The following is a 72,089-nucleotide window of genomic DNA, read 5'->3' as shown; positions in this document are numbered from 1 at the left end:
TTCTGAATTATTTAAGCACTAAAAGTGATAGGTTTTACCCATATATTTAATTAAATATAGGCTAAAGAGTATAGGGTCTTAAATAAATTATCACTTTAGCCCATAAACTATCGATTAATTAATTCAAGTTAAGCAAATATTCAAAATTTTCAAAAATGACCTTTCGGATCATTACATTTATTTTAAAATGTCATCATAAAATCTAAAACTAAGTCATTCTAATGACACTAATAAGTACAACGAGAGTAATAAATGCGTACATAAATATTATGATTATCTCTCTGAAATAAAAATATTATTTTCAAAAAATCCTCAACTCAAAGTAATGCATTTTTGATGATTTAAAATGGGTTGGATACTATTTTTTATAAAGAATTCGAGCACATCATAACTATAATGGACAATAATAAAAATTCAAAATCTATACTTTATCATAAATTTTTGAATTTTGAACAAAAATAAATAAGGGCAAATAAGTAAATTACACCAGATTGGTGGGACATATTAGGGAATTAATGGCAATAGAAAAATTGTATTAATTTCAAACTCTGTTCCTCTCCCTGAGTTTTGTGTTTTCTTGTGCACATCACATAAGAAAACACACTGTATGATTTGCTTATCAAAGTAGAATCCAACAAATCACTTTGATTTCATTCTTGTTCTAAAGTTTTTTTTCTAACCCTCTTTAAATCCCCCACATTTGTTGCCTCTCACCATCTGACATTTTTACTCAACTTATACTAGTCCCCCCCCCCCCCCCCCCCTCAACTTTTGGTTTTTTCATTGAATCCATTGATTCAACTTCTAGCAATATTCTTGTGACAATGGCTGTAAGTATATCTAATGATTTGTGAGATTGACTGTTTTTCTTTTGTTGTTGTCTTTTTATTTTTCTGGTGCAATGTTTATGTATGGTTCTTGAATCTTGATAAACTTGTTTTTGTCAGGGTGTTAGTGAGTAAGTTTATAACATTTGAATGTTTTTGATGGTAAAGATGGGAACTTTATGTTAATCTAGATGGTTGGTTTTTTGTCATTTGTGTTCATTTTTCAAGTCAGATCCAATGATCTGTCTTGAAGATTTTTTGTTGTTACTTGGTTGAAGAAATGTGTGTTTAAGGGTGAGATAGGGGGTTTATCAGGCATTTAAGTTTATGGGTTTTGCTTGTTTTCTGAATCTATGTTGTATGTTTTTCACTTAGAAGTAGATCCTTTAGTGGTTTCTTGAAAGGGGTATTTTTTTATGTTGTAAAGATTTGATTAAAAGATTGGATTTTTGGTATGCAGACATCAGTGCAATGTAGGCCACAAGAAAGGACTTTAGGAATGGTGATGAAGGAAGTAGATGAAGATCTTGCTATGTTTCTTGAGATGCGACGTAGCGAAAAGGAAATGAATGATCAACTTGCTAAATGTGACTCTGAGGAATTGAATCAGCAATTAGGTATTGATATTTTAGATGTTTTTTTTCCAGCATTGTCAATTTGTAGCAATATTTTCCCAGAGATAGAATATAAAATAAATGTAGTCTTGCCATTTGGTAGTTCTTTCCATCCCCACTTTAACATATTGTTATTAAATGCATGGTCTTTAATTCTAAATCTAGAGTACAGCCAACTTTGGCTTTTTGTAGTCTGGCTTTGGAAGTTTTCTTTGTTTTTCAATTGTTGTTTATGTATAAAGTTGGCATTTTTGTTAATTGCAGGCTCAGAGGTTGACTTCTCTTTGTTATCAAATGGGACATTAACAAAGCCTGCTAATCAAGATTATCTTTTAAACTCTGAGAGTGACAAGAATGACTATGACTGGTATTTACTACTATAACATTTCTGTGCTGGCCTAGGGATGAACTCATTTTGTTTTTGTGTATTTTATCTTCTACTTTGACGCTTGTTATTTATTTTTTTGATTAAAAAAGAAGCAACTGAATAGCTTGTGCAGCCTCTTATAGTTTATGGACAGGTGGTATGTAAGTGACATTTTATTTGGGAGTTCAAAATGGCTAGTGTGTCGTGAGTTGGTAGCGATTTTGTTTTGAGGAAGTTGTATAGCATTTTACTTTCCCCTTGTTCTTCAAAAGGACTAGTGTGTCATGGGGTGGTAGGGATTTTGTTTTGAGGAAGGTGTATAGCATGTAACTTTCACCCTTGTTCTTCAAAATGACTGGTGTGTCGTGGGATGTTAGCTTTCACCCTTGTTCTGTTCATAGGACTCTAAGCAGGTTAGTTACGAAAAACAAAAGCTAAAAAGAGAATCTAAGAAGGTTTTATGAGGTTATTTTTGGTTCAAGCAGCATCATGTTAGTGACTTCACTTTTATATTTTTGTGGAGCATGGATAGTCAAATATTTCAAAGGATATACTAATTGGTAGTGTATATATTTTTTAAAGTAAAAGCCTGTATGGGTAATGCTTTCTTGGCCTATCGAACGAATGTTATTGTTATAGTACAGATTTAAGGTGTTGAGTGCTGTCCTCTTCTTTCTTCAACTCTGTGAAATGTATCTTTTTGTTAAAGTTTTGTATGAACTATGGAAGTTTGACTTTAATAGGGACTTTTCACCGCAAAAAGTAACTTATATAGTCATTGTTTAATCCGAACTTGGTCTAAATAGATCTTCTAGTTGTGGCTAACCAGCGATGTTGCTCTACTAGCATTCTAAGGTTTATCATTTCATACTTGGGACAATATGAATGAAAGTAGAACAAACAAGCACATACGTTAAGACTGAGCAAAATTCTGCGTATTTATTTTTTGCACTGTAGGGACCATCATCTGTTGGTACATTTAAGCTTATGCACTTCCTTAAGACAGAGAATTGATTCTGCTTCATTTTCCACATCTTCGAGAAAAAAGAAAGTTATTCACCAACATCTTACAGTCTAGTTGAATAAGTATGCTTTTAGAAATCAATAGAGCACATATGTTAAACTGTATATTCCTAGTTCCATGAAAATACTTTATCTGCTAATTTGTGGTTTTCAGGCTCCTTTCACCACCTCAGACTCCTTCAAATTCATTACCAGAGGTGGAGGAACAGAATATTCCGGTGTTCCAAATTGTGACAAATTCTAGTTCAACTGGTCAAGACTGTAAAATTAAGGTAGATTCAAGTACAGTTGCTCCTGAACCTAAAATAAGCATTGAGCAGGACATAGTTCAGGTATGATATACTCATTAAAGTTCCATTGAATACTTGTACGATAATATACTCATTTTAGTACTGCTGAATGCTGTTCAGTTGAAGAAACTCTCTATCTTCTATATTTAGCATGGTGTTTCATTTATTTTGACGTATTCTAGCATGGTGTTTCATTTATTTTGACGTATACTAAGTTTTGACACTAAATGCTAATAGTGATGTTTTCGGTTGAAGAAATTCTCTATTATCACACTGTTACAGTTATTTTGAGGTGGATAGCAAAACAATATGTTAGTCTTAACTGCTTATTGTTGCAGCCTGCAAATTCACTGGAAGGGCTCCATTCAACGGGAGAGCCAGATATGTCCAGAAGCAAAAGCTCTTCTGCTGGAAATGGAAGGCCTTCTTCGTCAGGGGGGAAAAAGGCAACTTCCACCAGGTCATCAACGCCTACTGGACGTCCTCGTAGTTCTTCATCCAAGCCCTCAAGAGCTTCTACTCCTACTTCAAGAGCGACGTTGCCTTCTGCTAAGCCTGTTGCTTCCACAGCAAGATCCTCAACTCCAACTAGAGCTGCTCCACGCTCTTCTACCCCAAACGGTAGACCCTCCAAACCAGCTGCTTCCAAGTCGGCGTCAAGGTCAGCAACACCAACTCGTCGACCGTCCGCTGCATCATCCATTCCTATTGTATCAGTTTCTGGTTCTCGATCTTCTTCATCGACAAAAACAGGTTCCGCGACATTGAATAAAACTGTACCATCTCGGGGTACCTCTCCTACTGTGAAGTCTAGGCCATTGAAACCCTTGGAGACACCAAGTCTTTCGCGTGATTCTTCTGTCATTTCTAAGACAGTGGTGCCTAAAAGGCCTGCATCTGCATCTAGGGGAAGACCAACTGCACCTGGCGCTCGACACTCTACTGCTAATGGAAAACCCAGACGGAAATCATCTTCTCCTTCCAGAGGACGAGCAACAACAGCTGCTATTTTGAGCAATGCAACCGCTCTACTTTCCAAGAGTAGGGGCTATGGTATTGAAAAAGATGACGTGAACCCTGTATTGATCGGCACACAGATGGTTGAAAGGGTAGTAAACATGAGGAAATTAGCTCCCCCAAAGCAAGATGATAATGTATCTCATGAAAATTCCTCCAAGAAATCTTTGTCCCGAGAAAATTCAGGCTTCGGAAGATCATTCTCCAAAAAATCTTTAGATATGGCTCTACGACACATGGTACATACATAACTTCTAAATTCTCATTCATTCAATTCCATAAATACTCAAATTCAAAAGTGAAGTGCAATTTACTTGCTTAGAAAGTCTCGAGCATACCTGCATTGTAACACATTTCTATTACCCAAAATATTTACGTTTATGTACTTTTTATGAACAGGATATAAGACGAAGTGTTAATGGAACCTTACGCCCAGTCCTGACACGGGTCTCTGCTTCTTCAGCAAATGGTGTCCGGTCTAGCTCAACAAAGAACAAGACAGGTAGTGTTTCTGACTCGCCCCTTGCCACGAGCAGCAATGCTAGTTCAGAACCAAGTATGAACAATAGCTCTAATAACATAAATTGGAGTGAACCTGAAGATGATAACTTTGGTTGTGAGAGAGAACTATCGTCCCCTCGCTGACATGTAGGACTTGCTATGATATTTATTCTTGCTGTGTGGTTTGATTATTTAATCTTGTTTGTTCTTGAAACTCCTACATTGAAAAATTGCATCTGGATTTATTTTTCAGGGATCCTTTGCAATAGTAGTAGCATTTCTTGTGCTTGTTGACTAAGCAAAGATTAAACATTTCTTGTAATTATAATGGAGAAAACTTAAATTCTTGAGCTATGAATGACTTACAAAATCCTTCTCTTTCTCATATTGATGTAAGATTAATGACCTAAAGTTTCATGTCCATTTCATAAAAGTAAGTTTCTCAACTGAGTCATATACATAGCTTTATCCCAAAAAAATTGCTTTCTAGTTTCTATGGTATCTATTGAATTACTTTGAAAATGCAATGAGGGTGTGTTTGGTACGAACGAAAACATTTTTCAATTTTCTTATGTTTGGTTGGGTTAAAAGTTTTGGTAAATGTTTTTCAAATCAATTCATTTTCTTCAAAATTATGGAAAATGAGACTTTCCTTCAAAAATTAAGAAAAACATTTTTCAAAACTTTCCTCCAACTTCAAATTACAATTTTATTTGTTGAAAAACTATGTTTAAAACTTATTTTTTGAAAATATTTTCAATTTCAATTTTTTATTTTTCACCCCTACCTCCAGCCCCTACCATACCCCCTCAAAAAAAAATTTGAGTAAATATTTCTCGAAAGTGTTTTTCATTCATAAATCAAACACTAAAAATTCTTTTTCAAAGAATAATTTCTACTCACCAACTTAACATGATAAAATAAGTCAAAAATTTACTTATTTTACGTGAAAATATTTTCTACGAAAAACATTTTCATTTCTTAACAAACACACCTTATGACAGGCAAGTTCGATGATAATATTCCATATATTTCTATGTATAAAAAAAACAGCTCATTTTCTTCAAAGTGGAGTCAAAAAATTTTCAAAATCTTTTACTTAAACGTGGCTTAAATTTTCAAACTTTGTCTACAAAGTCTTTATTTGACTACCAAAAAGAAGTGGAATAGGGAAGTTTTTAAACGTGAGGGAGAAAAAAAGGGAAGTTCAAAAGGGCCGCCATTAAAATAAGGGTTTTTTTAAGGAAAAATTACACAAATTAATACATTTTTAAAAATAAGTATTGATTTTAGCGATATTTTTTGTTTATTACCATTTATAGTAATATTGTGATAAATCTATAATATGTATTAAAAGTGAATTATATATGCAATATATTTAAATTATAATTGTTTTTGAAATTATTATGCTTGTTTGGTAGAAAATTATCACATTGTATTATAAGTGTATTAAAATATGTGATAAACGTATTATCCATCATTAAAACTTGTATTATATTTGAATAATAAATTTATCTTTGTAAAATGTATTAAACTTGTATTATAAATAAATTAAAAGTGGTCAAGTAAAAAAAATGATATTGCTTTAAATGGTAAATATTTTTTTATTATAGTATATTTATGTAAGTTTCTCTTTCTTTTTATCATAAATTAATTAGAAATTTTTAATTGTAATATATAATATTCTTTATTTATTTTTTATTGAATTAGATTATTGAAAAAATGTAGGATAAAGGACTAAATTTATATTAGTGTCTAAAATTTCAAGTTTTTCCTATTTGGCTAGTAGTTTCATATACAGTTAATTCATATGTTTTCTCTATTTATACTTTTGGTGAATTTTGGAGAAAGGGGACTAGAATATGAAAAAGTTTGACAGGCGTTTACCCATGAATTTTATTTAGTTTCAAAGTTATAGTTGTGCTTGATCATATTTTTTGCAAAAGTATTTTAAAGTTTGAAAGTTTTAGTTTTTTTTTATAAATATGGAATATAATTCAAACATGAAATTTAACTTAAATATGGTTATTACATAAAATTTTAAAAATTAGGATATTAGAAAAGAAAAATTTATAAAAGTAAAAATGGAATTTTGGATGTTTATAAATTTCAAATACAACTTTAAGTTATATCTATAAATTTAATAATTCAAACCGTGATTTTCAAATAAAATAATTTTTTTTAAAAAGTACAAAATTTCTCATCATCAAACAAATCCTAATGTAATTATGTGAGCAGTGGATTAGAGTTAGTTTTTTATTTTGGTTTTCTACCTGGTGTTTGGAGCATTGGAGTCTAACTAAATTAGTATCACATACTGTAAGATGCATCCAGAGTGATGCTTTCAGCATGATTCTCTCCATATTAGGCTTAAACATTAGGTCTCTGGTTAAAAGTTAAGCAGTTCCATCATTGCACCTAAGTGTGTCAAATTGAAATTGGAATGAGTTTAAATAGAAATAGGATTGGGTCTTGACCCGTCCAAGTTTACTTTGATCTTAAATGGGCTAAAAATCATATTGGGTCATGACCACCCAATTTGACTCGCTTTATCTCAATAGTTTTAACATATTGTTATTTAACTTTCATAAACACAATTTTGAATTTCAACTCACAATTTTTTTTTAAAAATTACAAATGGATAGATAAATCCTACAGAATATAAAATAAAGAGTAATTCATATCTTTTATATAGGAACATACATTATGTCACGCCCCGAGCTACCCCCAAGACGCGAACACGCAACCTAGGACCACAGGTGATCCCAAGCTAACCCTGCTGGCATATGCATGAGCATACTAAAGAATATAAACTGTTGCGGAAACTAAATCAAAATTTAGACTGAAAAAATGGGGAATACCCATATTCTATAACTGAGATAAATGAAATCAATGAATTTAATACAAAGAAGTTATTAACTCAATAATAAGGTGAAACTAATTATGTCTGAAAATAGCCTCTAAACTGGACTAGAAATACTGGGACAAGCCCCAATTAAATCTAGCAAAACTGAAACTAAATGCTGAAAAGAAACTCATGACTATTGTCCTCGGAGAATGAGGACTCACCACTGAATCTACTGAACTAAAGATCGGAAATCGATCTATGCGTGATCTGGATGTTGAGAACCTGAACCTACATCACGAGAAGATGTAGCGCACGTATGTCTCAGTACTTGAAAGGTACTGAGCATGTAAGATAGACTAAAGCTGAAATATAACATAACTCAACAATCACAAAAGCAAGTATAATAATCTGAACATGATATAGAGAATTCTGAGCTAACTGAATGCAATGACCAATTTATAACATGTTGAAACTGAATACTGAGTATACTGATGTATGGTCAATGCAAGAGAGTCTGACTGAACTGTGGGAGCTACTAATAACAGATAATAAAACCACATGAGCTAAATGTGGAGTCCGATGTATACGCCCATCGAGAGGACCCAATATACCCTGCCGAAGGTATAAAGGCATGCTGACATGATCACTAAACTGATTGCCCACAGAGGGGACTTACAACCTACTTGACTAGTAGTTCAGGGACTAATTAGGTACGCTGAATCCTAGTCCAACTCGGTATTATGCTACTCCCAATGAATTATGTAGTTAACTGATTATGTTTGAATTTTTTGTAACTACTAGATAGCTTAAAACCGTACATGCAAACTGAGAATGCAACATTTGTTTGATAATGACACATTAAAACTGAGGCATGTATAACTGAATAACTGAAATATCTGACCTAACATGTTAATTCAAGAACTAAAGAAATACATAGCAAGGGTTCTGAAATTCATGCGATAAACTGAATAATAACATGGATATCTGATTTGCAACATATAACTAATTAATTCATGAAGTTCTGTTGAAGTTATAGAAACCCTAGGTCTAAGCATGATATGAGGATCATGAATCTGACGGGGAAAACTAGGGACCCAATAGGTGAAAGGAACCCACTAGTGAAATCCTACAAACATGGTGATGAAATTCACCAAGAAACACTTAGATTTCGGGACTGGAACTGCTGAAAACTTGTTGCATTCTTGAACTAGGGTTCTTGACCTTTTTCTCCTTTCTTGCTTCTAATTTTCTAAGTTTTGATTAATGATTTGACTTAGGGTAAGTTTTAATTATATTTCGAGGCTTAAACTGACCAAAATCTGATGATTTAAGGTCAAAACGACGTATCTTAGGATTTAAACAAAATGGAAAAAGACCAAAAGACTCATGGGTAAATTATTGTCGGACCAAACGACGACCTGGACAGACGATTCGTCGTTCCATCGACGGTCCGTCGTTTGGTCCGTAAGTTGGACCTATTCGACGGACCTTTACTAAAACGGGCATAGCATTTTATTCGAAGGTCTGATTTTATCAATGTCGGTGGCTATGGAAAGCTAATTCAATTATCTTTCTTTTGGTAGGTCATGAGACACCTAATTCATTTTGTGTTGAGATTTATTATCATTTGAAGTTGACCCATCTATGTTTCCCCCTTAACTATCTATTAATTTCCACCTACGGACTATATGTTCATCTACGGATCGTGCTGGTCAATCGTAGTTCCTGTCAGAGAGTGGGTGAATGGGGTGTTGATCGACGGGCTCAGACTACGGACGTAGTCTGACCTATAGATCGTAAGTTCTTCCGTTGTTTGACAATTAGTCAAATTTTCTGGATTGAGATTCTGGGTGGTTTCTGACCCAATCGACGGATGTGCAGGACGGAGCGTGGGTCAAGCTACAGTCCGTAGCTGGCCACCGTCTGTTACACCTATACATTTTCTGAAAAACTAGTTTGTGGTCTGTTTTTAGTATGGGGTGTTACACATTACATAAATGCAAATAAATTAATGAAATTAGAGATTAAACTGAGTTCAATTGACGATTTTCTAAAAATGAAAAAAATTGAGTCGACCCGTTAAAATTATTCTGAGTCGACCCGTTAAAATTCCTAACAAGTCACTTATAGTTGAGTTCGTTTTTAATATCCCTAACTACACCACAATCTAGGTCAGAGGGTTAGAGTTTCTTTGGAGTTAAGTAATTTTCGCATGGAGTTTTGCAATCATACAAAGACAATAGTGGGACCCTAAATCCAAGGTAAGATAAGATAATTTCAACTTTACTACTTTCTCCCTTTGGTATTATTTATCATGTTGTTTTTAAAAAGTCAATTTGATTAATTTTTAAAGTTAAATTAAATCACATTAATTCGAAATTTTAAAAAGATAAGTGTCAAAAATACACCTAAGTTATACCTTTTTTTTGTAGTTTCACACCTAAACTATTGAAAGTTTGAGTTTCATACCTAAACTATTGAAAGTTTGAGTTTCATACCTAAACTATCACTTTTTAGTTTGAGAAACGCAACTCTCTTTTATAGCACTCTCATCATGGTATGTGTAATACACTTTCTCTCTTTTATTTTAAGGAATTTCTAAATATCTAACCTTGACAAAAAAATAAGTAAGTTATTAATATTAGCTAAACTTAAAAATTAAAAATTAAAAATTATTATAAAAAAAATAATATCTTCTTTATAAAATAAAATGTAAAATATTTTTCTTACCCACACCATCTTTTAAAGTTTTTTATTTTGCTTAAATTTCTTTTATAAAAGTATTTCATTTTTTACTTGATCTCCTCCCCCTCATCAAATACTAATTTAGATATTATTTTATTTTCTTAAAAATATAATTCTACCCATCTCACTTAACCCTCTACTTTCAATTTTTTTCCTAGTGTTAAGATATACATGTCGAAAATATTTTTACTTGCCGCCACAAGACTTTTTATATTTTTAGTTGTTTATGCTATATTCGATACACTAGTAGAATTTTTTTTCTAAAAATATATGCACATGCATATCTAACACAAAATAAGAAAAACATAAAAAAATAAAAATTAGGAGCGAATTTAAATAGAATGGGTAGATTTTTTAAATAAAATAATATCAATTTTTATCGGGGAGGGGGGAGCTAGAGGGAGGATGAAATATGATTTTTTTACAAATATTTTATAAATAACTTTTTTTTTTTAAAAAAAAGGATGGCGTTGTCGCGGGGGAGGGGGTACATGTAGGAGGTGGTGGAGTGAGATAAGAAAAATAATTTAATTTTTTATATGGATAATAATCTTTAATTTTTAATTAATATTAATTTTTTATTTTGTAATTTTTATCTAGATAAAATATTTTACGGATGAGGAGTGTTATGTGTCAAAGTTTTTTCATATAAAAAAGTGCACTACACACACCATTGAGGTGTGTTTTTCAAATTAAAAAGTGATAATTTATATATGAAACTCACACTTTCAATAGTTTAGGTATGATATTGAAAAAAGTGAATAGTTTAGGTGTGTTTGTGATACTTATCTCTATTTTAAATTAAAAAAATTAAATATTCTAAAACTATATGAAAAGTACTATATAAATTGCAATTTGTGGCATATTAATATGAGGAAAAAATATATCTTAAAATGTTAGTCAAAGTTTTTTTATAGTTTGACTCTAAAAATAGAAATTATGACAAACAATACCGGACAGAGAAAGCACTTGATAATATTTGGAAAAAAAATGGGAAAAAAATAGCATTTGGAGTTAAATTAAAAAGTATTACTCTCTGTGTCTCAACTTTTGTGATATTTTTTAATTTTTTAGAGTTGAATAATTTAAATTTAATAAAATTTATATATTTATAAATTATACAAAAATTACTATAAGACATAATAATTGATAATTTAAAATATCTTAAAAGATTTACGAAGAATTTGAAAATAATATTGAAACATGCATTTTAATTGCAAGTGGCCATCAAGCAAGTCTCATCATTGTGTTTCTTAAAAAAGAAAAAGAACTACCGACACCATTCAAATATGTTAAATAAAATATAAACGTTTTTTTCATGTAGTAATAATAATACGTTATATTTTTTGAAAGGATTATATTGTTGGAATTATCTATAATAATAATAATTATTATTATAATAATAATAGTAGTAATAGTAGTAGTAATGGTGATGGAATTTGTATATGGTGAAGTTGTCGTCCAGAAAATATTATGTGAGATAACTGTGCTTTGTGTTTAAAATTATTTCATATTATAATATTTTATCTAAATTAATATAATTAATTTCAATGCAACTTAAATTCAAGTATAATTTCCCTTCACCGACCAAATGATATACAATTATGTGAGATTATTGTTAAATTGGTGAATACATTCACGCTTCGTACAACAATTAAAATCTTATTAAATTTATATAATATTTCTTTTACGATAATAAAATTTTATGAACAATATTTTCAAATGAGGATGAGTTATAGAGAAAAATGATACTTACTAATGTTAATATTTATCCATTATTATAATTAAAGGAAAATCCTACACTTAATTAGAGAATTTATGCAAGTCTTTGTCGTACTCAATCTTATTTATTTACTAGTGAAACTATTCGCGCTTTGCGCGATTATATGAAATATTTATAAGATAATAATATGAAATATATAATATTTAGGTTAGTATCGAATATATAGATAATATTTATATTTCTCCTCGTCTGCGATATTATAGACTTTTTAAAAACATATAAAATATATTTATTTGTTCTGTATATGTATATATTAGAACAAAATATTCACCGTGGTGAATTAATGGAATAAGGGATAATATGTTGAAATAACAATATATTGGTATTAGGTTGAAAATATTTTAGATGTTTTAATTTTCTCTATCTTTTCTAGGAGTAGTGATGTTCTATCTAAACTCTGATTCGTCAAAATAAAATTATTTTCTTTTATTTTGTTATTACATTTGCTTATTATAATTTTTTAAACATTATTTAAATACTTGTAAGATTTTCGAAAAATGAAGCATATAAAGTCATGATTCATATTTAATATTAAACTTTACAAGTAAGATGAAGAGACATGAGTTATAAATAATTCAAATGTATAATTTTATTAGCCACTAAATGTATTACTAATTATGTATTGATTTTATTTGTAAAATAAAAAAATAAAAATAAGGTGTGAAAATACAAAAAATGAACAGAGAAAATATAATAATTGGGGACTACATAAAAATTATAAATACATTTCAAAGCAAAAAGAACGACGACAGATTGTTACATACGCAAAAAATGACATCATGAAAATAATAATATATTTTTTAATTACTTTTTATAATTTATAATAAAAGTGAAACTAATCATCATAAATTTTTGTTGTTGTTAAAATGAAATAATTATATTTATTTTTTTTCATAACAAAGAGAAAATAAAATACTAAAGGATCAAATGATTAGTATTGACAATATAATACATTTAGCTAAATTATTTACATAAATTAAAACTTTAAAAACTCTAGCAAAAGTAATTAAGTTGCTAATAAATTTTAAAGTGAAAAAATAATCTCTAATTATGCTTAAATTTTTTTCCTTGTACCATCTTCCTTTGCAAAGAGATTCATCATCATGTTTTGATCCATATGTCAAACTCTTCATATATGCAACCAACTGAATAAAAAAAACATATACGAATTAAAAATAATTATGTCAAAAAAAAGAACGAAATATAAACCATATTTAATACATTTATATATTATCTTTTCAATAGTAATAACAATAATAAATAATAATTATTTCTTGAAATCTAACAAATATTATAATCAAATTATATTATATATGGAAAACTAACTATTAAAAAAAGTAATTGCATACAGACAAAACATTGTTAAGAATTAAAGAGATTTTTTAAATCATACTTACTTGATAAATTATAATACAAACATAAAAATATATATTAAGAAAAGCATGTCTAAGTCCATAAAAATAAAAGAAAGACTTAAGAATGAAATATATCTTACCTTCATATACTTTTTTTTGTTACATGTTAGCTAATTCACAAACAAGTATTATGGAGAAGAGAAATTATAACTTTGTATGTGAATCTTCATGAAAATAAATATGAATCTATGTAGCCAAAATAAAGGGAATGAAAAAAATAAGGACCTGAGAATGATATATTGATTAACTTCATGTACTTTTTTTTGGTTACATCTTAGTTTCCTTCACAAATCAAATACGAATTTATAGACAAAAATAGAGGAAATAAAAAATAAAAAGTTCAATAAAGTATTTCTTACCTTCATGTACTTTTTTTTGGTTATAGATCAAACTTATATGATGAAAAAAGAAAGAATAATTGTGAAAGTGAATCTTCATTAAACTAATATAAATTTATAGGCAAAATAAAGGAATTTCATAAGACACATAAACTCATAAATTTAAATTGGAGGTTATGAATATAAAAATTATGAGAGCCATGAATATTATTAAAAGTAAAAATTAAAGAAGGACAAGTCATGGGTAGTAACTCCTAGTGAATAAATTCAAAAATAAAAATAAAAATACTTAAAATGTAAAAAAATAATACTATGATTTCATGATTAAAAGTGAGATAAACAAATAGAAAAAAATATAGAATTTTTTTATTATTATAAATGTTCATACATTAGTAAATTATTTATTTGTATATTTGTATAAATGAAGTAATATATTTTTACAATAAAATAATTAATTTAAATTAAAAAAAGTCAAAAATAAATAAATTATGTTTCTCTTTTAATTATAAGTGAGATAAATAAATAAAAAATATGAAGAGTTTTTGTTATAAATGACCCACCATTAATAATAAATTTAAGTAATTTTTTATGATATATAATAATTATTTTTTTAAAAAAAAAAGATGAAAAAAACTAAATGCAAATGGAGGCCATATAGAGGTGCCACATCACCTCCTCTATGGTCCTCATTTATATATATATACTAGTAAACTTAGCCGCGCTATGCGCGGTGTCTAAAAGTTTTTATTTTTATTTAATTTTTAAATTCAAATAGATTAGTTAATAAATTTTATCATTTAATTTTGTAATTTCAACTCAATATATGAATTAACTTAATCAAAAAATAAATACATGTACGGTCAAATATCTATACTTTTTTTTGGTTGAATAGTACCTATTATTTTATGTTAGTTATAATATATAATTAAGAATTTTATGACTTCATTATCCATTTGAATGAGTTCTCAAAATTAAATATGGTTAACTTTGATGTTTTGTTAAAAATTTAAAGTGAGATTTTTAGTCTTTTATTTTTTTAAAAAATATCAAAAGAATTAAAATAGTAATAAATTCAAAAACAGACTTCGTAAAATGAAAAATTATTCGTAATAGATAAGCTACCTATAATTTGAAGACTTAAAAAAAGTAATTCAATATTTATATATTAAAATATAAAGTTCTCTGTATATTGATTCTCTGAAAGAAAATGGGTGATACATGATTTTAGTTCGGCAAAATAATTTTTAGTGATATAAAATTAACATAAAAATAATATATTATTGTTAAAATGCATAATAAAATAAGTAATAAATGAACAATTATAGATGAATGATAAAAGGTTTTATGTTAAGATTAAAAAAAAAACTTATATATCTACTAAAAACTTAAAATTAGACTCTTGAATTTTTTCTGAATAAAGTAAACATAAAAAAACTGTTCACAAATAATATGAATATTTATAATTATTAACAATAAATAATATTTTCTTATAATTAAAGTGTAGGATAAAAAGTTAAGTAAATTTTTAGAATCATTATAATGGAGGATGAATGGTTAAGTAATAAGTATATTTGAAATGATTATCTGTATTATTTTTTCCTTGATAAATTTTCTTCTATAATTCTTAGTTTTTTTTTTAAATTTATTTCAACGCTATTTTTAGTCTCCCTTTTTTCTTTTATTTTTTTTATTTTTTAGTCTTTGCTTATTGAATTCTATTAAGAAAACATAAACAGTTAGCATCGTAATTAAGAGAATGAAGTTTGCTCGTCTTTAGTATTTTTACTAATTTATATATATTTTTGTAAAACAGTAACAATTAGCATCAAATCTTAACATAATCAAGTTAGCTTGTCTTAAGCTTTTTATTAATTTAAGCAAAATGTTTAAATGAATTCTCTTAATTAATTTTTATTATATTTTTCATGATTCATATTTTATTTAAAATTTAAAAATAATTTCATAATAATTTTGATTATCTCCCGCCGCTAACCGTATCTACAAATACATTTTAATGTTTTCAAGAATTGTTTTTGTCTTACTTTTAGTAATGATCTTACTCTTATAATTTCATGCAAAAAAATAAATCAATTATTCTCTTTTATATATATCTTATTTTGTATCATTCTTATTAGAAGTAAAAATAATTATACAAAGAAGTCTTTGTCGATAGATTTTGCATTACAAGATTAAAGTAAAGGACAATTAAGCTAAACATAAATATATTTGGTTAGAAATATTTTTTGATGTGATTTTAAGATGTCACAAATTTAAACATTAAGTAATTTGGGGTTATGAAGGTATAAAGTTGGAAGTTATAGGTATTACTAATAAGTATTAATTAAGTATAGAGGTTTTGAAAGATGAAGAGGTGTGAGTTTATGATAAAAATTAAATTAAAAATAAATATATAAAAATAAGAGAAAAAGGTAAAAAAAAATGTGACATATTTTTTTAATAAACAAAAATATGTTTAAGTAAAATCCTCCACCATTTTTATGATTTATTTTATTGTATGACATATTTTCTTTTTACCTCATATTAGAAATTTCAAATTATTAAAAGTCTCCAAATATGCTTCTAATAATAAACATTATTTTTAGTAATTACTATTATTTTGAACAATATATACTTTTTCACTTATTTTATATTATAGGACAAATATCTATTAAGAGAAAAATTAATTAAAAATAAATTTAAAAAGGGACACACAATTAAAAAGTTAGTCAAAAGGAATAGAATTTTTTTGAAATTATAAAAAAAAAAAGTAATCGTACGATTGTTTTAAAATAAAATTAAAAAATATTTAAATTTTTGCTGATTAAATTCTCAAAATTGTGAAATATTTGGCCTATAAATAATAATTATATATGAATAATATAAAAAATAATGCAACGTTAAAATTATGTATTTTTACCATATCATTGTTATGTGATTGTGAGATACGAAACTATAACAGGAATCGATTTATTTGATTCTTAGCTATATAATATTTGAATTTAATATTTAGTATTTTATTTACTTTATATTGAGATATGATATATTACTTTTTTTATTAATTATATTTATTATATATTTGTATAACATTTTTATAGCTAGCGAGGAGGATGATATTGTTAGACGAAATCAGAAATAAGATATATTGGCATTTTTTTCAATTAACTAATTAATCTGATAAGGAACCAATCAACTCTTGTTACATCAGTGGTTTAACCGGAGAACTATGAACAATCCATACAATAATACCAACAAACATACATAAAATTAATTAACTAATCAAGCAAAAATATTTAAAATATACAATTCTTCAAATTTACAAAGTGAATAAAGACAATCAGTGTCGGTAGAAACTACAAGATTAAGAAAAAAAAATCTCAAAAAACTACAAAGAGAAGCAAAATAAAAATAAAAATGAACAAATTATTTTTTCTATAAAAGAATCATGATTTGTATCATCAACAACTCAACCTAATAATATCAAATATATATGTAATTCCAACAGAACAAAGTGATTATGATAATTAGACATATTAAATCATTTTACCTCACAAAATCAAAATATGCAAAATATATAACATTTGTCATTATACATTCCTCTCTTGCAAAAATCAGATCAAAGAAGACAAAAAAAATAAAAATAAATCAAAGGTATAAAAAATGAAGAATAAGGAAAATAACAATAAAATGACCATCATGGAATATGTCAAAGTGAGTTTTTATAGGTGTAATATTTAGGAGTTATAATTTTTATATTAAGTATTTTGAAGGTTATGAATATGAAAGGTTAGGAGTTAGGAGGTGTAATGCTCATTAACTAATTTATTAATAACAATATATATAAATATAATAGTACTGTGTAAAAAGAAATAATCTAAAATGCCCTTTTTAAAAAAAATAAAAAAATATATTTTTCTCATCATTGAGGCATGCCACATAGGCTGATTGAAGATCCTCATTTATATATACATATTGATTGATTGTTTCAAATATGTTAATTTAATTATAGTTATCGTATGATATAATTATTTGTTCCATAAATAATAGATTGAACATGTACTTTATAGAGTATAAAGCAATACTCTATGCTTATTGGTCCATTAATAAATGATAAGAAATCTTATGTTTAACAAATTATATTGCATTCAAATAAAAGAAAATATGAAAATAATGTTGAAATTTAAAGGATGAAAAATGAGATTGCAAGTTGTGATTTTTAGTATTTATTTTTTCCCAATATCATTATATTTCTATCTCTTTGTATATTATCCTATCATTAATTGTTCTGCTAGTTGATTCTTTTATAGAGTGTAATTTTTTTATTTTATGTCAGTGAATCTATTATCGAATTATAGTAAGTGATATATAAATATTTTTTGTCATATTTTAGAATATTAGTGCTCCTATTATTTAAAAATTAGAGTATATATATATATATCCTTTATACTAACGGATATACACTCATGTTATAATCTCATTCATAATTCGATATTTATCGACGAATAAGATTGCGCTACATGTCTCTATTTAGTCTTCTATTAGAGTAAAGAGCATATATGCTCTAGTTTATGGATGACATGAATACGAATATCCCAAAACTATATATGGTATCTACATACCATTTATAATAGTTCGGAGATATATTTATCATTTTCGTATTTTTGTTGTTGCTACTTCCTCTTCTACTTTATCTCTATTTGTTATTTCAAAACTGAAATACTTTTCTTCCTCGTTCATGCCCACAATTCTCTATTTTTTCACTTGCAATATTTGTGTCAGCTTCTTTAATCTATCAATAAAGATACATTTTGACGATAAATATTTAGTAATTTGATATAATTTTTTTAGAGATTTTGAAATAAATCAATGAAGAAAATAAGATATATTCTATGACAAATATAATTGTGCAGTAAAATTACCATCCCAAAAGTTTCAAATGAATTGATGGGCAAAATGTATTAATCACGTATATGAAAAATTATATTCTATCTCGATTAATTGTTCATCATGTATTAATTATAATCATGAAAAAGGTGTCCGGAGCCTAAAGGATATAAAATGTTAACAAAAATTTTAAAACGATATATGATTTTTATTTTAACCAAAAGGACAAAATCGCTAGAAGAGGAGTGATTTCTGTCGTCAAAAAAATTTGATAAAAAGAAATCGCTGCATAAACAACGATTTCCTTAATTTTTATTTGAATTTTTTTAAAAAAAAATAGGAGCAAATCGCTGCAAGGACAGCGATTTTTGTCTCCAATTTTTTTTATATATTTTTTTAAGTCAATTTTTTAGAAAAAAATTGATTGATACTTATTTTAAAAAATCATTAAAAAAAATATTTTGGAATAAGTAGTAGAAAATTTTAAAATTAAAATTTCTTTAAAAAATTTAAAATTTAATTTTTAAAAATTGTAAAAAAAAATTTAAAAAATTGATTGAAAAAAACAATTTGAAGACAAATCGATGCCCTTGCAGCGATTTACTCGTAGTTTGTTTTTTTCTTTTAAATAAATAATTTAAAAAATAAAGAAATCGCTAATTAGGTAGCGATTTATTAAAAATTCATTAACAAAAATTTGTTTTGAAAATCACTGCTAAGGCAGCGATTTTACTTTTTTCGGTGAGCGAAATCGCTGCCCTTCCAGCGATTTTGCCCTTCTGGCTAAAATAAATATTCATATACCGTTTTAAAATTTTTATTAACATTTTATACCTTTTAGACTCCGGACTCCTCGAGAAAGACATAAAACATGAATGATTAAAAGAATTTGGCATAGAAATTATAGTAAAAATTCAATACTAATTAATTGTTTTGTTAACGCCACCATTATTTGTTTAGGTATTCATTTGTATATGTTTCTGTCGAAAAAGAGACGCACTATATTAATATTAGTATTACGAATAGACATATTATTTATATTTAGGGTTACGTACACTTATCATAGTCCAAACTACTATTACATGTTTAATTTTCTTCTAAAAATTGCTATCACAAATGACCTCTAAAACAACAAATACGAAATAAATAGAAAAACAAAGTGTAGGAGCTTAAACCATACATAAAATTATTAAACTATAAAAAATCAAGGTAGAATATACATCATTTTAAAATAAAATATACTCTATCAAGATAGAGCCAATAAATACAACTAAAAATGAAAAAGTTACCTAGTATATAATAAAAGAAATACTTACTCTATCAACATAGAGCCAAATAAAAATAACTAAAAATAAAAATAGTTACCTAGTACTCCTATAATAGAAGAATACTTATTGGGGGTTGATATTTAAACACATACTTTTTCTCCATTCTATGTGGGCTTAAGTGTTATGTTTAATTTTGTATAAATGAAGTTTTTATCATTTATAATCTATAGGTTAGTAGAAGATCAAATGAAGTACAGTAAAATTATGAACATAATTATATGGGGATCATTTTTTATATTAATATTCTAAACTGAACCCAATATTATTTTATATGATATTTTACACTAAAAAGATTCATAATTGATTAAATTAAAAAACAATGGTTAATTAATACACCTCCAATCCAATTTAAGTGGTACCAGTTTACATATAAAAAAAAAAAAGGAAAAAGGTCAAATATATCTTAATCTATATGAAAAGAATAAAAATGTTCTCCGTTTACAAATTGAATAAAAAATGCCCCTCCACAAAAGGAAAGATTACGAGTAAGTATATTAATATTTTTCTTTTTAAACACATCTGAAAATATTGATGATAAAAATATTTTTTAGCCAAACTATATGTAAATGACATTTTTATTCTTTTAAAAATATTCTTTAGCATTGTTCCCAAGAAAATCGGCCCAAAATTTTAAAATAATGTATGAACAAATAAGACCCAAGAGCTTTATGTCCACTCATATCCACAGTAAGTTGACTAAGTCTAAATCTTATCTTCGAGTACACTCAAATTAACTCATTTTTTTCGTGTTTGACAGCTCAATTTTTAAAACACCGTTCTATAAATAAAATATAAATTTTTGTGTGTTCGAAAATTATATTGGAAATCCAATAATAATCGAATTACACATTTTGAAGAATTTATTAGGAGATAGCATTTCTAATCGGATTTTCTCCCGTATGTTATAAATTGCTACCCCTTCTCCTAGTTTTTTTTGACACTTTAAATAAATTAAAATTACGTTAAACTTTGATTAATATTACTTTTTATTATATTAGTGCAAAACCTTTTTTAATTATAAAATATTTTTGCATAATTTTTTTAATAGCTAAATTTTAAACTTTTAGAACCTTAAACTCATCTAAGTCAATTTAGTTTGAAATATTATAAAAATTAACTCATGAAAAATAAATTATTTCACATATTTTACCTATAAACTCACTCCAAATTGTACAAAAGAAAATTCTCTTCTCAAATAAGTTTTCTTTAAATGATAAAAAGTGTGTTTCACCCTCAACTAGAGGTTTCATGTTCGAGCACTGGGTATGAAGAAAATCTTTTTTGGATCGCCACCCCTGAATAGGCCATACAGTGCGCGATCTGAATTTAGTCGGAGCTCCAGGTGGGAAATCAAAAAAAAGAAATGATGAAAAGCAAGAAAAAGCGGATGGAAAACCCAAAAAAAATAAATGATGAAAAGCAAGAAAAAACTCCATCTTGGTCCCCCTCTCTTCTGTCCAAGACTATAGAAACAGTCTTACCTTACATTCCCTCCCCGATAAAAAAGTGTCTTACACAGTGACGAATTTAGAATTTTCGTTCAGAGAGTTCGAAAAATAAAAGTATAAACATGTAAATAAGCCTTTAGAAATAGAAACCTTGAATTTTTTCGAGTTTAAAACCACACTTTTAGCATGTTTTTTAAAAATAATTTTTTTGCTTTATATATACCGTATAATTTTGATCATTAAATCCCCTAAAAACAACATAAATTCGCCCTTAATCTCACCTACGATCTACTAAAGAAATAATAAAAAATAGATTGTGACTTAGATCGATCCATTTACACCGAAGAATATTTCAAAATACTTTGGAAAAATATCATCCTATAAATACTAGGACCAAACACAATCACACACAAAGAAAAATGAAGCCCTCCTCTATAGTTTCCATTCTCTCTTTTTCCCTCTTCTTTCTCTCTCAAATCTCTCCATCTCTTTCAGCTGAAAGATGTCACCCAAATGACAAAAAAGCCCTCCTAGAATTCAAAAAAGCTCTAGGTAATCCTGATGATTTGGGTAATTGGAATCCCAAAACTGATTGCTGCATTGACTGGTACGGACCTACTCTCGAATGCGATGAAAAATCGAATCGGATTAATCTCATCGACTTCTCCAAAATGAATCTCTCTGGATATCTCTCTCCCGCCATCGGAGATCTCACATACCTTACGAAATTCAGTATCCACAATGTACGTAATCTCACCGGTCCAATTCCATCAACAATTGTTAAGCTCACGAATCTCATTTTCTTCAGAATTAGTGAATCGGACATTTCAGGACCAGTACCTGAAGTCCTTAGTCGATTGAAAAGCTTAACGTACATTAATCTGTCGTATAATAAGCTTGTTGGAACTATCCCAGCCTCGCTATCACAACTTCCATATTTGGAATTTTTACGATTAGATAGGAACAAATTAACTGGACCAATACCGGAGTCATTTGGCAAATTAGCTCCCAATTTAACGTATCTTTACCTTGGGCATAACCAACTTACAGGGATTGTACCAACTTCATTTGCTGGGTGGAGTTTTGACACAATTGATCTGTCAAGGAACATGCTTGAAGGGGATATTTCGTTTTTGTTTGGTAAAGATAAGACGACGTATGAAATGTTATTGGATCGGAATAAATTTGAATTCGATATGTCAAAATTGACGTTTGGGAAGGGGTTATGGAGGTTGGAATTGAGTCATAACAAGATTTATGGGAGTATACCGAAAATCATATCGAAGAATCCGTGGCAAATTTTGAACGTGAGTTATAATAGACTTTGTGGAAAGATTCCAAAGGGTGAGAATATGCAGAAATTTGAGATATATGAGTATTTTCATAACAAATGCTTGTGTGGTGCTCCGTTGCGGCCTTGTAAATGATCATCACGAGCGGATAATATAAGTTATGCATCTATTTATGTATTTCAACTTCTCTTGATGAATAATTGAGTGAGTAAACTTAAGGCATAATAATGTATGAATGTTAGTTATCCTTTTTTTAGTAACTTCTCGATGGACCATTAATTTTTGACTCTCTTGCTAAGCAAATGATTAACCATGAAAATAGAAAATAAAAATAAAATATAGAATTCACAGCATTAAATATCATGAGCTAACTTTGATCTTTTGATATATGCTATCAGAATCATCTCATCACGATAAAATTTGTATACTGAAAATGATATTATTATTATTGTTATTATATCGCAAATTACAAAATATACACCCATTGTGTCTTAACTATTATTCCTAGAGTCTTCAAGTGGTTTGGATGATCTGATTTCCATGATACCAACCAAACAGAGTGTCAAGAAGTGATTAAAATGAGGTCCAACTCCTAAATCATATCACTTTTGACATTATCATATTCACACGCATTATAAGGTCCACAAAACTTCTCTACATTACTCTAGTCTAGTGCAAATTCTTCTACTTTTTGGCATCCTTTATAACTTTCAATGTGATTGGGTTCAGGGGCGTAGCTATCCTTTGGTTATCGTATTCAATTGGACATCCTTTATCAAAAAAATTACACTGTGTTCATAAGTAAAATAATTATATGATTAAATAACATATTTTGGACATTTTAAAAAAATAATTAATTTTTCTAGCTTAGTGATTTCAGTCGTTCAACTCTTACTATGTTCTTTGCAACTTGTAGTGTGCGGGTTCGATTCTCGTTAATTGACTTTGATTTTTTCTTTTTATTAAAAATTTAAATAAAATTTAAAAATAATTATTTAATTTAAAGTTAATAAGCAAATCCTATTTATTTGTTCCATAAAATTACTAAAAGTGAAAATAGTTTATAAATATTCGTTTTTAATATAACTCGTTTGATTCTATTCTTTATTTTTCATTTTTCGTTGTTGGTCATTAGAGGTTTATGAAAACTTGAAACATAAAAGTGATTTCACTCTAAATTGAAATATCTCTCCTTTTCTTTGTTGTTTCATTTCCTATCAGATAAACGTAAACATTAAAGCTAAATATTATGTAGTTTGATTTAAAAATTTTGGTATATTTAAAATTTAAAAAATTAATCACTAATGTTATGTAGTTTGATTTACAAAATTTAAGTACACATAGTCTTTAAATTATATTACGAGCTATGATATTTTTGGACACCCTTCATAAAATTCATGACTACGCCACTGATTGGGTTGGACAACTATTTTGTACTCCCCATGTTCCTTTTTATATGTAATTTTTTTACTATAAATTGGTTCATAATATTTGTCCGTTCATAAAGTCAATACATCAATTATCATATTCATTCCTTTTTTTATTCTTGTAAGTTATTCACCTTGAAAATATTCATTTGAGCAGCTTAAAAAGTTTAAGTAAATAATTCATGTTCATTGGTTAAATAATGGGAAACTTGCCTAAATATGCTATAGTAAATTTTTTTTTAGCATTTATAGCAATAATTTTTTTTTCACTTGATCACTTTTAATTTATTTATAATATAAATTTTATACATATTACAAAGAACAATTTATTATTCACATATAGTACAAGTTTTAATGATGGATAATACATTTATTGCACATTTTAATACACTTATAATACAATGTGTCAAATTTTTACCAAACAAACATAATATATTTCAAAAAACAATTATAATTCATACATATTACATATATAATTCACTTTTAATACATATTGCAGATTTAACATAGTATTGCTATAAATGGTAATAAATAAAAAGTATCGCTAAAATCAGTAATTATTTATTAAAATATACCAATTCATGTAATTTTTCCTTAAATAAATCAATTAATCAAAATAAATTGAGTATTCAAATTCAATAATTGAAAACTTGAGTTCCAAAAAAATTAAATAAGGATAGAATAGGAAATTTACTTAATTTCTTAAGGGCAAATTTTATATATAGCAAACAAAAAATTGATAATTGTAGGCTATAGCAAATTATTCAAAATTGCGTTCTGTAGCAAATTAAAAGTTTGCTACGGGTGACTTTTTGTGTATAATAGTTAACAAATATCTTCCTTTTATACAGTTCAATTTTTTTTTAAAAATAGGCGGCAGATAAATAAGAAAAAGATCCCATAATTCACGCGAACTCAGTTTTAGTTTCATTCTCTCTTCTTCTCCTTCGCTCGTAATAGCTCCATTATAGACAATTCAAAAAATTGATCAAGCTATTGAAGTAGATAAATTATACACTTATACACACAATTGTATAATGAGACAATAAATTAGGCAGTATAAGATATGAATATAAAGCAGATATTAAGATATTATACATTTATACAAGAACAATTGTATAAGTACAGAAACAAATACAAGAATTTATTATACATTTATACAAATAGTATTGTATAAGGCATGAATCAACAGAAACACAAAAACATATACTAATATAGATTATACATTTATACAACTACAATTGTATAAGCACATAAACATATACAAAAATTTATTATACATTTTATACAAACAGTATTATATAAGGCATGAATCAACAGAAACACAAAAACATATACTAATATAGATTATACATTTATGCAATTACAGTTGTATAAGACATGAATCAACACAAAAACAAAACATATAATATAAAATCTAAATATATACATGAACAATGATTATACAGATACCTTATGATGCTCGATTGACCCAGAACCAACAGCTTCATTTTTATCATTATGAACGGTATAAATATCAGCTTTATGTTTCCTTTTCTTACTTGACCCAGTAACAACATCGTCAGGATTCTTCACACCTCCCTCAACAAATCTACTTGGGTCATTATTGAATTTGGATCTAATCTCTTGAATGATAGTAGATTTAGATAACAAACCTGAAATCTCCCCAAATTCCTGAGTTAGACCCAATGAAAATGATGGGTGTTCAACATCAATTTCAACATGCAATGGTATACCTCTTGTGAATCTTTTCTATGGAGAGGGCATCCATTGATTGAACCAAAATTCTGAAGGAATTAACAAGTGAAGTGAAAAGGTAGTATTAAGAAATTCAAAAAAAAATGAACAAAAATTGATAATGTGAGATGAGTTTTAGGTAGTACTCTGAAATTTTTGAAATAGTTTGAAAAAATGCAATGACGTGCGTGATAGAAGAAACTGGTAGTTTGAAATTGCAATTATGGAAAAAATTGTGGAGAAATTTTTTCTAGAAGAAGAAATTGTATAAAAAGCGCAGAAAGAGGAAAAAAGAGGATTTTGTTTTGGGGATCTTCTTTTATACAAAATGGTGGGACCTGGCATAGCAAACTTACGGAGAATTTGTCCTTTAAAGAAAATAATTGAAAGGGGGTTTATTTGATTTATTTACCTTCCTTTGTTTGTCATTCTCCACAATTTTTTCATTTCTTAATGTATGTAAAATCCAAAATGATGACATATAAATAGAAACGAAGAAAGTAATATTTTTACTGGTAATTAATAAAACAAGTTAGTTACCTTAAAAAATAAGATTAAGAATAAAATCATCAGGGGCAGAGCTATGATCTGACCAACCTTCATCGGAAATTTTTTTTCCGAATATATATACTAAATATCAATTTTTTTAGACATATATTAACAGTTGAACAACCTTGACACAATAAAAGTTGGTAGCCTAGTGGTTAAGGCTGTTTAAAAATACCTTTAAGTCTCGAGTTTGAGCCCCACTGTGACAATTTTTTGAAATTTGAAATTTTTTTATAATTCCATTTTCTTCTCTTAGAAAAGGCAAAACTCAGCCCGTGTTTAATCCCAGGCTTAAACATTTCGCTTTTTTTTTTTATATTTATTTCGTTTTTACTCTTAAGAAAAAGTACAAAATTTACCCTTTTTAAGTAAAGAAAATAAAAGGTCTATTTTTTACTTCTTATTTTTTTTAAAAAAAATAGATTCATAGTTGTCATTTCCTTTTAGTTTGTTGTCATCTTCCTTTTCCAAAAACTCTTTACCTTTCTCTCTTCTCAACTTTCATCGGGGGTGGAGGAGAAGCCTATTAAAGGGTGGTCTGGTGAACACATAGTCAAGTGGTTGGTATAATCATTTATCTCATGGAGGTTGTCACGACCCAAATAGGGCCGCAACTGGCACCCACACTTACCCTCCTATGTGAGCGAACCAACCAATCTAAACCTTAACATTTCAATATAATATCAACAGAAAGTAATGCGGAAGACTTAAACTCATTAATAAAAACCAATTCAATAACTTCTAAAAAATCAACTATTATTATCCCCAAAATCTGGAAGTCTTCATCACAAGAACATCTATCCTCAAATTACTAAAGCTAAGGGTATCTAGAAAGCTAGAATAAATAAAAAGCTAGTCCATGCCGGAACTTCAAGGCATCGAGACATGAAGAAGAAGATCCAGTCCAAGCTAAAAGCATTAGCTCACCCTGAAATCCGGTGTAATGAAGACTGGCTAGAGTTGCGATTGAGTTGAAGACGACGGCACGTTTGCTGCACTCCACAAATAACAAGGAAAGAAACATACAAGTAGGGGTCAGTACAAAACACGGGTACTGAGTAGATATCATCGGCCAACTCAAAATAGAAAACAATATGCATCAAATAATATCATAAATCAACTACAATACTCAATCTGCAGCAACAACAAGTACTATGATCGTTAATAAGTACCGTCAAGTTCACACATGAGGACTCAAGCCTCCATATCATACTCATTTGGGAATTAGGTTCATTAGATTGAGTATATTAACATCTTTCAAGATTCATCACCTTTGTTCCTGTGTCGGTACGTGACACTCCGCTCCCCTACTACTACGTATCGGAACGTGACACTCTGATCCCCTAGTTCTACGTGTCGATTCGTGACACCCGATCTCCTAATTCTACGTGTCGGTTCGTGACACCCGATTCCCTAATTTTACGTGTCGGTTCGTGACACCCGATCCCCTAATTCTACGTGTCGGTTCGTGACACCCGATCCCCTAATTCTACGTGTCGGTTCGTGACACCCGATCCCCTAATTCTACGTGTCGGTTCGTGACACCCGATCCCCTAATTCTACGTGTCGGTTCGTGACACCCGATCCCCTAATTCTACGTGTCGGTTCGTGACACCCGCTTCACAAATCTCATTCTATTAATTCATCAATCCTTCTTTTATACCAAGGCATCATCAATCTCATTACTTTAGTTCATCAAGCCTTCTTTTATACTAAGGCATCATCATTAACAAGAGATTTTTAAGATTTAGGATTCAATAGTTTCATCATGCTTATTCATCACAATTACATGATCACATTCATGCAAGCATACAATTAAACATATAGAAGGGTTTACAACACTACCAAATACATATCATTCACTATTAAGAGTTTACTACGAATAGTATATAAACCATAACCTACCTCCACCGAAGATTAGTGATCAAGCAAGCAAATTCCCCAAAGCTTCGTTTGTCCTCTCTCTCTCTCGATCGTTCTCCCTCTCTCTGTTCTTTTCTTTTTCTTATTCAAACCCTCTTTCTTTTACCCTAATTAGCATATAATTAAGTATAAAAGATGGTGAATTAACCCATTAATCAATTCAAGGTTATCTCTTTTAACCCTCAAGTAGTTAAATTATTAACATTAACCCACTAAATTTATAATTATAGCAAGAATAGTCCAAAACGTCCCTTAAAACATTTAAAGAAATCTAACCTCGCCTGGGATTACGCAGCCTGTGACGGGCCGTCGTGCCTGCGACGGTCCGTCCTGCTGCTCCGTCACAGAGTTCAGAGACTCACTTTTTATTTAAGACCCTGTGACGGCCTGTCATACCTGTGACGGTCCGTCCTGCACTTTCATCACGAAGTTCAGAGAGTCGATTTCAGTACCCAAATTTCAGAATTTCTAAGTGTTTTAAAACGAGACCCCTCGACGGTCCGTCGTGCCCGTGACGGTCCGTCGTGGGTTTCGTCGTCTCAGCCTGTTTTTCCAGAAATAAAATCTGCTGCTCAAAACGACTAAACAGGTCGTTACAATAGATACCAATTTACCCATCGTTCGTCCCCGAACGATCACAAGAAGGAAAACAAGGGCGAAAAGGAGTACCTGAATCTGTAAACAGGTGTGGGTATCTTTCTCGCATATCAGCTTCTTTCTCCCAAGTGGCTTCTTCGACTGGTCGATTTTTCCATTGAACTTTGATGGATGCAATCTCCCTTGATCTCAACTTGCAAATTTCTCTATCTAGGATGGCAACAGGCTCCTCCTCATAAGTCAAATTCTCATCAAGCAAAACTGAATCCCAACGAATGATGTAGTTTCCATCCCCATGGTATCTTTTCAACATAGACACATGAAATACCAGATGCACTCCGGACAGCCCTGGAGGCAAGGCTAACTCATAAGCCACCTCCCCTACTCGCTTAAGTATTTCAAAGGGACCAATATACCTTGGGCTTAATTTTCCCCTTTTACCAAAACGCATCACCCCTTTCATGGGTAAAACCTTCAGCAAGACCTTTTCACCCTCCATAAACTCCATGTCTTTAACCTTTTGATCTGCATATTCCTTTTGCCTACTTTGCACCGCTAACAACCTTTCTTGAATAGATTTCACTTTCTCCAATGAATCCCTCAAAAGGTCAGTAACCCAAGGTCTAACCTCAAATGCATCAAACCATCCAATGGGAGACCTACATCTTCTCCCATATAGTGCCTCAAATGGGGCCATATCAATGCTTGAGTGATAGCTATTGTTGTAGGAGAACTCTGCTAAGGGTAAGAAGCTATCCCAATGACCACCAAATTCTATCACTCATGCTCGAAGCATATCCTCCAACACTTGAATCGTTCGCTCAGACTGACCATCGGTCTGAGGATGGAACGCAGTACTAAGGTCCAACCTAGTACCTAATTCTGCATGCAATGTTTTCCAAAACTTAGAAGTAAATTGTGTACCTCTATCTGATATGATGGAGAGTGGAACCCCATGCAACCAAACAATTTTTGAGACATAGATTTTGGCTAACTTCTCTGCATTGTAAGTCACCTTGACCAGAATGAAATGAGCAGACTTAGTTAACCTATCAACAATCACCCAAATAGAGTCATACTTACCCATTGTCTTTGGAAGACCAACCACGAAATCCATTGCAATCCTTTCCCACTTCCATTCAGGAATGGGCATTCTCTGAAGTGTTCCTCCGGGCCTCTGGTGTTCATACTTTACTTGCTGACAGTTTGGACATTTGACAATAAAATCAACAATATCACGCTTCATTCTACACCACCAAAAGTGTTGCTTTAGGTCACGATACATCTTGGTTGCACCAAGATGTATAGAATACCTTGAACTATGAGCCTCTGTCAGAATAGTGTTGATCAAATCATTGACGCGGGGTACACATACCCTTCCCTTGATTCTCAAAACACCTTCCTCATCGATTTGTGCTTCCTTAGCCTCTCCTCGCAATACTTTATCTTGGATTCTGCATAGTTTCTCATCCTCAAACTGTTTTCCCTTAATCTTGTCAAGAAAAGAAGATCTCGCCTCCACACAAGCCAACAATCCTCCCTTCTCATTTACTTCTAACCTCATCAAGTCGTTAGCCAGAGTCTGAACCTCTCTAGCCAATGGACGTCTAAAAACTTGCAAGTGAGCTAGACTTCCCATGCTCCCTGCCTTCCTACTTAAGGCGTCTGCCACAACATTGGCCTTTCCCGGATGATACAAGATAGTGATGTCGTAGTCCTTCAGTAGTTCCATCCATCTCCTCTGTCTCAAGTTCAAATCTTTCTGAGTAAAGACGTACTGTAGGCTATGATGATCCATGTAGACTTCACACTTAACCCCATATAAATAATGTCTCCATTGCTTTAATGCAAACACTACCGCAGCCAACTCCAAATCATGGGTTGGATAATTACGTTCGTGCACCTTTAATTGCCTCGACGCATAAGCAATTACATTCTTCTCTTGCATTAGTACTACACCCAAACCCGAATAGGATGCATCACAATAGACAATGAAATTCTTACCTTCCACTGGCAAGGTAAGGATTGGTGCGGTAGTCAACAAAGTCTTGAACTTCTGAAAGCTTTCTTCACATTCGTCCGACCATACAAATGGAACATTCTGCTTAGTCAAGTTTGTCAATTGGGAAGCAATGGAAGAGAATCCCTTGACAAATCGATGGTAATAGTTAGCTAAACCAACAAAGCTCCTTATTTCTGACACATTAGTGGGTCTTGCCCAATTCTTCACTGTCTCAATCTTAGAAGGATCTACCATCACCCCATCCTTCGAAACCACATGCCCCAAGAAGGACACTACATCTAGCCAAAACTCACACTTGGAGAATTTGGCATAAAGCTTTTTCTCCCTCAACATTTCCAATACCATTCTCAAGTGCTCCTCATGTTCCTTCTTGCTCTTTGAGTATACCAATATATCATCAATAAATATGATCACAAATAGATCCAGATATGGCTTAAAAATCCCGTTCATCAAGCTCATGAAAGTAGCAGGGGCATTCGTAAGACCAAAAGACATCACTACAAATTCGTAATGCCCATACCTGGTCTGAAAAGCAGTCTTTGGCACATCCGTTGCCCGTATCTTCAATTGATGATAACCGGACCTCAAGTCAATCTTAGAGAAAACACAAGCACCTTGTAACTGATCGAACAAATCATCAATGCGAGGAATGGGATACTTGTTCTTAATAGTTACCTTGTTCAACTGTTTGTAGTCTATGCACATCCTAAAACTCCCATCCTTTTTCTTCACAAATAATTCCGGAGCACCCCAAGGAGATGCACTTGGTCTAATAAAGCCTTTGCTTAGCAACTCTTAAAGTTGTGCCTTTAATTCTCTTAACTCCGCGGGAGCCATTCTATAAGGGGGTATAGAAATGGGGCGAGTACCCAGTTCAAGATCGATGCAGAAGTCAATATCTCTATCCGGTGGCATACCCGGAAGGTCTGCAGGAAACACATCTAAAAACTCACGAACTATCGAGACCGACTCAATTGGAGGTACTTGGGTAGTATCATCCCTGAGATGTGCCAAGAACACTAAACAACCCTTACTAACCATTTTCTTAGCACGTAGAAAGGAGATGATACGAATCGGATTGGAAGTGTAGTCACCCTCCCACACTAACGGATCTGTCCCAGGCTTGGCTAACGTCATAGTTTTAGCATTACAATCCAAGATCGCAAAATTTGGAGAAAGCCAAGCCATACCCAGAATTACATCAAAATCAACCATTTCTAAGATAACCAAGTCTACATGAGTATTGCTTCCCATAAAAGTTACAAGACAAGACCTATACACCTTTTCAACTATCACAGACTCACCGACCGGAGTAGAAACACGAATAGGCATGTCAAGCAATTCACAATGTAAATTAAGACCATTAGCAAATGCGGAAGATACATATGAAAATGTAGAGACAGGGTCAAATAATACAGAAGTCATACAATCACAAACCAAAAGATTACCTGTGATAACAGCATCTGATGTCTCTGCTTCCGACCGCCCAGGGAAAGTGTAACAATGGGCCCTATCACCTGTTTGCCCGTTGCCCCTACCATGTTGCGCTGCAGTAGTTCCCATTTGTCCGTCACCCCGGCCGTTTTGATGACCACCGTTACCTCGGCCACCACGTCCTCCAGAATAACGGCCTCTACCATGACCACCTCTACCTCTAGCTATTGGGGTTCTATAACTCTGTTTTGGACAATTTCTCCTAATGTGTCCAGTCTCCCCACATCCATAACACTTTCTGGAGTCAAGCGTGGGTCTCTCAGAGAAGTGTTGACCGGTCTGAGGTGGACCCCCAACTACAGTCTGTAGTGAAGACTGAATTGGTCGAACTGAGTAACCCCCTGAACCCTGTCCTCTAGAGTAAGAATCATTAAACTCACCTCCCTTTCGAAACCTTTTTGATGTCGATGCCATGGTGAAGTCATCTGGCTTCACTCCTTCCACCTCTATCATGAAGTCTACCACTTCTTAAAAGGATTTAGCCGTAGCCGCTACCTGTAAAGCTGAAATCCGCAGTTCTGACCTCAACCCCTTCACAAAACGGCGAATCCGCTCTTGTGGACTGAAACAAAGTTGGGTGGCATACCGGGATAATGCACGGAACTTAGCCTCATATGCAGTAACCGACATCCTACCTTGCTCTAGGCTCAAAAATTCATCTCTTTTCCTATCCCTCAAAGTCCGGGAGATATACTTCTCCATAAACAGTCTAGAGAATGATGCCCAAGTCATAGGTGGTGCCTCCGTTGGTTGACACTCAACATGTGACCGCCACCACATTTTGGCGTTTCCTTGAAACTGATAAGTCACAAACTCAACACCAAACCGTTCTACTATACCCATCTTGTGTAGTAGCTCATGACAGTCAACCAGAAAATCATAAGCATCCTCCGATTCAGCACTCTTGAAGACTGGAGGTTTCAATTTCAAGAACTTACTGAAAAGTTCATGCTGATCATTTGTCATTACAGGCCCTGTAGTCAGACGAGGAAATGTGCCTATTTCCAATGAGGCATCCATGCGGGGAGCCACAGTAGCCGCATGTTGTACCTCCGGAGCCTTAGGTGCTGGTGTAGAAAACACTGGAGGCGCTTGGCCTTGATCACATAACCCGCTAAGATAAGCAAGAACCTGATTTATCATCTCTGGGGTAGGTTGGGGTGGTAGTTCCTCATTCTGCACTTGTTCATTCTCCCCATCCTCCCCTTCTCTTACTACTTCCTCAGTCGGTGGAGGAGTCACCGCCCCAGTATCAGATGGGCTAGGTGCTTGTCCTCTTCCTCTAGAGGACGTCCTCCCACGACCTCTACCACGGCCTCTTGCCGCTGCTCTTCCTCGAGCTACAGCCCCAATGGCTGGCTTAGATGTATCTTGTCTTGCCGATGTTGATGTTGGCGCGATCGTTACTCTAGTTCTAACCATCTGCGAAATAGAGTGGAGATGGTCAGATACCAATTTGTATCACCTAGATACCAATTGGATCCAAGTAATAGCACGAAAGAAAGAAAGAATGAATGAAATTTTCCTTAAGTCTTATAGCCTCTCAAAGAAAAGTAAAGGCGTCCCCCTACCGTTCCTTAAGACTCTACTAGACTCGTTCTTGTGTGATGAGACCGACGAACCTAATGCTCTGATACCAATATTGTCACGACCCAAATCGGGCCGCGATCGGCACCCACACTTACCCTCTTATGTGAGCGAACCAACTAATCTAAACCTTAACATTTCAATATAATATCAACAGAAAGTAATGTGAAAGACTTAAACTCATTAATAAAAACCAATTCAATAACTTCTAAAAACTCAACAACTATTATTATCCCCAAAATCTGGAAGTCGTCATCACAAGAACATCTATCCTCAAATTACTAAAGCTAAGGGTATCTAGAAAGCTAGAATAAATAAAAAGCTAGTCTATGCCGGAACTTCAAGGCATCGAGACATGAAGAAGAAGATCCAGTCCAAGCTAGAAGCATTAGCTCACCCTGAAATCCGGTGTAATGAAGACTGGCTAGAGTTGCGATTGAGTTGAAGACGACGGCACATTTGCTGCACTTCACAAATAACAAGGAAAGAAACATACAAGTAGGGGTCAGTACAAAACACGGCAACTGAGTAGATATGATCGGCCAACTCAAAATAGAAAACAATATGCATCAAATAATATCATAAATCAACTACAATACTCAATCTGCAGCAACAACAAGTACTATGATCGTTAATAAGTACCGTCAAGTTCACACATGAGGACTCAAGCCTCCATATCATACTCATTTGGGAATTAGGTTCATTAGATTGAGTATATTAACATCTTTAAAGATTCATCACCTTTATTCCTGTGTCGGTACGTGACACTCCGCTCCTCTACTACTACGTATCGGAACGTGACACTCCGATCCCCTAGTTCTACGTATCGGTTCGTGACACCCGATCCCCTAATTCTACGTGTCGGTTCGTGACACCCGATCCCCTAATTCTATGTGTCGGTTCGTGACACCCGATCCCCTAATTCTACGTGTCGATTCGTGACACCCGATCTCCTAATTCTACGTGTCGGTTCGTAACACCCGATCCCCTAATTCTACGTGTCGGTTCATTACACCCGATCCCCTAATTCTACGTGTCGGTTCGTGACACCTGATCCCCTAATTCTACGTGTCGATTCGTGACACCCGCTCCACAAATCTCATTCTGTTAATTCATCAATCCTTCTTTTATACCAAGGCATCATCAATCTCATTACTTTAGTTCATCAAGCCTTCTTTTATACTAAGGCATCATCATTAACAAGAGATTTTCAATATTTAGGATTCAATAGTTTCATCATGCTTATTCATCACAATTACATGATCACATTCATGCAAGCATACAATTAAGCATATAGAAGAGTTTACAACACTACCCAATACATATCATTCAATATTAAGAGTTTACTACGAATAGTATATAAACCATAACCTACCTCCATCGAAGATTAGTGATCAAGCAAGCAAATTCCCCAAAGCTTCGTTTTTCCTCTCTCTCTCTCTCGATCGTTCTCCCTCCCTCTGTTCTTTTCTTTTTCTTATTCAAACCCTCTTTCTTTTACCCTAATTAGCATATAATTAAGTATAAAAGATGGTGAATTAACTCATTAATCAATTCAAGGTTATCTCTTTTAACCCTCAAGTAGTTAAATTATTAACATTAACCCACTAAATTTATAATTATAGCAGGAATAGTCCAAAACGTCCCTTAAAACATTTAAAGAAATCCGACCTCGCCTGGGATTACACAGCCAGTGACGGGCCGTCGTGCCTGCGACGGTCCGTCCTGCTGCTCCGTCACAGAGTTCAGAGACTCACTTTTTATTTAAGACCCTGTGACGGCCCGTCATGCCTGTGACGGTCCGTCCTACACTTTCATCACGAAGTTCATAGAGTCGATTTCAGTACCCAAATTTCAGAATTTCTAAGTGTTTTGAAACGAGACCCCTCGACGGTCCGTCGTGCCCATGACGGTCCGTCGTGGGTTCCGTCGTCTCAACCTGTTTTTCCAGAAATAAAATCTGCTGCTCAAAACGACTAAACAGGTCGTTACAGAGGTCCATGTATCAATTCTTAGATAGCAAGCACTGCTCCCGGTGCGACTTGATTCCCACTAGCTTTTTAAAAAAAATACAAATCTTTTTTTAAATAAAAAACACATATTTTTTTGTGAACCTACTAAAAAATTTATTTTTAAACAAAAAAAAAGAAACTTTTGTGCATTTACTTATCGGTAAAAAATAATATTTTGTGTACCTAAAAAAAGTTTATCAACTCTTTAAAGGTTGAACATCCTTATCGAAATTTATAGCTCCGCCGCTGATGATCATTTGACCAAATTATTAATGAAAGACATATATGATAAATTATACAGAACTAAATTATTAACCAAACACAAATATGATAGATTTATATACTTTAGGAACGTTCTTAACCCTCTTATTTTATTAATTAATGATGTAAAAGTTTTGTTACGCCGTCAATGAATATGACTAATTTAATCATTTTATTTATTATCATTATAAGTTACATATGTTTGGTGTGTAATTAAAAAATTATATAAATTCTTGAATATTGTATTTAGGGGTGGCAATTTCAGTCCATAAATGAAATTATATTTCATTTTGCTTAAATCAAATTAAATGAATTATTCATATTTTTTTTCCTTTACTTAAATGGATTCAATCAAACAATTTGTCGCTCCTAATTGTATTCATATAAAAGAACAATTCTATTATATATATAAGTGAAGTTATCATCTCATTGAATAAAATGTCCTCAAGTAAATTAACTAAGTCATGTGAAGCTCAAGTTCCCTTTACACTATTCTTTGTTTATTTGTCAGGGAAATATTGAATGATAGAAGTCTAAATCATATTTAAATTAGAAGTTAGATGTTAGAAGTTAGAATATATCAAAAAAGTTAAAATTTATATTATTACTAAAAAAGTAGTAGAGGCGAAGAGAGAGAATTATATAAGGTTTCAATTGAATCTAATATTTAGCTTCGTCACAAAAAATTTGTAGTGATCAAATTTTTTATAAATAATAAAATATATATATATATTATTTAATGACAATATTAAAAAGAATATGTTAGTTGTGAAAAATCTAGCAATGACTCTCATAGCTATTCCAAATTTAGCGTTTAATTATCGTGCTCCGTAAATAATAAGACACCGGAAATAACATATCAATACTAAATAGTGCATATTGACTTATTTGGTCCAATTACTCTCACAAGTCAAGATCCAATTTAGTGAGAAACTTTGCTAATAGATTTAAGTGTATGAAAATGGAAAAAGCTCAATCCAACATTACATTTTGAGTTATAAATATTACATGAATATTAGATGGATAAGATTGTCCAAACTAGTAAAAGAGTGTTGCATTTTTTCCAAAAAGGGAAAAAAGAAAAAGTTAAGAATTGTGTTTGTTTGATAAGTGAGAAGAAAAATGTTTTTTTTTTATGGAAAATACAATTTTTTTGAATAATTAGTAGATATTTTATTTATTTTTAAATTTTTCATAAATAAGAAAAATAATAATTTTAACATTACAGAAGTCATGTTTCTCGTTTTCAAGACACTTGTTTTTCTAGAAAAGTATTTTAGAAAATATTTTAAATCAATTAAATATGAAAAAAATTGAAAATCGCATACGAAACACATCCTAATTATAGCTGAAAATTTAACGGTCGCTTACCATCTTTGCGTGTTCTTCCTTTGAATGCTTCTTTCGCGTTTATTTTATGTATAATCATATTTTTTATTGGAATAAATTGTTTAAAATATTAATTTGACTTGTTTATTTTATGGTTTGTATATATGAATATTTCATGGATGAAATTGAAAAATCAAAATGAGGATAGTACTATGTGATAGGAGTATTAAATTAGGATGGGAGTTATATTTATTTCTTAGAAATAAAAAAAATTATATGAAAAAAATGTTAACTTTGTGCTTTGACATTTTCACGACTTAGTAGGTATATTACTATAAAAAAAAAGTAGTACTCTCTTCGTTTAAAAAAGAATGATCTTATTTTCTTTTTAATCTGTTTAAAAAAGAATAACTTTTTTCTTTTTTTTAGCAATACTGACATAACATTTAATTTAGAACCACAAAATTAAAACAAAAAATTTAAAAAATCTCTGCTCCAAATCAAGTTAAAAGTTAAGTCATCATTTTTAAAATGAATGTAGTACGAGATAAAGCACATAAAGAAGTAAGCTAGTGTTTGAAAATGACTTTGTTTAGGTGGACCAAATCTAAGGCTTTTCTCTCTTAGATATAGCGAGGAATCCTAATAAAGATTGTTAATAACAAAGAAAGAGAAATATACTTCCTTACCTAAATACTAATACTCTCCGTTTTATTTTATGTGTTTTAATTTGAATAGAAAAGCTTTTTTCTGAAATGAAATTAGAAAAAATGTTTCCAACCTTGTTAAAAAATCGAATTGAAAGACTGCAATGAGTTTTAAAATCAATAAATTCAAAAATATAAAGAGATTTTTTAAGAATTTTATGATTTGATAGTAAAAATATGTTATTCTTACAATAACTTGTATTTATAAAGTTAATAAACAGAAACAGAAACAGAAATAAGATGAAGCAGAAAATAATATAGAATACAAGAATTAATCCGAGTCCACAAAAACTACTGTGTGTCCTTAAGAAATTTAATCTCCTCACTGTACCCAAGGTTATGGATTAATTTCTCCCAAGATAAAACGGATTAAACCTGTTAAAGAAATAGCGGTACCTCAAACTTCTTTAACTTCAACGAACTTAAGAACAGCAACAAGTCACACAGACTCAGTCGATCGACACTTTGATTTTATTTGAGAGAAAAATAAATGCAGAGAAAGAAAAAATTTTCAATGATTAAAAAAAATCAAAAATTGGCTTCCTTTTATAGCCATTTTCAACAAGGAACATGTCTGTTCAGTGAAATCTGTTTACACCCATTTTATTCAGAAAGTTGTGTCTTTTGAAAAAAATAACAACTTTTCAAAAAATTGTGTCTGTTAGGAAAATAACTACTTTTTGGAAAGTAACGACTTTTCGAAAAGTAACGACTTTTCGGAAAGAGTAATAACTTTTCAGAATGTTACCATTACCTACAAATTTATAAGAAATGACTTTTCATTTGCACTTTGCAAATGACTTTTCATTTTCTCTCCAAAGTAGTTCACTCACTTTTGATATTTTCTCTTTTCTTTTCCCATTCACACTTGCTAAAATCCAACGATCCCCCACATGAATGGGGAAGGCTATTGTTAAAACATATGCATGAAAAAACTTGTGTGTCTTGCAGGTAAAGGTTAATCGCATCTAGATAAGTAGGTTTCCCTTTAAACTTTCCGTAGTAAACATATATCGGATATACTCGGTCAATCAGTAGATTTGATATCTTTGAACCGTCGAGCTTTGGTGTATACCTAGACAACATATGTCACACAATCAACCCTTGAACTGTTCTTAGTTCTCATTGTTTTGTTCGTTTCAGCCATGAACACATCTTGGATAGTAAGTGCTTAAAGAACTGGCCTTACCGGATTCTCCTTGAAGCGGCTTACACTTCACACTTACATAGGTGATTTCTAAATGTGTTATCCCATAGATACACCATTTGATATTCCTTGTATCAAACTTAGAAACCATTAAAAAGTCCTTATGTCTTTATCCTAGTTACTAAACATTGTCTCATCATGAGAATGGACCATAAATAATAATAATATTTTATTTTATTTTTCCTTTGACAATGTTGAATCGTCATCAATGACTTTGTTTTATCTCCTTGAACCTAGATCTTGGGATCTCCAGTCTTCTAGGTAGAGTCACGAACCGACACGTAGAATTAGGGGATCGGGTGTCACGAACCGACACGTAGATATAGGGGATCGGATTGTCACGTACCGACACAAGAGGAATAATGAATATGAGGGATCGGAGTGTCACGTACCGACACAAGAGAATTAAAGATAATGAATCTTGAAAGATGTTAATATACTCAATCTAACGAACATAATTCCCAAATGAGTATGGTGTTGAGGCTTGAGCCCTCATGGATGAACTTGATGGTACTTATTGATGATTATAATACTTGTTGTGGCTACATGTTGAGTTATATAGTTGATTTACGATAATATTGATATATACTATTCCCTATTTTGAGTTGGCCGATGATATCTACTCAGTACCCGTGTTTTGTACTGACCCCTACTTTTATGTTTTCTTCTTGTTTATTTGTGGAGTACAGCAAACGTGTCATCGTCTTCAACTCAACAGTAATTCAAGCCAGTCTTACTACATCGGAAATTCAGGGTGAGTTAATGCTTCTAGCTTGGACTGGATCTTCTTCTTCAAGTCTTGATGCCTTGAACTTCCGGCATGGACTAGCTTCTTATGTATTTTTAGCTTTTAGAATACTCTTAGTTTAGTCATTCGATTTTAGATGCTCTTGTGATGATGACTTCCAGGTTTTGGGAATAATAGGTGTTGAATATTGATAGTTATTGAATTGGTTTTATTAATGAGTTTAAGTCTTCCGCATTATTTTCTGTTGTTATTACATTGAAATGGTAAGGTTTAGATTGGTTGGTTCGCTCACATAGGAGGGTAAGTGTGGGTGCCAGTCGCAACCCGGTTTGGGTCGTGACACTTGTGGCTTTTGTTTCAGTTGACCCAGTAATCCAATTTGCATCACTATATCCTTCAAGAACGGCTGGATATCTGTTGTAATGTAAAGCATAGTTTTGAGTGTCATCTAAGTATCCCAAAACTCTCTTCATTGCTAACCAATGATTATGATTAGGATTACTTGTGTATCGACTCAGTTTACTGATAGCACAAGCTATGTCTGGTCGTGTACAATTCATGACATACATTAAGCTTCCCAATACGCTAGCATAGTCCAATTAAGACTGACTTTCACCTTTATTCTTTGCAAGATGAAGATTTACATCAATTGGAGTCTTTGCCCTTTTAAATTTCAAAAATTTGAATTTTTCAAGTATCTTTTGAATATAATGAGTTTGAGACAATGCTAGACCGTTAGGAGTTTTAAGAATTTTAATTCCTAATATCACATCAGCAACTCCTAAATCTTTCATATCAAACTTACTAGCAAGCATACGCTTTGTAGCTTTTATATTAGCAATGTCTTTGCTCATTATAAGCATATCATCTACATATAGGCATAAAATAACTTCCTGATTTGGAATATCTTTAATGTAAACACATTTATCACATTCATTGATCTTAAATCCATTTGACAACATGGTTTGATCAAACTTTGCATGCCATTGTTTTGGTGCTTGTTTTAGCCCATAAAGTGACTTAATAAGTTTGCACACTTTCTTTTCTTTACCAGGAACTACAAAACCCTCAGGTTGTTCTATGTAAATTTCTTCTTCAAGCTCTCCATTTAAGAAGGTTGTTTTCACATCCATTTGATGAATTTCAAGACCGTATACTGCAGCTAGTGCAATTAACATCCGAATTGATGTAATCCTAGTCACTGGCGAATATGTGTCAAAATAATCAAGACCTTCTTTTTGTCTAAAACCTTTGACAACAAGTCTTGCTTTATATTTGTCAATAGTTTCATCGTCTTTCATCTTCCTTTTAAAGATCCATTTTGAACCCAACGGTTTGTTCCCTGGAGGAAGATCAACCAACTCCCAAGTATGATTGCGTAAGATTGATTCAATTTCACTATTAACAGCCTTCTTCCAAGAGGTTGAGTCGTTAGACAACATTGCTTCCTTGAATGTTTGAGGCTCACTTTCAAGAAGAAATGTTACAAAATCTGATCCAAATGAAGTAGATGTCTTTTGACGTTTACTGCGTCTTGGACTTTCTTCATTTTGTTCATTCTCTTTTGGTTCTTCTCTGGGTTGTTTAGATCCCCCACTAGATGACTCAAGTCTAGTTTTATACGGATAGATATGTTCAAAAAATTCAGCACTATCTGATTCCATTACCGTATTATCATAAATATCCGAATGTTCTGACTTATGAACCAAAAAACGACATGCCTTACTGTTTGTGGCATATCCAATGAATACACAATCCACAGTCTTAGGTCCTATTTTTACCCTCTTAGGTATAGGAACTTGGACTTTGGCTAGACACCCCCACACTTTGAAATATTTCAAATTGGGTTTTCTACCTTTCCATTTCTCATATGGAATTACATTTGTCTTTGAGTGAGGCACTCTATTAAGTATCTGATTTGCTGTAAGGATAGCTTCCCCCCCAAAAGTTCTGTGGTAAACCTGAACTTATAAGTAATGCATTCATCATTTCTTTTAAAGTTCGATTTTTTCTTTCTGCAATTCCATTAGACTGAGGAGTGTAGGGAGCAGTAGTTTGATGGATTATTCCATTTTCTAAACAAATTTCTGCAAATGGAGATTCATATTCTCCACCTCTATCACTTCTGATCATTTTGATCTTTTTATCTAACTGATTTTCAACTTCAGTTTTATATTGCCTAAATGCATCTATTACTTCATCCTTACTATTTAGCAAATAGACATAACAATATCTAGTGCAATCGTCAATAAAAGTTATGAAATACTTTTTCCCACCACGTGATGGTGTTGACTTCATGTCACAAATATCAGTGTGAATCAATTCTAAAGGATTTGAATTCCTTTCAACAGATTTATAAGAATGCTTAGCATACTTAGATTCAACACAAATTTGACATTTTGATTTATTGCACTCAAATTTTGGCAAAATATTTAAGTTAATCAGTTTTCGCAAGGTTTTGTTATTAACGTGTCCCAAACGTTCATGCCATAAACATTTAGACTCAAGCAAGTAAGAAGAAGCAAAATCTTTATTCATATCAACTGCAATTACATTGAGTTTGAAAAGGCCATCACTAAGGTAGCCTTTTCCTACATACATATCATTTTTGCTTACTACTACTTTATCAGAAACAAATACACATTTAAATCCATTCTTGGTCAGAACTGGAATTGAAACTAAATTCTTTCTCAATTCTGGAACATATGAGACCCTATTCAAAGTTACCACCTTGTCTGATGTCATCTTTAATAGGACTTTATCAGTTCCTTCCACCTTTGCAACAGCGGAGTTTGCCATAAATAATTTTTCATCTGTAAGTGCTGGAGTATATGATGAAAATAATTCTTTGTTGGCACAAACATGGCATGAGGCACCAGAATCTATCCACCATTCTCTTGGATTTCCAACCAAGTTACATTCTGAAAGCATTGCACAGAGATCATCCATTTCTCCTTTGGATTCAGCCAAGTTTGCTTGATCCTTTTTTTTCTTGTCCTTCTTAGGACCTCGGCATTCATTAGCCCTATGACCATGTTTACCACAATTAAAGCAGTTTCCATTGAATTTCTTCTTAGGAGAATTGCTTTTTGGACCAAATGCTTTCTTTCTTTTCTTTAATTTTGTGGAATCTTCTTCAACAAAATTTACTCCAGATATTGTTGAATTACCACGTGACCTCTTTTCTGCAGCCTTATTATCCTCTTCGATTCTCAACCTTACTATGAGATCTTCAACAGTCATCTCCTTGCGTTTGTGTTTCAAGTAGTTTTTAAAGTCCTTCCACAATGGAGGTAACTTTTCAATAATTGCAGTCACTTGAAAAGCATCATTCACAATTAATCCTTCAGCAAAGAGATCATGGATTATGACCTGCAATTCTTGAACTTGGGTGACGACAGTCTTACTGTCTATCATCTTAAAGTCCAGAAATTTTGCCACAATGAATTTCTTCATTCCGGCATCTTCTGTTTTGTACTTCTTTTCTAAAGCATCCCAGAGTTCTTTTGAGGTTTTTGCATTGTTGTACACATTGTACAGATCATCTTGCAGACCACTCAAAATATAATTTTTACACAAAAAATCTGAGTGTGTCCATGCTTCTGTTACCAAGAATCGTTCATCAGCCAGAGTTTCATCTGACATAACAGGAACATTCTCATTGATGAACTTCTGCAGACTCAACGTAGTGAGATAGAAGAACATCTTTTGCTGCCATCTTTTAAAGTCGACTCCAGAAAACTTTGCAGGTTTTTCAGCCGGTGCTAAGGCAGCATTTGAACGATTATGTGCAACCGTTGTTGTTGCAGCACAAACTGTTCCAGCATTTGTTTGACTTGAATTAGTCTTTTTTTTTTGTCACAAATGGCAGATAAATTAAGTATTTAAAATACTAACAGTAAAGAACAAATCTTTACACAAACTATTTCTGATTTAACGATAAAGTTTTTATGTTCTTTTAATCGTTAATCGAATGAATTTTAAAAATTCAAGCAAAGTAGAAAACCATAAAGGTTTTACTCTCCAGAAACCTCAAATACAGAAACTGTTAAATTTCTTAAGATTGTTATTCATACAATAACTTGTATTTATAAAGTTAATAAACAGAAACAGAAACAGAAATAAGATGAAGCAGAAAATAATATAGAATACAAGAATTAATCCGAGTCCACAGAAACTACTGTGTCCTTAAGAAATTTAATCCCCTCACTGTACCCAAGGTTATGGATTAATTTCTCCCAAGATAAAATGGATTAAACCTGTTAAAGAAATAGCGGTACCTCAAACTTCTTTAACTTCAACGAATTTAAGAACAACAACAAGTCACACAGACTCAGTCGATCGACACTTTGATTTTATTTGAGAGAAAAATAAATGCAGAGAAAGAAAAAATTTTCAATGATTAAAAAAAATCAAAAATTGACTTCCTTTTATAGTCATTTTCAGCAAGGAACATGTCTGTTCAGTGAAATCTGTTCAGACCCATTTTTTCCAAAAGACACAACTTTCTGGATAAATTGTGTCTGTTAGGAAAATAACTACTTTTTAGAAAGTAACGACTTTTCGAAAAGAGTAACAATTTTTCGGAATGTTACCGTTACCTGCAAATTTATAAGAAATGACTTTTCATTTGCACTTTGCAAATGACTTTTCATTTTCTCTCCAAAGTAGTTCACTCACTTTTGATATTTTCTCTTTTCTTTTTCCATTCACACTTGCTAAAACCCAACAAAATATGCATAACTGCACAAATGATAACATATTAAAACTATCTTCCAATTGTGTTTTATTATTTTTTATTAAATATGTCATGATGTAATTCCTAATAAATTGTCACTTAAAAAAATGAAATATATTAAAATTTAAAGCTAATTTAGAAGTGGCATTAGTTTCTTAAACATATTGAAATGAAATTAAAGCCAGCCACATTAACTACCTTTTTTTTTTATTTCTAAGAAATAAAAATGGAACAAAAAGAAAGACAAAATAAAACAAAGTCAACCTCACACAGCAAGGACATCGGCAAACTTTTTCAGAAGAATGGATTTTGAATTTTAGATATAAAAAAAAACAATTAACAAAAGTACATCTATTATATAATGCTTATGCAATATAAGTTTAAATTTGATCAGCAAACTTTTTCAAAAGCATGAATTTTGAGTTTTAGATATAAAAAAATAATTAACAAAAGTACATCTCTTATATAAAATTTATGTTATATAAATTTAAATTAATCAAATTTTAATATCGAGAAAAAGTCAAACCTCAATGGCGGCTTCTTTTGTTCACTTGGCCAACCCCATTTTGTTAAGTTGATTTTTATTTTTTTTTTATTTTTCTATTTCATTAATTTGTAGAAATATTAGGTGCTACAAAGTTAAAAATTTTGAATATTTGAGCAATGGGTTGGAATTGCTTTGGAGTTGTGCAATCCTACAAAAACAATAGAAAGACTCAAGTCCAAGGTAAGTTAACTCTTATTTCTGAAAAAAAAAGTCGTTCTTATAAAATTTAGAATTCATAAAGTTTAAAAATTTTGACGCTTAGTCCAACTTTGAGAAGTAGTTCACGTAATTTTCATATTATTTTTGTGTTTTTCATTGCGTAGAGTTCACAACCAACAATGTGAGGCTTTTTTCCTATAACTCATTGAGATCAGCCACAGGTCACTTCCATCCATCTAACAAAATAGGAGGCGGTGGTTTTGGAGTTGTTTATAAGGTAATCATCTTTTGTTTCTTGTGTCATACCTCTTCATGGTCCTTGTTGATGCTAGTTATTACTTACCGAAAATAAAAAATTCTATATGCTCAAAATTTAGAAAGACAAAGTAAGGTCACTTAAAAGATAACTATAATAATTTAACCATTCGAAGTGGGGTTTGCTAGTGAGTAGAAAAATGGGGGCATTTAAGTAATGGCGGAGTCAGGATTTTAAATAAGGGGGTTCAGAATTCGTAGAAATCGGCATGTGAAATAGTTGAAGAGGGTTCGACATCCATTATATATACATAAAATATTATTGTAACAATATATAAATAGTATAATTTTCCATCGAAAGAGATTCGGATGAACCCCTTTGTACCAGGTGGCTCCGCCCCTGCATTTAAGGATATAGCCTAATGATTTAATGAGATATTTAGGTTGAAATCTCAATGGAGGCCCCAAAAGGGTGTAGCTTAGATACACGGCCGTCTTAACCCCTAGGTCACTAAAGTCATCACTTGGGGCTCCTATATTTTTGGAGGACCCATTTTTAAAAAACAATAACTTATGTGTTATTTTTTAAAAAAAACTAAATTATATGTGTCATAAGTGCTATGATTTCTACTAAAAAATTTGCATATTACATGATATAAATTTGATTTTCGTAAGAAATAATTTGATGAAAATATGAATAACGAAATCACTAAGTTCCTTGAAGAATCTTTAGAGTTGATTATTTTATATATGTCGAGTAGATCAAACTATTTTTCACTTCAAAATAAATTTGAACTAATTGAAGCATATAAAAGTTATTTTTTTAAAAATTTCTTATTTAGTGGTAACATATTGAGATTACTAGATGATGATTTTTTTTTTTGAAAAAATATTATCTTAACCTTGAACTTTCTTTAACACATAATAGTTATTTTGATATTGATGATTTAGATTTATTTTTTGAATTGAAAGTGTTAAAGAGAAATAATACAAGTAGAAGATAATGATGTAACGTAAATACTTAATCAAATAAAAAGACTTGATTCTTTTCCAAAATATACATATTGTTTATAGGATGAATGTTAACAGTTTCTTTAACCGTTGCCTCAACCAATTTTTTTTTTCGAGATTAAAATTGATTAGATCTTCTTATAGATCAACAATGTCTCAAAGATATATTGAATGAATTAGCTATATTATCATTTGAAAAGGAATTATTAAAGCAAATTGATTATAAAACAATACTTAATGACTTTACATCTAAAATAACTAGAAAAATATATTTTAAATAAAAGTACATATGATGAAAATAATACATTAGGGCCCCTCTCTTAAATTTCGCTTTAGGCCCCAAAATGTTGTTGAGTTGGCCCTGCTTAGATAAATACCATCCAATGTAACTAAGCTTTGGTGGGTAGAGTACTGGTGAAATAGTCGATGTACATGTAAGCTGATATGAACACTATCATCATAAAAAAAGTAAAATAAGGTAAATTACCTGCTACATTGGTTGAATCTTTTATGTATTTCCACTCGCTGTATTTACGCAACTTTGTTCTTTAAATGTAGGGAGTTTTAAGAGATGGAACTTGTATTGCCATTAAATGTCTCTCTGCTGAATCAAAACAAGGTACTAAAGAATTCCTGACAGAGATTAATATGATTTCAAATACCCAACATCCAAATCTTGTTCAGTTGATTGGTTGTTGTGTTGAGAGTGGCAATAGAATGTTGATATATGAATATTTGAAGAATAACAGCCTTGCCAGTGCTTTACTAGGTAATGTTCTCAAATGAACATGTCATAGTTTGAAGTTAGGAATGTTAAATGAGCGCATTGAACTGAATCTGGACGGGTTAAAATTGTTATTTCAGGTTCTAATGGTAAACGCGTTGCTCTGAACTGGCCTCAGAGAGTTGCTATATGTTTAGGTACAGCATCTGGTTTAGCATTTCTTCATGAAGAAGCCTCACCAACGATTGTTCATCGAGATATTAAGGCTAGTAACATCCTTATAGATGAAAACCTTCATCCTAAAATTGGAGATTTTGGTCTGGCTAAGCTTTTTCCTGAAAATGTCACTCATCTAAGTACGCGAGTAGCAGGAACAATGTGAGTAGTTACATCGAATTTCAGTTTCATAACATTCGATGTTCCTCCCCTGTCTCCTCTCAGCAAGGTATTCTGATGTCCAGAGGTTATCTTGCTCCGGAGTATGTCTTGTTTGGACAACTCACTAAAAAGGCTGACGTCTATAGTTTTGGAGTTGTACTTGAAATCATAAGTGGAAGAAGGAGTAGTAAATCAGCATTTGGAGTGGATCTCTTGGTTCTGGTGGAATGGGTAGGACTATACTTTCAGATTTATGATATTGAAGATTCATTAGTAATCAGCATTTTGAAGGTTTACGCGTTGCAGGTATGGAAGCTAAGAGAAGAAGGACGAGTTCTGGAAATCATTGATCCAGAGCTAACAGAGTATCCAGAAACTGAATTACTGCGGTTCATCAAAGTTGCTCTCTTTTGCATACAATCAGCACCTAACCAAAGACCTAATATGAAACAAGTGATTGAGATGTTGTCCAAGGAAGTCAACCTCAACGAGAAGTTGTTAACTGAACCAGGAGTTTATAGACCACATAGTGGTAGTCTGCAGAAATCATCCTCCGCGGGGAAGAATGGGGTACAATCTGTAAATCCTTTTGTAACATCAACAAAGTTTGAGAGCTTTCAGAACGTCACCCAAATGCTTCCTAGATAATGTTATTCCTCTAACGTGGGCTATTGAGGAGTAAATGTATCGTCTCTCATTAGACTTCCTTTTTCATACATTTTCTCATGTAATGTAAAGTTGGCAGTAGCTGATAAGGAAGAAAGAGAGACAATCACACACAATGAGCTACTATGCAACTCCAAATTTCAGATATGAAGATGAAGTTTACAGCAGAGACTATGAACACAGAACAGGATAGAAACTTTTCTCTATGCACATATTAGCTCCTAAAACTAGAAATGAAGGTAAAGACTTTCTGATAGGAGTTGTTCTCAAACTCATAACATTTAAGTTAACGTAAAGGACGACTGCTTTACGAGATCAACATAGTAGCATTTTCATTGTGCAGCAGAGGATAAACCTTCAAGGTGCAGCAGTAGTAGCTTGAGGCTTTGCAGAGGCAGTAACAGAAGTTTCTGTTCCTGTCTTTGCATCTTTTCTTGGTTCCAAAGATGGTTTTGCAGAAGGCTTCATATGCTCAGGCGGGTTGTGTTTGAGTTTCACAAGTATTTGACGCATTCTAGAGAGTTCAGTTGGCCTGCCAGGTTTGGGTCCTTGAATGACATTGATGAATGGCTGCTTCTCCTTATCCTTCTTTCCTTTCTTTTCTATGGTCGGGACCTCCTTTGGAATAAGCTCTCCGATTGCCCTCCAATAAGCCTTATTAGCTTCAGTATGGAACTTCTCTTGGTTGGCCAAGAATAACTGGAAAAAGAAAAAGATGACACATGAACTGCAACACATTGATTGACTAAGGAGGAACTTGCCGTACTGTGGAACTATGTCTAAAGATTCGACAAACCATAAAACCAAAGACATATCTGTGGAGATTAGCAAATAAAACTCACCAAAGCACAAAAACTCAGCATAGATTGTTCAAAAGGTTATCAGCACATTTTGATCTCTTGTGGAAAACTTCCACTTTCAACATTTTTAATTTTACACCTCCTACGCAATGTTATCGCTAAATCATATGAAATTTAAACAGATAAATGTAGAAACTGCTTTTCTCTGAGTCCCTGCCTTGGTTGAGTCGTAACTACCAATGCGATGATTTTTTAAAAACTAATACCTTAAAAAGGAGAGTAGCAAGTACCAAGATTAAAAATGGGATGGTACTTCTACTAGGTTAACTACGTTAATCTCCCTGTTTCAACACTCAATATCCTATTCCGAAGAGTTGAAAGCAATGATTAGGAAGAGAAGGTAACTAGATGCACGACATGTCAGACCAGTGATAAGATTCCTTCCAGCTAAAGCAACTGTTTGGAAAACAAACACACAGCACAAGCAAATTTATGCCAAACTAGTTAACAAACCGTGACTCTAAGCAAAATGCCTTGGAAAGACTTTTAATTTATATAGCTATAGGTGTCACCTTCTCCTTCTCCCGGTTAGCAGCTACATTGTTCTCACATCTAAGTTTCCATTTCCTATAGTACTCTGCTTTGTATTCCTCTGCTTCTTCAATTATTTCCCTAACAATTTCTTTCTCCCTTTTCTCCTTTTCCTCCAGCCGTATGGCGTTCAATCTGGAAAATGGAACAAATATTACACCTCTCAGCTGAGAAGATCCAAAAAAGTAACTTTTAATTTCATTTCACAAGCATACAACAAAGGAATAAGATAGTATGCGAATTAGAATGTCACTAGACAAAAGTAAATTGGAAATGGTGAGTTTTAATGTATTATAGGTATGCGCTAACAATTACTTGATAACTACAGGAAAAAGAAGCTCATAGGCATAAGCTGAGATAGGCTCAAATAGAGAATTATGTGTTAAGCTTCAGATTGCACAATAAACACTATCTTTTCATGCTGTTAACAAGAAAAGCATCGGATTTACACACCAGTAAAGAAGCTTTGTACAATGCACAAACACATATGTACACTGCATATTAACAATGAACTAGTCGGTATTCAACTTTGTATCAGCTTCAGAGATTTTAAAGGGTAAAAAGAATCGCAAAATTTCCTTCAGGGATTAAAAGGTAAACTCAAGTCAACTGCCACCATGGACTGAAATGTTTAAGGAAGAGGGTGCTACCAGCAAATATATAGTGAATTTTTTTTTAAAATGTAAATCTATGTTAAGTTAGAACCTATTGTCAAAGTTAAGTAGTGGGTACTCCACAGACACTATCTTATTTGAACCAGCTACCTATAAGCTATGAGATGGCAAGATTATTTCTTTTTTAAAAATGTAAATCTACGTCAAGTTAGAACCTATTGTCAAAGTTAAGTAGTGGGTACTCCACAGACACTATCTTATTTGAACCAGCTACCTATAAGCTATGAGATGGCAAGATTATTTCATAAACAACTCGATCATCAATAAGTAATCACAGGCCTCCTCAAAAGTTTTAACAGAATTTTCTTCGATGAATTTATCTTCGGACCACCAACCAACTTAAATTTATGGATCCCCTATTGACTACCACATTGCAAGACCATGTCATCAGGAACTCATTTATCACTTAAGTATCAAAAATCTCCCAAATGTATTTAGGAGAATTTTCTTTTTTAAGAATTTATCTTAGGAGTTGACTATATCAAAATTCAATTCACTTTCCCCAACTAATTGGTCAAGGTAAAGAAATTACATGCGTTGGAGGTAAATCAGAATCTATTTTTTAACAAGTGAATGGATCGGAAAACTCTGATTCTATGTTAAATAAGTAATTGACAAAATGTAGAATAAAACATTATTTTCAGACAAAAGAGAAACAAACAAAATTGAGGATTGAACTTCTCATAGGTTTTATAAACTACTATCAAGTTCATGGGTATTATAAACTATTCCCTCCGTTTACTTTTACTTGTTCACTATTCAAAAAATAGATTTTCAATTATACTCGTCAGTTTTAACCTATCAAGAAAAGATAATTATTTTTTTCTATGTTAAACCTCAGCATTAAGTTCTTATTCCCCAAAACCTTATACTAAATATCAATTAATACGAGTATTATAGTAAAATTCTCATATCAATTATTGTTTCTTAATGGATTTGAAAAGTCCAAAATGGATAAGTAAAAGTAAACGGAAGGAATACTAGAAACTATCTTCTCCGGAAAAATAAAATGATAAAGGCAGCACTTATTCACTTGGCAATAAACATTGTAAGCACTTATCATAAGTTTAAAATCAGAGAACCAAAAAAGTGAATTGAATTTGTCGATGCACTAAGATTCATAATACCAGCAGCAATTGCACTAAGCTCCCGCTGCCCAGGCCCAGAAAGGGCAGGACATTAGGTTTACTGTACATAGCCTTACACGAGTCTATTTCCATGGCTCCAAACCGCGACCTCATCATCATCAATCAACAACTTTTACTGTTGCGTCAAGGCTCCTCTCCATGATCAAATACTTTGATAGACAAACAATAAATTAAACTGAAAGAAAAAACTACTAGAGTTGACTAAAATAGCTATTTGCAAAAATCAGTAGCTACCGTTTCTTATTACCCTAAACAAACATGATTATCACAAAAATCCATTACGGAATTTATCAATTTTAGTCAATCAAATCATGTTATACGAATATAATACATATATGTCTTTGCATGCAGAGAATTTAAAACCGAGAAACGAAAAAAAAAAAGATTAAACCTCACCGTCGCCACTCTCTCAGGGCAAAACCTTCCTCCGCTACCATACGTTCTGGTGGAGGGAGAATCGGTCCATTTTCTCCGATGAACTGAGCTTCAGACGTCCCCGACTCCAAACCAATAACGTAGTCTCCGGATTCTTCAGTAGCAACCTCGAAGTCTCCGCTACGGTCCAACGGCGGAGTCATGGCAGCGCTGGTGCCGGAGATATGTGATGACATGGCGGATTCCTCTTATTTTTGTCCCTTCCCGCAATTTCAGTTGTGTGTGTTTGTTCGTTTTCTCCAAGCGAGTCAGCACAAGAGGAATCAAGTGCAGTAAAAGCATTGGAGACAGTAATCACATACATCGCATTTTCCTTCATCTGAAACGTGTCAACTTACTATAGGGTATCGCTTTTTGGAATAATATACTCCAATTTACCAGGTAAGTAATAAATCTATTTCCCTTTCTTATTTTTTTCAAATAAATCCGAAATAATTACTTGTACTTTAGAGTAACAATTTCGTGATTCATGTACTTTTATTTATTAAAGTGGTGTTATTCGATTTTCAAAATTTTTATTGCTTTTATTTATTATTTCAAATTCGGTAAACTTGAAAAGTCTAAAGTTATATTAATAAAACTAAAAGAAAAATATATAAAATAATAATTAGTAAAATTAATTTAATGAGAAATTATTTTATAAAAATTAAAAAATTTATAATATTTGAATTCTTTGAAAGTATTTTATATGTAATAAATAAATTTATTGCTGAACCAGAAATTTAAGAATATAATAGAAAATAATTTTTTATTTGCTAAGCAATTAGAGTGATGAAATTAAACTTTTACTAAGAAATATTTGAAATATATAAAAATTAGTGATGAAATTTTTTTAACGAAATGTCACTCTTGGATACGCGTAGCTCCGCCACGTGTGTGAGGTAATCAATTTTCATTTTTAAATTAAGCAGGTTGGCTGCAATTAGCAAATATTCCAAAGCTCATATTAGCTTATTAGCAGCGCAATTGACTTTTGCTTAGCTGTCTGCTAAATGCATTTTTTATGTGTATCAACGTCGATTAATAAAATTATTAAAACAGCAGAATCGACATTAAAATAATGTTATATATAGTGTTTTCAAAAATATTTTTGAAACGAGTCTTAAGGTGAACGTATCAAAAATATTTTGAATCGTAAATTAAAGATGTAAATACATAAAGTATAAGTCTTAAAATTTAAGGCGTAAGTATCGAGCATAAAAATGTGGGCATAAAAACATACGCTCAGGTGTCTTTAATTTACTTTTTTGAACCTCTTTTTATTTAAATTATATTTTTATTATTGGTATAATAATATTTCTTAAATAGAATTATAATATTTTTTTTCTTCATTATTGATTATTTGTTATCTCAAATAAAATCACAAAGCATTGATAAGTTTACTATTCCTTATTTTATTGATAATAAAACTATGAAATTGAATATAAATGAGAGTAAGCCCCTTAAATTCGTAAAATTTACACCTCAACTGGTATTATATAAAACGTTTTTTCACATACTCTGCCTTTTAAAACAGGAATTATATATATATAAAGTCTCAAATAGGTAATTGTCTATTTTGTCTCCTTTGATTTTTTTGATAAATGATTTGTCGGTTTATGTTCTTTTTCATTGCTTTGGTTGTTTTGTCATGTCCAAAAAGAAAATAATTAATTTAAAATTAAGTGTTAATTGATTTTAAAATGAAAACTACATAAGTAGACATACTTCACTATCATATATACTATTACTATCAATACTTTCAAAATGTTACATATCTTATCACTAATTAATAGTTTTCCACCATTTAATGAGAAAGATACACTTAAATACATGAACTTTGGCTACCATATACACTAAATAGGGAGAGAAGCGAGCGAGATTCGTTATATATCTTAATCACATGTGAATCACACTATATACATGTATCCGGTGTGATTTGCATGTTTCTGGGCTACCAAATACATAGGAGAGTGACCAACGAAATAAGAGAGAGGCGAGCGAGATTTGTTTTGTATCCAGATACATGTGAATCAACTCGGATACAATGTATGTAGCACAAAATTCACCTAATCTTAACTCTATGTATCCTGATGAGATGCATGTGTCTAGACATATTCGAATGCACCAAAATATGATAAAATATGTAATATTGTAGATTAGAATGTATCTAAGTAATTAGATCCTAAATTAATAGGCTTTATGTAAGTCTCCCTTTTAAAATCTTATATTATATATTAGGAAAATCAATATAGGCAGAATAGTAGAACAAGTATTAGAGCCTGTTTGAATTGACTTGAAAAATAACTTTTACCTTAAAAACAAAAAGTCAAACTTAAATAACTTTTAAGTCAAAAAATAAAAAGTAAAAGAGACCTACTTTTGATTTTGAACTTATTTTAAGTCATTTTAAATTTTTTTAAGCTACTTTTAATATTGTCAAACACTTTTCAACTCATTTCAAGTCATTTTTTGACTTATTTTAAATTATTTTATATTTGTCAAACATTTACCTTAGTCAAAAACTGACTTGAAAGTAAGTTTGACTAACTTTAAAGTCAATCCAAACACCCTCTTGGTAACATAAAAAAAATCATCGTCATTAATATGTTTGCTCACAATAATTGTGACCTCTTGTGAGAAAAGATGATTGCATCTTTGTTTGACAGATCTAAAATCAAAACTTTAAATGATTTCATTTGATATTGAGTGTTTGATATTACTTGTTGTTTCTTACTCTTCGATTTTTGTGTTATTTTTTTGTGCCTATATTTTTTAAAGAAAGAGAGTGGGGGTTATAGATAAAATATTTTGCAAAATAGAGATGGAATGATTGTTCATAACATTTTGCATGATTAATCAATATTCCTGATGTGAATTTTGAAACTTGAAGAAACTATGCTCAAATGATGAATTGTTTAGGGTTCCAATCTGTTGTGTTTCAAGGCGAAACATATATGGAAAAGCTAGATGTTATTCCTGTTAAGAATTAGAATACCAACAAAGCAAAACATTATGCTTTTCTTAGAAAGCCCTAACTGAGAATAAAATATGTAAGTCACTTGAACTTTTGGACATTAGATGCACAAAAGGAATCCAAAAATTCATGTAATTGACATGTTTTCAGTCTCAATCAGGGCATGATGTTTTGCTTTGTTTGTTTTCTAATTCTTAACTAGAATAGTACCTACTCCTCTAGATATGTTTTCCCTTGAAACACCACTGATTTGAACCCTAATTGACTCGTCGTTTGAGTGTAATTTCAGTGAATTCAAAATTCAAATCTAAAATAATGGCTAAATCACGCAAAAGGTGATGAACAATCATCACACCTCTAATCTGCAAACAGTTTTATCTTTCTCCCTCCCTCCCTCGCGCTATTTTCTTGAAAAAAAATATAACTACGACAAACAATTAAAGTGTATAAAACTACAAGTAATATCCGACACAAAACATTTAAGATTTTGAAATCAGTTAAAGTTTTGATTTAGATCTTTCAAATAATATTTGTTGTCCTAGCATTTTAGAATTTCAATTTGATTAACATTTAATTTTACATTAATTATTTTCTTTTTTTGAGCATGATAAAACAAACAAAGCGTCGAAAAAGAACATAAATTGAAAAATCACCTATCGAAAAATCAAGTGAGACACAATAGACTATAGCATATTTGAGATACAATATTTATTTATATCTTTAAATATATATAATATTATTTTAAGGTCAATTGCTATGTTTTGATAAATTTATTCTTTTTATATATAATTTTATTTAGCTCAAACATCGAGGGTCATTTAAAGTTGTCCGCATAATTCACTTGAACATCTAAAGTTTTCAATTATGACTTGTATATTGAACATCTCTAATATTCTGAATCGAAATCACTAAAACATTTTAAATGATTATCGAAAACTTAAGCCTCTTATTAATTGACGTGATATACACAACAAAGCATATAGACTGAACTAGAGTATTAAGTAGGGTGATTTAGTGGATGGGATGGGATGTTTGTCCAATTAACTAGTTGTTAAATTTTATTTTCCCTATCTTTTGTGATGCATCTTGTTTCTCTTACCATATATTTTAGGTCCTAAATTATTATTCTCCTAATAGAAATATTTTTTTTCTCTTACCATATATTTTAGGACTTCCTAATTTTTAAAATATATTTTATTTATTATCATATATTTTAGGATTTCTTAATTTAAATATTATAAAGATAATTAAATAATAAGTTAATTTCGTATCGCATGTCCAACAATATCAATAAATCATACAACTACAAATTATCACTTGCTAAATAAGTTAAGGGAGCAATAAAATATACGTGTCTCTAGCAATTTGAAGTAGATTAATATCATACTATGCAACTTACTTCCCTATCAACTTAAATATCATTTCATCATGAATTTAATAAAATTATTTTCAAATAGCAAAATAATAAAAATTGATGATATTGAGGTATATAATAAAATCATGAAGATCAATTAAAAATGAAGTTGTAAATTTTAGCTATGCAATTTTAAAAGATATTAATGTTTAAGTGATATCACTCCTGCAGTGTTCTCAAATAATAATTATGCAACACAACGAATTGTTATTTGAGTTATTTTCAATCTTCTTTTTATAGATGCGAAAAAAATTGTGCACTATAGCATTTACTAACAGTCTTCTTACTAATAACTAATGAATTTGACACTTCATATGTGTAAGATCTTTTAGGTGAGCTCCAAATATTGGATGTATTTGGACATTCTATTAGAAAATTAAGATGTAACTTTAACAAAATTAAATTTTGTTAGGATCGAAAATAAGCAGGTGTAAACGCGGAAGCTAGCAAAGCAAACCTCGAGAGACCACGAGTAAGAAAACAACGAGAAATATACTAAAAGACACAAAGATTTAACGTGGTTCGGTCAATCGACCTACGTCCACAAAGGAGATGAGCAATCCACTATAAATATGAGAGTACAAAATACAGAGAGAAACAACCTCAACCAATTCACTCGGAATACATGGGAGGTTCACACAAGTGATAACGTATCATGCTTGTGACCCATAAATTCTCTCCCTAACCAAAACTCTCAAAGCCCTTAAGACTACATTGTGAATGCTGATTAAGTTAGAAGAAACATGTCTCTATTTATCGAGTGCTAAACCTTTTCCTACAAGAAAAGGATTAGTCAATCCAAAACATTTTCCTACAAGGAAAACCTATTTATGGTAAGAAATTTAGGGCAAATAAAACCCAACAAATCCCACACGTGAATCTCAAAAGTCAAAATGTTTTAAATATTCCCAATGCGTCCCAATCTTGCATTTTAAAACATTGATAGTAAATATGGTTGCATTCTTTATTGCTTAGAGTCACTCATGTAACTACTCACATTTATATTTTGTCAATCTTAAAAACTCAAAACTGAGATTTAAGATTTGTTTATCAATATTTGGATTAATATATTTGAAAAAATGTCAATACCAAGAAGGAAAGCAAAGATAAAATCCAAACATAGATGCAAAAATATATCTAGACTCCATTGGTTTATAAATAAGGAGTACAAATTATAACTCTAATTAATAAAATTATATTTTGTCTTCTCAATTTAATTTTATGATACTTTTGAATTTGAGATTTAAATAAGTGTATTATCAATCGCATTTTCATATATCTTTTACGGAATGGGCTCAACCTCAGGCTTGAAATTGTGCGGTTATGCTTCTCCCCAGGAGGATAAAAAGGGTTAGACGGAAAATCCATACCTGCGTCGCACGCGGCAAGGAAGCCTGCTAGAGCCTTGCCCTAATAATAATTCAAAAATAGGAGAGGGAAAAGAACGAATACCAAAAGATATTTTATACTCTTTGTTTTGACTCTCGAATAGAAAAGGGTAGAAAAAAAGGCAAAATAATAATACACTACATAAGAAAAGATGGAATTTGGTCTTGGAAATAATCGACATAATTGAATTGTCAATTATGTTATCTCTAATACTTTTGATATAATTTGCTAATATATAAATTTTATTTCAAAGAATTTAAAGATTTGATACCTAAATTCACGATCAAACATAAATTATTTGACTTGTGATATAAATTGGGTAGAGGGAATGACTAGTAAATAAGGGAGTAATAAAATACACGTATTTTCAGCAACAGATAAAGATCTCGTTGATCGACCGATCATTATTGTTTCAAATTGAAATTTGATACATCTTTTGAATTTTGAGATTCAAACAAATGCATTTTTTTTTGTATCTTTTTGCATATATTCTTTTAATATCATGACCCAAATACGTCGTGAATGACACCCACGATAATCCCCGGGGAAAAAACCAACCAACTAAAACCATTCAACCCATTAAACAATCAAAAATCATAAATCTTTTAAGTCAACAAAATCTCCCTAGAATTTGAAGTTGTGGTACCAAAATATCTACTAGTCTAATGTAGAGTAATTTAGCCTCAAAACCAAATGACTAAAAAGACTCTTAAGTTCGAAAAACGTATTAGAAAAGAGATGAATTCATGGCAACATAGACAAGTGTGCTCTTTCTTGAATTCAAATAGCGCTAGGATCACATTTAAGGTCGCTAAGCAACCATCCGAATATGTTTAATACAAAAAAAAAAAGAGTAATTGCAATACCAATACATAGTATACTGATAGAATCATTAGCTAGTTTCAATTATACAAAATATGAGTAGACAACCACAACCTAATAAATCAGAAAAGATATAATTATAATTGTCAATTGCATGATTTATAATGCATACTTTTTAATGTAATTTTTCGTAGATAAATTTTATTTCAAAAACTTGAAGATTTTCATACGTAAATTTATGATCAAACTTAAATTATTTGATCCGCGATATAAATAGAGGTAGAAGGAGTACTTACTAAATAAGGGAGAAATGAAATACACGTGTTTCTAACAACATATAAAGATCTCGTTAATCGAAGATTATTATTGTTCCAAATCAAAATCCGTAACATCTTTACTTTATATGGCATCTTTCGAATTTTGTAGTTCTAACAAGTGTATTTTTTATCGTAATATCTTGATATATCTTTTATATATTTTAAATATTTATCAGTTATTATATCTTATAAACGTTTTTACATAATTGCCAATTATATAAATTTTTATCTCAAAAATTTAAAGATTTTATGCCCAAATTTACAATCAAACTCAATCACTTTATTCAGAAACATAAAGTTGGACCGGAAAGTACTTACTAAATTAGAGAGCAATTGTACGCGAAATAAGAAGTTAATGAAGTCAGAGAGAACACCCGCCAAAAGAAAACGGTTACGAAATCGCCTTTGTTAGGTAATGTTTAACCCGCCAGCATAAGATCTCCAGGCGCGAATTCAAATTTAGTCGTGCTTCAACGGGTACCGACTATAAGGGAGTAGTAATAAAATACACACCTCTCCAAGCAACAACTTAAATCCTCGTTAATCAACGACCATTATTGTTCCAAATGAAAATCTTGTAACATCTGAATAAAATCTCGTTGATCAAATGGTCATTGTTTCTCCAAAGCAAAACGTTGTAACATCCTTACCGTCAACCAGAGGGTAGGATAACAAAACCCGTGCAAGCCTCACACATCGCATGCGTACCTTGAACCTGATAACTCCTACGAAAACCTCCGGTATTTCCGTAAATTCATACAAATGCGAGACTAATTGTAAACCAATCCCACCTCTGCTTTCTATAAATACCTAAACACACCCCCATTCATTTGAAACCGCTGCTTATTATAGAGCGAGAAAACGAGAGCAATAGCATAGTATAGCGCGCCAGCTCTAGAGAGAGAAACACACACAAAGAGACAACAGCAATGGAGTGAACAGAGAGAGAGAAATTGAAATTTCTCTTCTAAATTTTTTTTGTACTTCTCTCTCTGTATTTTTTTCATCGTTGTTCATCACATTTGGCGTGATTAACTGCTATTTTCGATTTGAATTTCGAATCTCAGTGAAACTATGAGTCGTTTAGGGTTCAAATCCCTGGTGTTTCAAGGAGAAACGTGTTTGGGAGAGCTGGATACCATACCTGTGAAGGATCAGAACTTCCAATTCCCAAACAACGAGATACGGATTGATCATATCTCTACAAATAGTGAGCGAGTTCATCCTATTGCTGTTTTGAGAACGATTTCATCACCTGTTCGTTGTAAGCTTGAACCGAACTCGAATTCAGCGCCAACTGGTTCCGAGAAGTCTCCGTTGATAACTCTTCATTCCTCGTGCTACTATGACCTCAAGGTTAATAGACATTAACATTTTTTTTAATTGAATAACGAACTATGATCAGTTTGTATAGTGATGAACTTACTTAAACTGTGAAATTACTGCACAAGTATTTTTATTTATTTATGGTTATGGAATTTTGTTTCCAATGAGAAGAATTGATTGTTGATGATTATATGTTTGATGTGAAATACTGACTCTGCATTTACTACGAAATTTACCAGAGAATTATTGTTGTTTAGTTGTTAACGGAGTTTCTGACAATGAGAGATGATGGTTGTTGATGATTTTATATTGTGATATTTACTGGATGCAGTTGTTTTTGTAATTGCTTACCCCAAATTTTTGACAGTGAGGAATGTTTGTGGCATTTAATGTACATTTGTGTGGGAAGTTTCGTAGCAGTGCTATGATTGTGGTTATTTTGTGAAATAACTTGCGATTTTCGGATATGACTATGATTTTTTTGTCGACTATAGTGGATATTTGATGGAGTAATCGTGGCATTTTCATGTGGATGTGTATGCGAACTCTTTTGTGGTATTAAGATTTAATAATGAGGATGCTGAATGACGTTGGCAGTTCTACATATATTGCTGCTTTTTTGGCATTTATGTATCTATTGAAAATAATTGATGCATCTCATATGAGATGTAAGCAGTTTCTCTTAAAGCTGTTGTCAGAAATGTGATTTGTCTGGAATATACATAGCATTAGCTCTGGTAAGGGGGATGAGCATATATTTAATAATGTATAATTGGTGTTTTGTGGCTATAATGTATTCTTATGGTAAGATGTCTGCTGACAAATTTGTTCCCTTTCCTTGGTCTTTGTGTAGACGGCAGTAGTCTTTCTGGGGGAAGAAGAAATACATTTGGTAGCAATGGCGAGTAAGCAGAAAAAGTTCCCCTGTTTTTGGTGCTATTCAGTGCCCGTTGGTCTGTATAGTGCTTGTTTGCAGATGTTGAATATGAGGTGTCTATCAATTGTTTTTGATCTGGATGAGACTTTAATTGTTGCAAATACAATGAAGTCATTTGATGATAGAATTGAGGCTTTGCGGGGTTGGTTAGCACGAGAGATGGATCCAATTCGGTCGTCTGGAATGTCCGCAGAGCTGAGGAGGTATATGGAGGACCGTGCACTGCTGAAGCAGTATTTAGAGAGTGATTCTGTTGTTGACTGTGGGATTGTATATAGAGCTCAGAAAGAGGAGGTGCTACCATTATCTGAAGGGCAGGAGGGTGTAGTTCGGCCAGTCATAAGGTTGGGGGATAAGAATGTTGTCCTTACACGGATTAATCCCGAGGTAATAAGATACATATATTTTCTTTCATTTCTCTGTTATGCCTTGCAATTATTGATTCTTAGCATGGTGCACACATCTAAAGCATGCATATTTCTCAATTTATATACTGTTCGTGTCATGGAGAATATCCCCCCTGCTCAGTGCATTCCCTTAAGGTGCTAGTGGAAGTTGCATGTCGTGTTATACTTGTGGAGTAAAGGTTTGGCTATTGACTTTTTAATTGTCGGTTTGTCATTAATTTTTATAGTATTTTGATATTATTCTTTTCATTTTTTAGTATTTTAGGTTTATATTATGGAAGTTTATGCAGTGCATTGAGGCAAGTTGATTGATTGAATTTGAAGTTGAGTAGAGGATGCTTTATGGTTTCTCATACAAAATGGAGTACTATTGTAGGAAAGTAGATTAGGTTGTTAATTTAAATGATTCACCTAGCTTCACAGTATCTGAAAGTTCTGTTCTTAAACATTGGCTGTTGTCCTGTCTTTTTATATGACCTGTTCTCAATATACTTATTAGTTAACAGCCTTCAATATTTTGGGATAACTGTGATCACTCAACAATTACAACTGTGATCACTCAACAATTACGTATTCTTTATTTTCAGTAAGCTTACACACTCTATTTATATCTTGTAGGCAAGGTTTTTTGCATAGTGTATTTAGACCATTCGGTGTCAAACTTAATATGTAATTGTTACTTTTAGTTTGCTTTTTGTAAAACACATTATCTGCATCTAATGTCCAAAAATTCATACTTCATTTTGGTCCAGTGTTTAGTTTTTTTTAAAAATTGTTTATTTTTTTTGAAATTGCTAGTGTTTAGGTTAGTGATGTTTCTTGTGTCCTTATGCCAAGAGAAAGAGCAGATTGAATAATACTGTTGTCTAAGTAACTCATTCATTTCCCCTCACTATGAAGATATTTGTAATATACTCTATGGTGTCTATTGCTCCCTCTTTGCAGAAGTTTTTAAATGAATTGCTATGGATTTGAGTAACCTTTGTTCATTATATGTGTGAACTTTGCTGCTGATGGTCCTTACACATGTCAATTTGCTAATCCACCAGCAGAGGCAAAGTTGGATACCCCTATGGGGTGATCACACTTGAGCCTCATTTGTTCGCATTTTATGGAGGTCTGAATTAAATTCAACCTATTAAGTGTGCCTGTTTTAAGGTCTGAATCTTAATATTTAGATTCATCTCAATAAGAGTGTTTGTTTTGTTCCTATAAATACTTGGGTTTAACTCAACCTACAACCTTCAGGAGTGGAGGATTGCTCAAGTCCACATAAATAGACCACTAATCTATTCCCCAACCAAATGTTGGACTTTAAACACACTCTAACACCCTCTACGTGCACAAGCCCAACTGGAGGTGTGGTTCAATAACCAAAATAGGGATGGACTTATCTCTTATGGAGATATGAGACTTTGAGTTTAACTCTACCCCAAAAGATATAGCTCATTAGGGGAGGATTGCCCAAGTCCATATAAGTAAACCACCAGTCTATTCTCCAACCAATGTGGTAAACCCACTCTAATACTCCCTTCACGTTTTTTCCCACTTAAGCGTGGATCAGAAGCCCAAATGGAGACGGACCTATCTTTGATTCTATGTGAAGATATGACAGCCGACTCAAACTCCAAAAGTTAGCTTTTATGGGGAAGATTGCCCAAGTCTATATAGGTAGACCACCAGTTTATTCCCCAATCAATGTGGGACTCTAAACCCACTATAACAGTTTTCTTATAAAGCGTCTTAATGCGTCTGAATGATTTAGATCTATAACAGGGTCTTAACACCATTCAAATTCTTTTAATAATTTGCTTAATTTCAAGATCTTTCAAGTCCTCCCTTCTTCTCCTCTCAACAAGGTTTTCACACTTCTCACTCTCCTTTCTCACCTCTTGAACCAATAAGTTCTCATAGTTTTTACAAATACAGAATATTTTTGAACGTATTTTGATGTTTAGCAAGAACTCTCGCACCCACATAGATTAAACACAATATAAGAAAATTATTTAAATTATCATCGCTGCTCGACGCCACACTCAATAAACGAACCCATGAAACCTTCGATTCTTAGAACTGAATGTGCTCCCTTCTTCCTTCATGAAATAGAAGCAGTCTATATTTTTCTTCTGGGAATTATGTTAAACAGCCTTAGATAATTATTTTGTGACCTGTAGATTACGATTTGAAGTGTTTAACAACTCTAGTGTGCAGAAAAGGAAACAATGACAATGACAGGTCCAGAGGGCTTATGCAAGTTCTCTTTATAGAAATATAAGCAACAAAGCAACATCAAGAAAAATGGGAATTGAAGATTTGATTTTTTTTTAACTTGTCACAATAATTTTTTATATTGATGTGCATAATTTTTATTTGCATTTTTTATCGTTTATTTTTTTAATCAAATAAAAGTATTCAAAATATTATTTTCTATTAATAAACCAAATTTATTTTGTTAAAAGGAGATTTTTATAATATTTTATGAATGAAGTGTTTAATTATATATATACATTTGGATATTGAAAACAAATAGGGTTAATTACTCAGTGTTTGGATCTCAAGATAACATCTTAATTTCAGATGTGCATTCAGAGTCAGACCTAGATTTTATGCACATCTTAATATTCAGATTCAGACGTCTTAAACTTGATGGAAACAAATGTGGCTTAGAGATCTGCATCCTTGTCTGTTCGAATTGCTGGGAGGAAGCGTTTGGAGGAGTGGAAAGCATCCACCTCTGGTCTTTGTTCTTTTATGTCTCTTCCATTCATTCAATATTATGTTCATGTAGCTAAAAGAAATTGGCATTTGGATGTTTGGCCTTTTAGTTCAACTGCAACTGGAATATCTAAGGTTTTCATTGTCTTATTACAGTAATCAGTGTAACCTTGGAATGTGAACTCGAATTTAGTTGGACATAGATTAAGTTTTTAGCTTCACACATTTTCTCATCATGGAAACTTCTTGTGCAGAATCGGGATACCAGTGTGCTTGTTAGATTACGTCCTGCGTGGGAGGAGTTGAGAACTTATTTGACGGCGAAAGGTCGGAAAAGATTTGAAGTATATGTTTGCACCATGGCAGAGAGAGATTATGCCTTGGAGATTTGGAGGCTACTCGACCCAGGGTCACACCTCATTAATGCCAATCAATTGATGGATCGTGTTGTATGTGTTAGATCAGGTTAGGAACTAGAATAGTTTCCTGTTTTATGACTCCTTGGGAAAGTAATAGGTTGTTCTTCTATACATGGTAACACGATTCCTCTTCCCTATCCTGACAAGAGAAAAGATAATCCTCTTCTCACAGTGAAGCATAATGAAGCACCATAAGTAATGAAAGATTTGTCTTCTTGTGTTTGATTTATGTCATTCTAAGCTCATTAGTGGTATTTTCTTTAAGCTTCTAATGTATAGTAGCAGTGACATCCAAAAGGCTGCCAACTGTGATTGCTTCTCATCAGAGGACTATAATACCTTTTCCTCTTGAACTGGTAAATTATAAACTTTTTTTCTTTAACCAAGCAACATCATCTCTGTCATTTAATCCCACAGGGGCCAAGAAGTCTTTACTTACTGTCTTCCGAAATGGCATTTGTCATCCAAAATTGGCAATGGTTATTGATGACCGACTCAAAGTGTGGGATGATAAAGATCAACCTCGTGTTCATGTTGTCCCTGCTTTCGCTCCGTATTATGCTCCACTAGCAGAGGTGTGTGTTTTGCCATTTCAAATGATTTCAATGTCATCTTGTTTTTTTCTGTCACACCTAGACTGATTGGAACTTCTTTATTGAGTAGATGGCCAATGCAGTACCGGTCCTGTGTGTGGCAAGAAATGTTGCTTGTGATGTTAGAGCTCGTTTCTTTAAGTAAGTTCATTCTCAGTCCTCAAAAGAGTAAGTTTGAGTCAATTAACTAGTTTTTTTATCTGATCCATTTTCTTTGTCAATCAGAGAGTTTGATGAAGGCCTACTCCGAAAGATCTGTGAGATTTTCTATGAAGATGAGGCTGTAAATTTACCTTCTGCGCCTGATGTTAGCAACTACTTAATGTCCGAGGTATTCATCTACGAGCTCTTTAAATTTCAACTTTAAATGAAGGCTGATCACTAAGATGAAGGTTGAATTTCTTTACTCTTAGGATGCTGGTTTTGCGTCATGTGGGATTCCTGCTCCTATTCCTGAGGGAATGTACGGGCCTGAAGTTACACAAAGGTTGAATCAACAGGTGGGGTTTTACCTGTTATTACTGCCTATCTTGACTTCTTATCGCATGATCGATCCCCCAAAAAACTTGGAAGTGTTAACACGTCACACATCAAATCAAGTACTTTATTTTTCAGCTGTCAATCTTCTCATGTTTATATTCTATCCAGGAGGGAAAAGTTAATATGAACTCTGCTCCTGTTTTCATGAGTAACAATCCTGATATGAAGCCAGGAAGCTCCCAGCTTATGGTTGGAATTGCTGCAAATGCACCTGCTCAATCAGTGAGACCAATTCAACCTTCAGAAAGTAATGAAATCTATCTTTACCTGCAGTAAATAATAGATGTATTAATCTTTTTGGTTTATCAACCCGTGGTTCATTTTGTTCCTGTGTGTGTTTAGAACCAAGTTTGCTGGGAGCTCCATTTAGACGAGATAACAGCTTTTCTGAAGCTGATGGTGATGGGAAGAGAAGGCACCCCATATTGAATCCTAGCCAGGACATGAGGTATCGTGGTTCAGCAGAACCTCCTTTATTACCTAGAGTGCCTCAGAAACCACCCATACTGCCCATACCACCACATGGTGGATGGTTGGTGGAAGATGACCTAAATAAAGGACACATGGGTGGTCGATCACCTGGAATTTTTCAAGAATCTGATGCATCAAGGTATGCTAAACAGAGAGGTCATCAGAATTTTCTGAGTCAAGGTGCAACAAACATGATGTTACCATCATATGCATCTGCAGGGAAGAACGGGGAGGTACTTGCTACTGCTTCCTTCAGAAATAGATATGACTGTCTTCCTGCTGACTTATTCATTCGATCACACGACTCTTTGCAGGTAAATTTCAGGCATGAAATGCATAGACTTATTCATCAGACAGGTGAGTTCGAGTCACTCTTATACTGTGTTACTACTTATCGCAATTTTAATACCCCATTTTGCTGTTAAGAAGTTAAAATATTATGAGCAAAAGCTGGCCTTTAGGAAGGAATGCATTTAATTAATCATATTGCACTAGTGTTTGCTCTTGGGGTTAAGTAGCCATCTCAGTGACTCATTTGGGGAATGAATGTTGTTAAGTTAATGACTAGTTTAAAGTTTGACTGAAGTCGTTTTCCTAAGGGCTAGTTTTCAGCTTGTGATTATGAGCCCAGCTATCAAATTATAACAAATCCAACTAGGTGCGTCTTTATTTATCACTAATGGTGTGGGATATAATTTATCCAACATGTAAAAAAGGCTGGAATTGCATACTTTTACTTGTTGATTGCGAGGATGGTGGTATGCGTATATCTTTAATGATCAAGATAGTGTTTGGCAGTGTTCGGGAAAGAGAGTGCTTCACTGCTTTAAGCAGCGAAGCGAAGCAAGGGTTAAGCGCTTCAGCGAGAAACGCGCGAAGTGTTCAGAAGCGGCTGCTTCTGGGATTGAAGCGCAATGCGACCAGAAGCGGCAAACCGAGAAAAGCAGCAGTTATATTTTTTTTAATTAATAAGTGATCGATTTTAAAGAATAAAAAGAGTCACCACTTACCTCGTCCTTAAGAAATCAGAATAATAAGGTTTCAGAGTACTCTTTCCTTCCAACAGTTTTTCTCTTTTCTTTCTTTCTTCTCTATCTGGTGCAGTGGCACTGCTAGCCTAGAATTTTTCTTCTTTTTTTCTACTCTGTTTTCCTTTACCCTGGTTAGCGTTGATTATTTAAATTATATGTTGCTGATTATTTGTTTCCTCACCGTGATTAAAATATATATTGCTGAATTGTGTTGTTTCTTAACAATGACCAAAGTGTCGTTGAATTTTCTCTTAATAGTGATAAAGCTATAATGTTGATTATTTTTCTTAGATCTTATCCGTGATTAAAAAAGGCTAACCTGGCATGGAAAAATAGAAAAAAAAGTTGAGGAGACCAATAGGACAACTATTGTATGTCTGTTTGTGACAAGACAACTAAAGGGAAACCTTTTTTTAGTGTTTAATATTAATTTTTACTTATATATTTTGTCTCTTTTTGGTTTGGTCTTTTTTCTTTCAAATTGTACTTCTTTTCAATGAAGCGAGCGCTTCGCTTCACGCTTTAAGCAAGCGAAGTGTGAAGCAGGACGTTGTCACTTTTTTGCGCTTCGCGCTCCCCTGAACAGTGGTATTTGGAAGGAGTTCAAAAGAAGTTTTGGGATAATGTTGAATTCTAGAAGCAAAATATTGATTATGGGATATGCACTTTATCAATTGTTTTTAGTTTGGTATTACAGAGAACAAAGGATGGTTGCTGAAAGTTGAGAGAGAGATCTGCTAAAGTTTTCGTTTTAAGCATAGTCTCTTTGATCTTCTTCTTTTCCTTATTATTCCCTCTCTTCATCAAGTTCATGACAAAAGCTTCCTAGGCTGATTGTTCTTTGCCTTGACAGAGGGTAGATTCTCTCAACATCAGTCGTTATTTAACAACAGAGAACCTCAACTAGAAGCTGGGAGAATGAACATCTTGCCATCTTTAGCTACTGGAGTGCTGCAAGAAATTGGACGGCTATGCAACTCAAAGGTATGTGCTACATACTTTTTCGCCAAGATGTTATCTCTGTTGATTTTTCTTGGTTGTCATAGTAAGAGCTCCACTGTGTCTTGCTTTGTAGGTTGAGTTCAGGCCTGTGGTGAGCACCAGTGAGGAATTGCAATTTTCAGTTGAGGTTAGAAAATTTATTATGGAAGAATGTTTTTCACCTATTTGAAGCTTATCGCAGGGATTGATATATTGCATTGTTTGTCGTATAAATATGAAGCAAAACTTCCGTCAAACAGCACTAGTTTCCACTGATAGTAATAGTGTTCCTCTTTTGATTCTAACGGGATACTAGGATGTACTGTGCAAGGTAATGGCTGACGAGATACCTGAAAGTCGTGTGCTAATGAGTTTGACATTCATGCATCTGTATGTCTTGATATTTGACTCTGAAAATTGTTAGGTGCTTATGAACTGTCTGTTAATGTCTATCTTTGAAAATATTCATTTTGATACGAGAGTGTTGCTTCTATCATTGTTATTCATATAAAAGTGCATAATTATTTTGGCATCTGAATTTAGACAAACAGCATAAGGTTTTATATTCAGAATTCTGAGCCTGAATAATCTTTAGGTCTTCTTTATCGGTGAGAGAGTTGGTGTTGGGATGGGTAAGACTAGGAAGGATGCTCAGCAACAGGCAGCTGAGAATGCACTTCGGAACATGGCTGGTAAGATCCTTTTTGAAATTTCCCCTTGAATTTCCTGGTTTAACTTGTTTCAAGAATCCTTAGCTAATACTGTGATGGAGATCCATTTTTCTTGTTACTATTTCATAAGAGGATTTGCAAAATGAGGCACCAGTGCCTCATGTCAAGTAAACTCTTAAAAACAGTCTCGTGCTGTGTTATCTGAAGATATTGCTTCATTTCTTAAAGCGATGAATTGATTCTCGAAGTAGGGTATTGTACTTCATCGGCGAAGCCATGGTCTTTAGAGTAGTTTGTGCTTCAAACATGGTGCATAAAGTGATTTTAGTTAGAATCTGTCACTTGTTCGAATTTTGAGAATTTTTCTCATTGCAACTTAACTTTTATTGTACTAAATTCATTGTTTCCAGTAAATTGTGCGCTTTACTTCAAATAAGTGTGTGCTTCACTTGTCACTTTTGCTTCAAATCCCATGGACCTCATCACCTTTTTCGCTTTCAAAAACACTAGCCTTGTGAATTTTAGCAGAATTGTCCTTCATTTCCTTAGTTATCACTTCTACATGATGTCATTATATCACTCTCGTCAATTCTGACATGTTTACACCTATATCTGAATTCAATTTCATTTTATGATAAAATCCAGGACTTGCTTTAATTTCTTTCCTCTCTTAATGTTACCTTGTCAGGGTACAAGTTCTTTTTTAGAGATTATTTTTAGACTGATATTTGCTTATATGCAGGTAATTACGTCTCATACATTACATCTCACCCTCTAGCAGTGGATAAAGACTTTGATAAGATTTCGGTGGAAAATGAAAATGGGTTCTTGTGGGACACTGTCAATCACGTGGATGAACCTTCAGTCGACGATAGATTACCTCAAGTAAATGTTTCAGAGGTGGGAGTTAATGGTGATGCTTCTCATGACCGATCACTTAATTCTTTGAAAACATGACTGGTGTTTGGTTAAGGGGGTGGGAGGGTGTGCACTGAAGCAAATCTCGGAGATGATGGGTTGAGATCATATGGGTTTTTACCCCTCCTTCCTTGAATTGTGTTGTATCAGAGTCGGGAGCAAAAAGAAAATTGTGAAGTTTGTTTGCCCAGTTGTTCATCTGGCTATGTAGGCCATTCTTGATGCTTCTTATTTTGGAGGTATAATGGTGGTTTTTAGTTGTAATTCCACCCCTCGTCTTTCCCATCACAATTTTTGTTCTCAAGTAACTTGTGCCTGTGTGCTTTGTGGTCCTTTTCTCTTTTGGTTCTAAAATATGGTCTACTCGTAACTGGAACGCTATATCTTCCTGTAGCTTCTGGATGAGTAGTGTTTGACCATTTCCTACTCTTCCTCAGATGCACCTTGCTTCTGGCTCTCATTGAGATATCCTGAATTGATGTTTTTGTGGTGCAATGAGTGAATGGGGGATGAGAGCCCAGGTAATATTAGGGCTCTTGTATATGATGTTTATCATAAGCCAAGCTCCCCAATTCCCTAAGGTTAGTTTCTGCACTGGTAATGAACTGAGCCAGTTCTGGAATGAAGACTTGATGTTGTTCGTTTGGTAAATACCAACTTTAGTCATCTCTTGTTGTATACAAGACTGTAAATGTCCAATCCGAATAATGTCGAGACAAGGAGGGCTATATATGGCCACCTGAGTCATTATATATTCGGATGTCCTGCAGCAGTAACAATTTGGTGGCGGAACAGTCGTTCCCAAGTGGCTACTTTTCATGATTTTCTCTGATATGTTATGGAGTAATTGAATTTTGTCTTCCGTTTACTCATTGGAGAAGTGATTCATACAATTTTTTATCAAGGGCTTTTTGGTGCCCTCATTTCTGCCATACTTTGTAACTAGTATTTAATTCCTTGCAGTTTAATTTTATACAAAGGCTTTTTATTGCCTTTATAATAGCAAATTCCTGATTTTTTTATTCAGAGACAAAACTCTCTGTTTATCTTAAACCTTATCAAAACAAACCTCTTTTATTGATAACCCTTGAAGCTTCTTTTTTCTCAATTGAGGGTTAAAGAAAAACAGAAAATAAGAAAGATGACTATGTTCTTGTTTTTCTTCAGAAATAGAGTGTTTTGTTGTGTCTAACTGTGGGAAGAGAGACTGGTGGTTATTAGAGACTGGAAGTGGGGTTAATTTAAATACTACTTTATACTCTCTTTTATTTGTGTTCCAATATTCGAGTCACATTTGAAATTATCTAAATCTGGTTATACCAATTTTAAGTTTTTAAAACAGTCTTTTCAAATTTAAAACTATCTAACAAATAGTATTTCATTTGTCCCCATTAATATGATATACCTTTCTTTTTAATCTGTTTTTAAAAAATAAAATATTTATGCTTCTATAATAAAACAATTTAGTGTCATACAAATATCTATAACTTAATTTAGATCAATATGCTTCAAAAAACTTCTATTGTTTTCTTAAATATTGTACTAATCAAACTACATCATGTGATTGAGACAAAAGAGAAATATAAATCACAATAATTGATAGCTCTAAACATTATCTAAAATAACATATAAAAAAAACTTTATTAGCTAAGAATTATAAACTATGATTACTATAGGGTAGTACGTGATGTTGATTATAATTTTAACCTAATGGTGGTAAAAAAAATAAATTACACTA

The 72,089-nt window shown here is 32.1% G+C and overlaps 5 protein-coding genes across 5 annotated transcripts; 4 read left to right on the top strand and 1 right to left on the bottom strand.

Annotated features, from left to right (window-relative positions):
* The first annotated feature begins 532 nt into the window (after nt 1-532).
* Nucleotides 533-5,009, top strand: LOC101267157 (endochitinase A). The gene is made up of 6 exons (XM_004246793.5): nt 533-830; nt 1,288-1,444; nt 1,706-1,808; nt 2,986-3,163; nt 3,460-4,377; nt 4,538-5,009. Exons 1-6 carry the CDS (start codon nt 825-827, stop codon nt 4,781-4,783), a joined length of 1,608 nt encoding a protein of 535 aa, XP_004246841.1. The 5' UTR covers nt 533-824; the 3' UTR covers nt 4,784-5,009.
* Nucleotides 5,010-21,619: 16,610 nt separating this feature from the next.
* Nucleotides 21,620-22,977, top strand: LOC101249847 (polygalacturonase inhibitor). The gene has a single exon (XM_004246280.5). The coding sequence runs from the start codon at nt 21,845-21,847 to the stop codon at nt 22,850-22,852; it is 1,008 nt and encodes a 335-aa protein (XP_004246328.2). The 5' UTR covers nt 21,620-21,844; the 3' UTR covers nt 22,853-22,977.
* Nucleotides 22,978-45,719: 22,742 nt separating this feature from the next.
* Nucleotides 45,720-48,778, top strand: LOC101267443 (putative serine/threonine-protein kinase). The gene is made up of 5 exons (XM_026032894.2): nt 45,720-45,783; nt 45,927-46,039; nt 47,587-47,797; nt 47,893-48,130; nt 48,214-48,778. Exons 1-5 carry the CDS (start codon nt 45,720-45,722, stop codon nt 48,776-48,778), a joined length of 1,191 nt encoding a protein of 396 aa, XP_025888679.2.
* A 139-nt stretch (nt 48,779-48,917) lies between these two features.
* Nucleotides 48,918-52,751, bottom strand: LOC101250146 (clathrin light chain 2). Its single transcript, XM_004246281.5, has 3 exons — nt 52,406-52,751; nt 50,169-50,322; nt 48,918-49,495 (listed from the first exon to the last, which is right to left on the bottom strand). Exons 1-3 carry the CDS (start codon nt 52,618-52,620, stop codon nt 49,154-49,156), a joined length of 711 nt encoding a protein of 236 aa, XP_004246329.1. The 5' UTR covers nt 52,621-52,751; the 3' UTR covers nt 48,918-49,153.
* Nucleotides 52,752-60,172: 7,421 nt separating this feature from the next.
* LOC101250435 (RNA polymerase II C-terminal domain phosphatase-like 2) lies at nt 60,173-71,358 on the top strand. Its single transcript, XM_004246282.5, has 14 exons — nt 60,173-60,698; nt 61,522-61,992; nt 64,982-65,192; nt 65,564-65,721; nt 65,810-65,880; nt 65,965-66,070; nt 66,153-66,239; nt 66,388-66,526; nt 66,622-66,983; nt 67,065-67,107; nt 68,635-68,765; nt 68,857-68,910; nt 69,358-69,454; nt 70,176-71,358. Exons 1-14 carry the CDS (start codon nt 60,417-60,419, stop codon nt 70,388-70,390), a joined length of 2,427 nt encoding a protein of 808 aa, XP_004246330.1. The 5' UTR covers nt 60,173-60,416; the 3' UTR covers nt 70,391-71,358.
* Nucleotides 71,359-72,089: the final 731 nt, after the last annotated feature.

The sequence above is a fragment of the Solanum lycopersicum genome, chromosome 9, assembly GCF_036512215.1.
Source record: "Solanum lycopersicum chromosome 9, SLM_r2.1".
In the NCBI taxonomy this organism is placed as follows: Eukaryota; Viridiplantae; Streptophyta; class Magnoliopsida; order Solanales; family Solanaceae; genus Solanum; species Solanum lycopersicum.
The sequence above is the reverse complement of the archived record's forward strand: the minus strand, read 5'-3'. Positions and strand labels throughout refer to the sequence as shown.

Coding starts and splice junctions, on each gene's coding strand:
- LOC101267443 (XM_026032894.2), top strand. CDS start 45,720: ATGGGTTGGAATTGCTTTGGAGTTGTGCAATCCTACAAAAACAATAGA. Junction 47,798..47,892: donor CCTTGCCAGTGCTTTACTAG/GTAATGTTCTCA, acceptor TTGTTATTTCAG/GTTCTAATGGTAAACGCGTT. Junction 48,131..48,213: donor ACGCGAGTAGCAGGAACAAT/GTGAGTAGTTAC, acceptor TCTGATGTCCAG/AGGTTATCTTGCTCCGGAGT.
- LOC101267157 (XM_004246793.5), top strand. Junction 1,445..1,705: donor GGAATTGAATCAGCAATTAG/GTATTGATATTT, acceptor TGTTAATTGCAG/GCTCAGAGGTTGACTTCTCT. Junction 4,378..4,537: donor ATATGGCTCTACGACACATG/GTACATACATAA, acceptor TTTTATGAACAG/GATATAAGACGAAGTGTTAA.
- LOC101250435 (XM_004246282.5), top strand. CDS start 60,417: ATGAGTCGTTTAGGGTTCAAATCCCTGGTGTTTCAAGGAGAAACGTGT. Junction 66,527..66,621: donor ACCAATTCAACCTTCAGAAA/GTAATGAAATCT, acceptor GTGTGTGTTTAG/AACCAAGTTTGCTGGGAGCT. Junction 69,455..70,175: donor TGCACTTCGGAACATGGCTG/GTAAGATCCTTT, acceptor GCTTATATGCAG/GTAATTACGTCTCATACATT.
- LOC101249847 (XM_004246280.5), top strand. CDS start 21,845: ATGAAGCCCTCCTCTATAGTTTCCATTCTCTCTTTTTCCCTCTTCTTT.
- LOC101250146 (XM_004246281.5), bottom strand. CDS start 52,620: ATGTCATCACATATCTCCGGCACCAGCGCTGCCATGACTCCGCCGTTG. Junction 50,323..52,405: donor GCCCTGAGAGAGTGGCGACG/GTGAGGTTTAAT, acceptor TCCATTTTCCAG/ATTGAACGCCATACGGCTGG. Junction 49,496..50,168: donor CTAACCGGGAGAAGGAGAAG/GTGACACCTATA, acceptor TTCTTTTTCCAG/TTATTCTTGGCCAACCAAGA.